This window comes from Homalodisca vitripennis, chromosome 2 (assembly GCF_021130785.1).
Source record: "Homalodisca vitripennis isolate AUS2020 chromosome 2, UT_GWSS_2.1, whole genome shotgun sequence".
NCBI classification, from domain to species: domain Eukaryota; kingdom Metazoa; phylum Arthropoda; class Insecta; order Hemiptera; family Cicadellidae; genus Homalodisca; species Homalodisca vitripennis.
The window spans coordinates 35,902,737-35,959,207 of NC_060208.1; the positions used below are offsets into that span (position 1 = coordinate 35,902,737).

The 56,471-nt window shown below is 33.5% G+C and overlaps 1 protein-coding gene across 4 annotated transcripts; it reads left to right on the forward strand.

Annotated features, from left to right (window-relative positions):
* The first annotated feature begins 12,854 nt into the window (after positions 1-12,854).
* LOC124353804 (protein LSM14 homolog B-like) lies at positions 12,855-46,954 on the forward strand. 4 transcript variants are annotated; one of them, XM_046803803.1, is made up of 10 exons: positions 12,855-13,098; positions 26,406-26,551; positions 27,608-27,869; positions 30,722-30,860; positions 33,313-33,529; positions 33,965-34,067; positions 36,483-36,668; positions 36,933-37,116; positions 42,176-42,393; positions 46,290-46,954. In XM_046803803.1, exons 1-10 carry the CDS (start codon positions 12,978-12,980, stop codon positions 46,295-46,297), a joined length of 1,584 nt encoding a protein of 527 aa, XP_046659759.1. In that variant the 5' UTR covers positions 12,855-12,977; the 3' UTR covers positions 46,298-46,954. The 4 variants fall into 4 exon arrangements, with proteins under 4 accessions (XP_046659759.1, XP_046659760.1, XP_046659761.1 ...); XM_046803804.1 differs by having other exon boundaries at positions 12,856-13,098; positions 30,734-30,860; XM_046803805.1 differs by having other exon boundaries at positions 12,856-13,098; positions 27,608-27,758.
* The last annotated feature ends 9,517 nt before the right edge of the window (positions 46,955-56,471 follow it).

The following is a 56,471-nucleotide window of genomic DNA, read 5'->3' on the forward strand; positions in this document are numbered from 1 at the left end:
TGCAGCTAAAGAACTAATACTAATTCAGCATTTTCATAAAAATCTGTAGCGATATGAAGAGATTTTAAATTATGTTAATCAGTGCCCTTGAAGCCAATAGAACAGAATTTATACACGTATAGTCTCATAACATCTCGTATAGTTTTAATTGAATGGATGAAAATTTAGCATGGATGTTAATCTTAATAGAATTATAAGTAAAACTTTAAGTACATGTATAAAAAGCAAATTCCGAATTTCCCCGGGACCTGATTACAGGGCTTCTAAAAAGATATGCTTTCAGAGACCAGTTATTCTCAGTAAATACGGATTCATAGAGGCAACAATGCCTCAACAATTTAAAAGGCTCTAGAAGCTCGAAACCAAGAGATTCCACACGTCGGGATTTTTAATAGGCTAAAAATACGCAACTTTTGGATGCATCACAAGTTTTGAGGATTTCGGAAATTTTAAAATTTAAAGCTTCTAGAATTTTGACAGAGCCCTCGACTTCTAGAAGCTGAAAATTCTTGGGACATAGAGATTTCTAGAGAAAGGGAACCACTAAGAGCCAAGAGATTTTAGGTTACAAAAGCTGTCAGGGGCCCAGAAAATCGAGGAAACATATTGCCACATACATTGTTCGTAGGCTCCTAGACGTCTGATTACAGCAGATACGGATACTCCTGGTTAGATCTCTATGAAAGTTTATGTTTCTTTCTCAGGGGTTAGGAGGTTCTAGACAAAAGTTGTGCTAGTGGTTAAATCCTTCTATTGCCTAAATAGAGTAACAGCTGATTTATTCTAGTAACCAGTAAGTAATGGTTTCTAGAGCTTACTTTATTGGTGTATTGTACTGAAAAAGTTCAAAGGACCAGATGGTTAAATGCACAAGAGTTAAAAAAAAACCCAAAACATTATTTTATGAACTATAACGATAACTGTTCTAAATATTTTCGTTTTGTTCATATTACGTAGAACTAAAAGCACAATACTCTCTCCAAACAACTTATGTGTGTTATAATTGAGTAACGTTTGTTGAACTGTTTTGTAAAGAATAATTGTTTCACTACTTTTATAACCACGTGTTAAATTTTTATAAAAAGGGTGCAATAAAGGACAGAGTGACGCTGCATTATTAAAAAGCTGAAAAGAAACAGCTTGATGAGGAATATTGGAGTAAATTGTGCTCCAACAAAGCTTTATCCTTTGTCGTTGTGAAAGTAATTATTTTCAACGTCGTCGCGACTCATAAAGAAACATTCTTGTGTGCGTGAATACGTACAGCTTCCCTTTGGGGCTTACTTAAAATCTACGACGTAATCCGAGGAAAGAGGATCTGATTTGGAAGGAAAAAGTTAAAATCTTAAACTGTCAACACGATTTTAAGTATTATTGTTTAGTTCTAAAAGAATCATTTTATTTATTTTGTAGTTTAAGCAATTGTTTGTACGAAATAAATAAAGCAATAAATATATTTAATTTGTGTGTTAAGCCCCAGCAATATCTTCTTCTCTAGGGTAACATATTTTAGAGGCTTAAGTGAGTATAAAACGAAAGCTCATAGCGGATTGTAGGCTATGTAGTTATTTTATTTCAATCTTCAGGAATTGTAAACTTGTATCTTGAAGATTAAAAATACATACTTGAATAGATCAGTGTTCAATGTTTTGCATTCATGCATATTGCAGTAAGCTCAAGCAGCCTTATTGCACACGAACAAAAGCTGACTCTCATATATTGTGTGTCTTAATGTCGTCTAAGACAGCCAACTTAAAACTGTTTCTAAAATATCCCATTCTTATATATATATATATATATATATATATATATATATATATAAGTCATTAATATTTGGTAGTTTCACTCAGAATATTTTGAACATTGAGTTTTTTGATGGTGCATTAAACACCAGTACATCTTTCTGAGTGTTAGCAGACATTATTATATTAGTTGTATGGGTAACCATAGGACAATCGCAGAATAAATAAAGTTGTAAACAAAACAATATGTACTGGCGCACTCCTGCTTTGTTTAACATAATTGAAGACGTGGCAATGTTAATAGTAATATATTGAGACTGTTAATATATATATATATATATGCGCTTTGAACACTTTATCTTTTGCAGTACCGCATGGTGGTGAATTGCATCAATGGGCATAGCATATAATCCTTCTCCGTGGAAAAATACATATACATACAAATTTCCATAATAATCGGTCAAATTGCACATACATAAAGGAAATACAGACAAACATTCATTTTTACATGTATAGATTTCGTCCTTTCATTCAGACGTACTATATTCAGAGATGTATAATTGTACGTAAATAATTGATAGTACATATTAACATATGTCATGACATCTTAACTCTAGATCTTAGGTTTATGTGAGTTAAATATGACATCATCTTTTGAGTCTGATAGAGCCAGAAATTGGTTTGGTGGGAGACGAGTAATTCTTCCGATGACCAATAATGAATGATATCAGTGTTGTTTGGAGAAACTTTCTACAGAGAATGGTGCTGAAATGGTGGATAGATGACATAAACTCTGGTGCATCAAAGTTAAAATAATATAGAAAACATTTTTTCTCCTATAAATAACTAAGAAAATTGAACATATTACTGTTTTGTCACATTATCCTTTTTTTAATTTATGACATCCGGGGATTCTTAAAATCAAGAAAACATTGTCTGAGAAGAGAAAGATCTTCGACAACCATCTATATCTTAATCCATATAAATCCATAAAGTAGAGGAACTTAAATATTGCCGGCTATTTTCTGGGGCGCCTTGCCGCCACAAAATTCGATCAATGGATACACATAAGTTCTCAATTTCATTTATCCATCCATATAAGGTACACTATTAGGATGTCAACTTGAATATAGAAAGGAAAGTAATTGTTTTTAACACTGCAATAACCATTGGAATTGAAAGAAATATAGCAATAATTGGATCACCCATATGAAATCTTTCTTTTTATGTCTACAACAATAATATTTGGGTGAAAAATGCTATATAAAAATTTTCAGTACTATACAGTTATGAAACATTACAAATAAGTAATAATTAATTTTATTTTATAACTTGGATATGTTTTAATTCCATTTGGAAATAAAATACTAACCCTTAATTGAACATGCATGATCTTAGAAACGTATGATTACAAAGGCTGTATATGGAAATTTAATTCCTTATTAGTTTTAATATAAAGAGTATAAGCCTCATTTTCAGTTTAATTTTAAGTTCATTGTTGTCTTTTTTTTCTTATATATCAAGAGAAACTCAATTTTTTACTGTCAAAATGAAAATAAACAAAAGTCATATAAATATATAAAAAATAATGTAAAACATGCATCAGGAAATAATCACATTATTGATAACTTCTTAACTATTTAATAAAGGTTTTATTATACAGGGTGTAAATAAAGTCCTGCACAGGTATACTATTTTCTGAACGATAACAGATAAATCAAAAAGAATTGGTACATCAACACCTACACCTAAAAAACTACTTTTTGAAAGAACCATCAGTTTTTCTGTAATACCATGACGTCCCGCAAGGAGTTAGAAGGAAATCTTAAATAGAAGCATAGATAAATATGTGCTTTATTTTAAAGGGCTTATCTAGCATAGTTAAATGCCGCAAACCGCACTCAAAAAGATTGATCCAGTACAAAATGGCGGCTGTTCAAAGGTTTTACTTGGTTACATTTTATTAGTAGCCATAACCCCAGTAAATCAAAACTGCAACCAAACGAATACTGCAGCTAAATACTACATTATGCTTGTCAGTTGTACAGAAGTGAATTATGACGTTAGTAAATCCTGAAGGGTTACAAATTTGGTCCTAATAATATTCATAAAGGGGAAAATCTAATAACAGTAACAATTAGAAAGCTCTTATATTTGGGTCGCAGTTTTGGACTTTCCTATTATCCAGTCTATTCATAGTAGGCTATTCTAGTTTTCTTGTTTTTAGTGCTGTCCAACCTTTCTATCAGTGCGCTTTAGTACAAAAGAGTTTTGTCGTATTGCTTGTAGTTTTTCAACTACACTATGTCGCTTGACGAACGTGAACGTATAACACTTCTTATGATGGTTGGTTGGGGAAACAACAGACGATCACACGAGGAAGTATGGCCATTTATTTAATGACTACTTTCACGAGAGGCAGCCAATTTCTAGAACAACTGTAGGGAGAACTGTTCAACGCTTTATGGAAAAGGAAGTGTTTCCGATCGTCATAGGTCAGGAAGGCCCGCTACTGCGACAACCGAGGACAATTCTTTAGATGTATTGCAGTCATTTATTGAGAACCCACAAGAGTCCCTACGCTCAGCAGCACAACCTCATGACATCTCTGTTACGTCTGTTAAAAAATTCTGAAAGGGTCTAATTTTAAGCATTATAAAGTTCATTTGGTACACGAACTCAACGAAGATGATTTCGATCGACGGATAGAATTTTGTGAAACTATGATGGCCAAAATAGATCGCAACGAAATTTATGTAAACAATATTTTGTTTTCAGACGAGGTGTTCATTTATGCTGAATGGAAGCGTAAACAGGCACAATTGCCGTTACTGGAGTAGTGAAAATCCTCACTGGATGCGGGAGGCACATACGCAGTATCCACATAAAGGTGAATGTCTGGCTTGGTGTGATAGATAGGTACCCAGTTGGTAGGTCCTTTCTTTATTGAAGGAAATTTAAATGCAATATCATACCAACGTTTGCTGGAAAATGAAATTACACCTGCACTTCGAAACATGTTTGGAGAACATTTCCAGAATATCTGGTTTCAACAGGACGGAGCACCCCCACACTACGGCATCGACGTAAGAGGCTATTTAAACACTGTTTTTTTGGCAACGGTGGATCGGAAGGTGGGGGACTGTAGAATGGCCAGCGCGTTCACCAGATCTGTCTCCATTAGACTATTTTGTTTGGGCTTACCTTCAGGACAACGTCTACAAAACAAAGCCTCAAAATTTAAATGAACTTGAGACAAAGAATACTTCAAGAATGTCAGACGATTCCTCAAGTTGCCCTGCAAAATTCTGTTAATAATTTTTATGTGCGTCTTTCCAACTGTCAAATAATCGGAGGTGAACAATTCGAACATTTACTCTGAAAACATTTGGTAAGTAAACATCTTTTTTTAAATAAAACCTTTGAACAGCCGCCATTTTGTACTGGATCAATCTTTTTGAGTGCGGTTTGCGGCATTAAACTCTGCTAGATAAGCCCTTTAAAATTATGCATATTTACCTATGCTCCTATTTAAGATTTCCTTCTAACTCCTTGCGGGACGTCCCCATGGTATTACAGAAAACTGATGGTTCCTTCAAAAAGTATATTTTTAGGTGTAGTGTTGGTATGTACCAAATCTTGTTGATTTATCTGTTATCGTTCAGAAAATAGTATACCTGTGCAGGACTTTATGTACACCCTGTATGCTATTCAGCTCAAATGTATTAGTGATGTTAGTATATACCAATATCAGTTAGTAATCTCATTTATTTTATATATAAAATTTTCGTGTCACAATGTGAGTCACCTTACTCATCCAAAACGGCTTTCCTGTATTTTTACCCAAATTTTAGATGCATTCAGTAGGTCTGATAATCGGCTACTATCTATTTTTCATACCCCGACGTGTTCAGGATGGTCCCAACAATTAACTTTATAAGATCACAGTTTTCAAAGCGCCTGCATATTGAACTCTATAAAATACAAGATAGTTGCGTTTATTATATAGCCTAACACTATTGAAGGCGCTAAGTTAAAACGTGTATTTTGTTTTGAAAATAAATTATTTATAGTTGAACTTAAGGCTTGACTTTTAGACCACTTTATAAAAAGTACATGTACGTCTACCTTGCGTCTTTTTTAATTTTGTTATTTTCGCAGCACACCTCAGCCTACAAAAAGTTTAAATCTTCCATCATTCATTTTCTAAATATGAGCAGTAAATACCATTGTTAAGTAATTTTAACTTTTTATTAAACTGTACTTAAATTATTGTGTATCTTTTAAAATTAACTTGATTTCCTTATTCAACCATAAACTATTCAAACGACTGCGTTGAAATTTAACATGGAGATTCTTAAAGTCCCTAGGATTAATATATGCATATTCCTATTTATAAAATCCCTCCGGGCTACGCCCCTCTGGTCTTTAAAGTAGCAACATAATCCCCCTAAAGTTCTGAAATATTAAGTAAAAGAGTATTTCTAATGTTATCAACTGTTCTGTGTAAACATTGTTTATAGCTTTAAATTGTTTTACATTTATAGTGAGTGAAAATATTTTTAACATTGTTTTAGATTTCAGCCATCAAGTAAGTACGTATCTATTTTACAAAATATCGCAAAACATAAGGTGGTCCGAATTTGACACCGAAGACTCCCTTTGAAGCAGTCGGCAAAAACTATGCTAGATGAAAATTCACTGGACTGTGCTTTTGAACTAATGTACTAAGTTCAACTCTAAATGTGCTAAAATAGTAATAACGTTTTTCAGTTAAAAAGGAAACAAACGCGTAGTTTCATTGTTAACGTAATTTTGGCTGTGCATTTTAATCAAATATTAAGTATTAGATCTAAAATATAATGTTACTATCTAACAAAGTCAATTATAATAGCCATAAATATAAAGTTTTTAAAGTATTTTCTTGATCGTGGCAACAAGGCAAACTCAACATTGGCGTAGGAAATAAAATTCACTCAAACCAGTAGTGGTCATACACGAGCAAAGCCTACTAAATTACGTGCTAAGGAGCGGGTAACTGCTAGAAGTGCAGATATAAGAGACAATGTAGTCTGACATTTACTTTACATTTAAACACTGTTATTAAACCTAAATTATTTGTCTTTTTACAAAAGTGGGGTTATCAGAGCTGTTTATGTATATTTTTTTATCAGAAAAGAGGCAAAATCAGCAATGGAAAAAACACTAATATCATAGTAAATTAAAATGACCATAAATGAACCAAATCTTTTTCTTAACCTTGGTAAGAAGGGAAACTCAACATTAGCGTCGGAAATATAATTCACACGAACCAGAAATCTTCATACAGGTTTGCAACGTAGGTTGTAGAAAAGCATCCGTGTAGAAGTATTGCTTTTTCCCACGGGCAATTATATGTGGCATGCTCTCGACTGGGAAAACCATTCAAATTGTTTGTGTTAGTTAAATATTAGCTAGCAAAACATATTGTACAACCCATTGCGTTAAGGGATTGATGTTATAATTAATAATATTATCGTATGTATCATAGATGATAATTATCTTTACAGAATATATTATATTAAATGAGAAAATATGAATGTTTAATTTTTTAAATTTTTATATTCCGTCATCGTTTACAGCGCGCCATGGACTTCCACTCATGCAACACATTTGCACATACTAATAAGAATTTATATGGCAAAGCAACGTTTGCCGGGTCAGCTAGTATATTACTAAGATATAGTATCAATCTGACCATGAACTTAAATTCATCAAACTTTCATGATATGTAATATATATATAAAGTTGAGTATATATAATATATTAATATATATTATATAATATATACTACAAACACATTTAAAGCTTTCAATTTGAATACAAATTATGAATTTCGCCTCATGCATTAATAAGTTTTTTAAAAATGGATACATAGTGCAAGAATGCTACTGTAGATAAACATATCTATGTATACAACAATTATTAATTTAATTTAATATTTTATTTATTATATGTTTCATTTTTATTGAAAGTGGTTGCTAAACAAAATCAAAGCTATTAAGTATTATTCAGATACAAAAATTCTCAAAAACTAATTAAACTTTTTATTGGTTTAAACATAAGGTGGGTCCAAATTTGACACCGAACTGTGACTCCCTTCTGAGAGTCAGTCGGCGCAAAAAACTATGCTAGAATGAAAATTCACTGGACTGTGCTTTGTGAACTAATGTATAAGTTCAACTGATCTTTAGTACCATTTAGGCATATTTAAGGAATTTATATTTCAAAACTACGACTTTAAAACCCATTTGGAAAAACAACTCGCTATTTGATGAAACTCCGAATGTAAGGGGAAGTGCGCTTAAGTTGCACCTGTGCCTAAAAGTAGCACCTCTGGTTTGTCTTTGGCAAAATGATACTGTACATACAGGCGCTCCACGAGAGACCAAAGGTGATGCTTCTAACAGTAAACTAAAGTCACGGGCACTTCACGCTTGGCGTTAATGAGGAGGAGTATTGATTGCCGTTCGTTATAAAAATCTTTCCGTTGTATTTCACAGTGCGGCGTGTTGGTTTTTGGTGATTATTCTTTTTTATGGTACCACGATCCTGTGCAAGGGTGAATACAATTCTTTATTATATCTACATAATATAGTAGGCAATCTTAGCTTTTAAAATGAAATTGTAGTTCGTTTTAAATATGCAAACCTAACCTGAAAAACACGAAGTAGTTAGTTTCAAATATGGCGATTTGCCTAAAATTGCACCGCACCGGTTGTCCCATCAGATATGCAACACTTTTTTTTTCCAGGGTGCACTTTAGTGCCTAATATGGACATATTGTTCATTTCAGATGGCGAAATAAAGGCAGGAAAATTACGGTATATGGAAAAGGAAGAGGGTTTGGAAAAGAGGGCGATTGCGTCATCTTAAGAACGTGTGATATGGGCAGTTAATGCTGTTGGTCGTGTGTACGGGGGGTGACGGAAAAAAAACATTAAAAACGTCGCCTTCGCCCCGGAACAAATACCTATCGCAAACTGATTTTAAAATGGTGTTCCGGTCGTCCCCAAAGACTTGTCAGCTGAGTTGGAAAATGAATTTGGACAGCACGTATTAGATTTAGAGAAAATTGTTTTCTTGGAGTTACCCGAGATGTGAAGAAGTTTGTGTTTCCAACTAGCTGAAGCTAATGGACTACCGCATAGATTCAATTTGGAAACCAAGATGGCAGGGGATAAATGGTATTATTCCTTATATTTCAAGGCATCCACAGTTGTCTTTACGAAAACCGGACGGCAACATTAATGGCTAAGGCCAGTGTGGTTTAATAAAGGAGAAAACGGATATTTTCTACGATACCCTGATAAAAATAGTTGATGAAAACAAAGCTGCAAGCCTCTGACATTTTCAATGTCGACGAGACTGCCCTTTTCAACCGTCCAGAGGCCACGTATTGGTTTTGGCTAAAAAAGGCAAACATCAAGTGGGGTCAATGACTAGTGCTGAAATGGGTATGCTGACAACTGGGATATTTTGTTATGAGTGCAGCTGGTGTTTTTGTACCACCAATGTATGTTTTCAACGGTTTGAGATTCAAACCCGACTGGAAAAATAGGAGCTCCTCCTGGGGACCACGTTTGACATGACTGAGGAGTAGTTGGAGCAATGCTGAGGTATTTTTGAACTGGGTTTTAAAAAACCTTTGTGTCTTTTATCAAAACCTAGTAAAGATAAAAAATGTCTCATTATTACTAGAGGGGCCTACGTCCAAAATACAAAAAATCTGGGAGGTTACAGAATATTGCCATAGGTTTCATGGGGTCATCTTGTTATCCCTACCATCACACACAAGTCATAAGTTGTAAAGATGTGGTATTGAGTAAGAAAACGCAAACATGAGAATCCAGTTATTTGAGTTTAAAAGTTATGTTGATTTCAATGTATAACATAGATAAAAGTTTTCTTTTCATGTCCATGATTGATCAGAATAAATGGATGGTTTTTATGACATTTCGTGGTAGTTTATTCTTCCGAAAACATGATTTTTAAAAGCGGTGCAATTTCGCATAATGGAGGTGCATTATTTAGGGCAACATAAAAGTGCAATTTAGGTAGAAAACTTTTTGTGTTTAATTTTAGCTCGTCAATTTTGTTAAATGGGTGACTTTTTCCAAAAATAGCCATTAGATCTTCTTTGTATAGCCCTTACATAATAACACTGAAAAAACAAAATATTCAAAAAAATTTTGTCTCCTGAAATATTACATGATAAAGTGCTTAAGCGCGAGTGCGATATAAGCGCACTTACCCTACACCTTAAGGAACAATTACATTACAAGAAACAACAAGGGAAATATTGCATATTCTCTTCGATTGCTCTCTTAGAACAATGGCAGTTACATATTACATGGAGTAACGTGTATCACAAGTTGATGTTAAATATACATTTCCTAGTTCTTTATTCAGCCTCACAAGTACAGAAACTTACATAATTGAAAAAATAAACTTTCTCTATGTTAAAATTCTATGCGTAAAATGTCCTTAAACATTTAATACTGGTAACGAAAAATACTAACGCTTTACTTTAATTATTAAAATAAGTTAAATTAAAAGTAGTGACTGTAAAGTGCTATCTATCACAAGACACCAAGCATTCATAGATTTTTGGATAATAGTACAAAATCAATCCTATGTTAATTAAATGTGGCGAAAGCTTATGTTATTTAGCTTTACAAGCGATTAAGATTTTGGATTGCAACATTTGTTTTTAATGTGTGGTAGATGGAAATAATTTTACTGTGAAAGAACATAAATAACAAAGAGTTTTTTACATATGTTAATGCTTGCTAGTGTAATATATCGAACTATATATAACTTGCTTCAATTTAATGGATCTTGTAGAGACAAATGTGTAAATAATATGTTTAAATAATACACAATTTTATATTATGCACGATTTATGATTACTTATCGATTAAACGAACTAACAAATAAGACGTTTAAACATAAGAATTACTGGTTAAAAATGCTAAAAAAATATATTACAATTATATAAAAAACTTATTTTCTTACGGGTTTAATCTAATTAATCTACGCATGCTATCTCACTTTTTTGTGTTTCTTGTTGTTCAAATTTAGAATACTAGAACGCTGTAATTTAATTAGTATCTATCATTTTAACGTTATAGTACTCAACATTTAATAAAATCAATTGAAATTGTTTGTAAAGGTGATTTAAAGTATTGCTCTTAAAGATTCGCTCAAACCATGGAAAGTGTCAAATACTGTGTATAAGGTCATAACTGTATATTCTATAAGTGGTACTAGGTAATTTCCATCTAAGACCCATCCAGCTAACAGGTATCAAAATAACAGCAAGCTGAGACTTAGTTACTAGCATAGGTCGAATGGTATTATATGGTCTATGAAGCACCATCTTTTCTCCCTACCATATACGCATTTATTACATAAAAATCGATATTGTTTAAAAAAACTAGTTTAGGCATATATGCACAAAATATCGCGAATTAGAACTGATTTGTTCACTCAAAACCACAAAAGGACCACAAAGTTAAACTAGACTGCGCTAATACGTACAAATACTATAATGAGAAAAATAAAAATGTTATCAAATGTCAAAAACGGACCCAAATACGGATTCCCCGGTTCACACCGTTGTGAATTCAGGAGCAGTACCCTACTTTAACCACCACGGCGGCGACGCCCCAAAATAATATTTATTATGATGAATTAACTATATCCGCAAGCTTTTTAGTAACAGCTTAATAAAATCACATCATTGTTTTCAGTCGTTCCCCCCACCCCCCCCCCCCCCCACCCCCCCCCCCCCCCACCCCCCCCCCCCCCCACCCCCCCCCCCCCCCACCCCCCCCCCCCCCCACCCCCCCCCCCCATGTGTATGTTTAGCATATTCATGACCTTACTTTGAAAAAGTTAAAACTTTATTTAGACGTTTATGCAAATGTAACAACTTATTAAAACGTTGTTGAGTTTATTATCAAGCAAATGAAAACAATAAATTTAAAACATACTTAGGATAAAGATTTTTGTACTGCAGAATTGGAATTAGTATAATTAATTGGATAAGTGTGGTTTAAAGTGTACAGTATATGATGGATATTGATAGGATGAGGAGCCTCATCAAAGATCGTGGGTATATTCCATTTTGGGATATTGTAAGGCCACTGAAAGATGTGACAACACATTATATCAATTAAAAATTGTATTAACATAATAATGTAAGGAGATTTCAAGTTACTAGTAATGATATATATTTTACTGTGGTAGTTAAGTTGATAGATGAAAAAATAAACATTTGTATGATGGTAGATATTTAGATTATTTTTAAATTCTGAATACATTTCTGGAGTACAATTTGATTATTTATATTATGTTCCATCAATTTATTCACAGGATTAAATGCTCGAAAATAAAAGATCTAAATTATAATTTAATTGATTATAATATTCTAATTCTATAAATATAATTTGATTATATGGCGTGACGTATTAGTGGTATTCACTTTTCAAAGTAAATGTTCTCTTCCTTCCTAAGCTATATATTTTAGTCTTGAATTAAGAGCCATATAAACTAAATAATAAAGAATGAGTGATAAATAGGCACGATATACCTCGGTAGTAGTTAAAAGGTATATATACGAGGTATCATCTCCGCTGCACCTAATGGTAATAAATCTCGTTGGGTTAATACACGTTTTCATTTGAAGAGGAAAAATTGTACCAAAGATGAGACTAAAATATGTTGTTTACTTTAGATTTTCCATTTACAAAATCTGTGTGTGATTATTATGAACCACAGTTTTTATATGGTTTAGAAACACAATTTTTGTTTTATTAACGATGGCATTTGCACTTATTTATATATTTGCAAACACTTTCAAATAAATAAGAATGGATAACAAACATGAATATAATTGTATGAGTAATTATTTTTTGTAATAAAACAATTATGGGACCTTTTCAAATTTTACTGTACAATTTCTAGAAGTTATTTTACTTTGTTATAGTAGTTTTCTCTGTTTTCCGATCGTTTGCTAATTAGTTCTAGAATGTTGGTACTCGTCCTAATAGATCAGCTCTTGTGCACCGCCATTTCACTTCTCTGCCGTCGATGCGTTGGTGGTTACGCTTGTGTCCGTGTCATTTTATTGTGTGATGTGATTCTGTTCGTTTGGCATAATATCTACTAACTCTATTGTGACCAAGGACCATGGCTTCTTCGATGCCTGAAATTGGAAGTAAAATCAGCCTTATATCGAAAGCCGATATCAGATATGAGGGCAAACTATTTACGGTGGACCCAAATGAATGTACAATCGCACTATCCCATGGTAAGCCCACCAGATTGATTTTTTATTTGAATATGTTTGTTACTGTATTCATACTTTAATTTGCTGTAATGTGTACTTTCTTACTTCTAGCGCCTTTTAATTTTCTTTAAATATTGGTTTCAAGAATGGTTTATAATTAATAAATGGTTTCTTAAAATTTTGTAGAACAAAAGATCCATTTGCCTTTTATGCCTGATTGGACATGATTTTTTCAGGAATGGTTACAATAAGTGTAGGTATGTCTATACATGTTACTACAAATTGTATTTAACTCCATTTGAAGATAATCGTAATTTATTTTTGGAACTGACTTCTGATTCACTTGATTGCTTGGTAGCCTATGTCAAATCAAAATATTGGATTGAAGGGATTTATTTCTTTATAATAAAAATTCCTTTGCCTTACAGTTTATAAAACTTGTTGTTTATTAAAATAGGTCAACCTTAGTTTCAAGTCCTACTATTGTTTTACATAGTACATATGCTTTGGGGTTACTAATCAAAACATTGGAATAATTTTGAAATTGTGAGAATGAGAACCTCTATAAACTATTTTAAGTTATCTTTTTTCTATGAGAGTAGGCCAATTGGGTAGGGTACGATAAGCGGACCCGGTTTTTTTTTTATATCGAAGAATGTAATCATCGATACCTAATATTCGCATCTCAAATCCTAGACTATTAATCGATATAAGATTATCTATAGTCTTCAATAACAATGATATGTTTTAAATTGAAATATGGATTTAATATTTACAGTAATTATTATAAGCAAAATTAGGAAAACTGAAGACGACAATATTTGCTCCTCTCACAGTTACAGTTGTTTCTTTCCCACAAATTTCACATAATGGATTTTTCTGTACGAGTCCAACATGTTGAAGTCACGTAAAACATGTCTTATCATATCTCAAAGTAATGTCGTGTAGTTTTCTAAAATTGACTGCCATTTTTAATAATCTAATGTTACTTATATGTAAAATTGAAATATTACCTTACATGTATTATTTGAAAGTGTTCACAGCTGTTGATATAGATTATTTAAGTTATTTGTTCAAAATAATTATTTAAGTTATTTGTTCAAAATAATTATTTAAGTTATTTGTTCAAAATAATTAATTAATATCGATTGATTATATCGGTGGTTATGATTAAGTAATATCGTTTGCCAATTTCGATATAAAAAACCGGGTCCACTTATCGTACCCTACCCGGCCAATTCCTTTTTAACAGTGGATCATTTTAACTATTTTATTATTAGCTATACTAATTATTTAAACCTACAAAATCAAATAAACTAACCTAATTCTTACTTAACCCTTTGAGTGCCGCTGCACCATTATATCAGGCCTTGTAAATTGCCAGCATTAATTGGCTCGACGATCCTTATTTGGGTGATATTCAGTATACTGCATTACAGTAAGCAGCCGCTACCACAATCAAACTGGGGTACCATGTTATCGATTAAATAGCCTAAACTATTGAAAATAGTTTAAGAACATTGGGTTATAATTGTTATTTACAATTACTTTTTGCTAGCTCTTTTTAATGTAATGGATAAAAATATTGTTCTAAATAATTTCAAAATAACATCATATGTATGGTATCTGATTTATAACTGAAATCACAATGGCATGTGTTATTCATGTCACAAGCTGTGAGACACGTTTATCCTCTTAACATTTTAAAAAGTAACTAAGAGGTTTTGGTAGGTACTTCTTGTACTGCAGCCATTTAATATACACAGTGGTTGCAGTATAACAAGAATCCATCACAATTGAATTAACCATTGATTAGGGGTTTGCAATCACTTTGTTGCACTTTGCAAAACGAACAAAGAAAATGCAATGCTGTTGAGAAAAGATCTCGCACAGTTGTGACGAAAGCGAGAAAGAACAAGTAACCGCAAAAAGTATATTGAATTTTAAAAATCAGTTTACAAAGATGCAAATATTGTTTTTCAATGATATTAAGATCATATTCAGGGTGGGGCAGAATAGACTCCCTAGTTTCATTCAGTCACTGTAGAGCTCGAAGGTCAGTTAGTGGAGTGTGAGTATTGGCATTTTGTGGGGGAAAGGCGCAATTTTCGTTGTCACTATGCAGGGGACTTACATTCGAGTAATCATATAGCTGCATTCGGTGTAACGATTAATGTCCTCTTTTTGTTTTTTCCTCATCGGTCATCGGAATGATAGTTAGTTACGCATGGCTAGTAGCACTGTTTACTTCGTTCTGTAATTAATTGTGTTTTGATGTAAAAACAAATTATGAAATGGTTTTCAATTTACATTTGTTAATGTAAATATTATTATTAATGACAGTATTTATTTTTTGATGTTCTCATATCAACGAGCATTTTGTTTGTTTCATTGTTTCCAGTATTGCTGCTGCAAAGTGCTTAACAATTTGACGATCTACTTTTAACATTAGTTTATTGTGGAAAAATTTAATATAATGCAGGAATTTTGTGTATAATTTGATGGCCTTCCATTTAGGTTAAGTGTTGGTTTTGCAACGTATGGTGTATAGTTAAAAAAAATTGAACATTTGGACAATTTTTAATGAAACTCACAAGTTTTTAAACAATTTCGTACTAACAAATTAAAATACATATTGTATTTTGCTTTTACTACAAAAATTATATACTATATTCTTAATATTATTGCTAAAAAAAATATAAGAATTGTCAATTGGTTATTGAGCAACAATTTTTTCCAATAAGCTTGTAAATATACCAGCGAGCGGAGGTATTGTCGGAGTCGTTGTGCGGCTATCGTTTACAGTACGCCGGGTAGAAGTGCATGTAGATCATCTAGGCTTAAGTGTTATAGTTATGGAACTTTAGGAACCATATCTAAATCTAACTCCTCAAAAGATTTATAACAAATTAAGAAATGTAGTTGATAAGTATCCAACAAACATTTTCAAAGCTAAATTGTATACTTGGTTACTGAGGAATCCTTTTTATGATCTGAAGTTGAGTTTTTTAGTATTCATGAAGTGAATTTCTAGTTTTCCATTTCTTCCTGTTTATTCTTATTTCTTTCTTCTTATTTACTATACTTTGTTTCATGTATTGTAAAAAAACAGTGTTTTGTATAACATTGTAATGTTTTTAATTGTATAATATTTTAATGTTTTAATTGTATAATATTTTAATGTTTTTAACTTCGTAGATAGGTGCTAATATTATAGGTTATAGTTTTATTTACAATTTTACAGTCCATTTTAAATAGCTTGTAATAGGGATTGATCAGGATGTTGTTTAGTACCTAAGTTTATTCCGTTGTATCATTTATGAAATTGTATTATTTATTATGTAGGTATGAAGATAGGTGGAAGAGAGAAATTCTTGGCAACTTTTGTTAAATATGTTTAAATGTTAGATTAATAATATTGCCTCCAGACTATACCACTTAGGTGTATATTTGACTTTGCGGATGCATTTTTGTAAGATGGCAATAAACATATATTTATTTATTTATAATGGTTTCAGTTCACTTATAAATGAATACACTAGAATAACACATATCTCTTCTTCTTGTCTAGACCGCATTTTTATAAGGCATAAAAATTTGAAAATATTTAAGACCGGAATTTTTCATATTAATATTACAGATCACAGTTTAACAGCTCTAATTGTCTTAGATGAAAAACCGACATTACCAAAAAATGAACTACTTGAATTAAGAAAGATACATTTTGAGAAAGTAAAAGATAAGTTGCTTGTTGAAAATTGGAACGATGTTTACGTGGCTGAGGGTGTAGATGAGGCCATGGATGAATTTTATAAAGCCATGAACAGAGCTATATTAGAAAGTACAGAAGTTAAAATAATTCCCCCAAAAAGAAATTCTTGGCAACTTTTGTTAAATATGTTTAAATGTTAGATTAATAATATTGCCTCCAGACTATACCACTTAGGTGTATATTTGACTTTGCTGATGCATTTTTGTAAGATGGCAATAAACATATATTTATTTATTTATTTTATTTATTATTAGTTTATCTTTTCCTCATCAAAGCTGGTTAGGGGGAGATCTAGTGGCAGATCCACGGGAGATAATTAGTCCTCTAGAAAGTTGTCCTCTTCTGGTCGCGATGACACGAGGTTATACACTATAATTTAAAAATAGGACAGTCATGTTTCTAACACAGCCTCAGGTACAGTAGATAATAAATGGTACATTTGAACAAGATTAAATTTCTCACCATATTGAGCTGATTTGTTCGTTTTTCCACCTCATGGTTAGATCAATTTTTCTCCATTTTCATTTCTCAGTGATTGTATGGTTCTAACCTCGATTGCGCTTTAGCTAAGTAAAAATTGTTTTTAAATTATCAAGTTTTAAACTCATGCTTGAGCTTAATTTGATTAGTAAGAATATTTTTATAAGACACTTTATTTTACTTACTTTTTTTTTTTTTTTTTTTTTTTTTTTTTTTTTTTTTTCTTCCTTGGGGCGGCCTACTGCCATGCACTTAAGCCTCAAGGGCCTTTTGCGCACCCCGAAAACACCATACTCTTACTCCCATGGCCATGGCCCTAGGTGGTATTTGGCCTCGCCAACCAGCTGCCTCCATCTCTCCGTGTCTTCACAATCCCCCTGACCCGCTCTCAATTTCCGCAAGTCCTTCTCCACCTGGTCCTTCCAGCGATTTTTGGGTCTACCTCGAGGTCTTCTTCCAACTGGATTGTGTTTCCAAACCTCTTTAATCAATTTATCATCCTCCCTCCTCATCACATGGCCTGCCCACCGAAGTCTCTTGCTCTTTGCTTCTCCTACAACGTCTGGAGATTGAAACATCTCTCTGATTTCTTGGTTGTGCCTGATTCTCCATCCATCTCCATCTCTAATAGGTCCGAAAATTTTCCTCAAAATTTTATTCTCGAATGTAACCAATCTCTTTTCTGCCTGTTTATCTATAATCCATGTCTTTGCTCCATAGAGAAGAACTGGTCTTATAACAGTCTTATATATTCTTAATTTTGTTTTGTAAGACAGTAATTTTGATTTTAAAATATTATTTAATGCGTACATGCTTCTATTTGCCAAATTTATTCTATTTTGGATTTCTATTAGTTCATTACTCTTTGAATTAACTATTGCTCCGAGGTATTTGAAGTAAGAATAAATACATTTAAGTAAAAACGTATTGTGTTAAGTAATATTTGAATGAGTAGCAGAAAATGTTTCCTCTATTAACTTTTACATTAATTGGAAATTAGGTACTTTGGTGTTATACAGAGACCACTCTGCCTCTATCAACTACTTGTCACAACGCGATATAAGTTTGTTTATATTAGGCTATCATAAATATGTTACTGTAGTAGTAATGTTAACCTATATGAACACTCATGTAATCTGAGCTTTAATAATGGGTACTATTTTAAGGAATGTTTTTCATTTTTGACAGAAGTGCGGGGTCCGCACAGGGCATTTTACGTGACAGATTGTCTTACGTGATGTGATGCTGGAAAAGTATTGATCGGAAATGCCTCTGTCATCATTGTGAGCGGGCTTCATTGGCTATATATACTGACAAAAAAATATAACCATCCCTCCAGATAGTACCCTACATTCAAGCTCAGATTTTGTGAGGGTTAACTTTACCTTTTTCTACTTAAAATACATACGTATATACAGGGTGTATATTATGTCTGGAAACACCCAAATATATCCTTTAATAATTTAAATATAAATTTGAAACTCTTACAATCGTGATAGAGATTGGGCATCTACTTTTTTGGAACAATGTTTTGTTATGTCACACCAACGGGGGACGTCCTGCCGAGAGGTATCGTGAATATTCTTAATGGAAGCCTATACCTTGTGATACATAATTTTAAAGGTAATAGCTTACTGAATTGAATGCCACAAACCGCATCTCAAAGGAATTATTCTATCAGAAAATAGAGCATTTTTAGTATAGAAAAATTTACTGATGTTCAACAATGTAATTTTAACATGGTTCTTGCCACAAAATGTGTTACACTAATTTTTTAGCATTTTTTAAATGTTCAATTAAAATAAAATAAACAATTTATTTTTAAGCTGGTTTCATTAGTACAAATTTACCAGTTTTTATTACAATGAATAAAACTTATGAGTCACTTTCTCTGATTACTTATGAATCTGTAAATTGGTGTTTTCCAGTCAGCAGGAAGGTTTAAAGAGAACAAAGGTCACTAGCCTATGAGAAACATTATTGTGTTATTAATCATCTGGTCTACTACAGGTTTTCAGTTTTGTTGAGCATGGAGCTTTCACTAGACAGGTCTAAGCTTGGGAATTACAAATGGACAAAGGTCATATCATTCCTGGTCGAGTTAATCAGTGTCTCTGAAGCATTGCTGTCAACAAGTTATCTAATTACAGTAGTTCAGTTTTTATTTGGCATTTTTAATGGAATTGTCTGAAAGAGAACGAATTACTCTGTTGATGATGCGAGGGTATGGCCATCGTCAAAGATCTTATCGGGAAGTTTGTAATTTGTTTAATGACACTTTCCCAGAAAGGAATCCCATAAGTGTTTCAACAATATCAAAAACTATTGAGCGTTTTGAAATGACAGGGAGTGTACGTAATCGGCCAAAGTCGGGTAGGATACAATCTGCAACAGATGAAGAACATGCACTAGATGTTTTGCAAACATTTATTGAAGACCCACATACATCGCTCAGAAAAGCTGCACAAGCAACATGATATGCACCCTATGTCTGTGAGTAAGATTTTTAAAATTAATAAATACAAACCATTTAAAGTTCATTTAGTCCAACAGTTAAGTGAGGATGATTACGACAGAAGAGTTGAGTTTTGTGAACTTGTGATGCGCAAATGAGATGACAATAGAGATTTTCTGACCAACATACTATATTCTGATGAGGGCAACTTTTTTCCTAAATGGCAATGTTAACAGGCACAATTGCCCGTTACTTACTGGGCTAGTGAAAACCCACATTGGATTACTGAGTCCCATTCACAGCAACCACAAAAACTGAACGTATGGTGTGGAATTTTAGGTAACAAAATTGTTGGACCCTTTTTCATCAATGGAAATTTTAAATGCCGAACTTTACTACAATATGCTCCAAAATGAAATAATCCCAGCTATTCAAATTGCATCAGGAGAATTACTTTGATAATGTATGGTTTCAGCAGGATGGTGCTCCACCCCATTATGGGAGACAGGTAAGAGAGTATTTGGATTTAAGGTTTCCTCATAAATGGATTGGCCGAAGAGGAGAAATCGAATGGCCTCCAAGATCTCCGGGATTTGTCACCAATCGATTATTTTCTATGGGGTCATTTAAAATCCAATGTTTATAGAAGAAAGCCTCATAATTTGGAAGACCTAAGAAACAGGATTATAGAGGAGATTGCTTTGATAACTGAAGAAATGTTTAGGCAACTCTGTCGAATCATTTTACACAAAGATTGGCTCATTGTCAAACCGTAGTAGAAGGAACACAGTTCGAACAATTGCTTTGACACCAAATGCAGGTAAAACGTTTGTTGTAAGACTTTTCTAACAGCATACATTATTTTTTATTTGTAATAAGAAATCAATAACATAAGTATTTCCATAAATTGTACTGTAATAAAAACTGGCAAATTTGTGCTAATAGAACCAGCTTAAAATGAAAATTTTTGTTTTATTTAATTGAACATTTAAAAAAATGCTAAAAAATTAGTGTAACACATTTTGTGGCAAGAACCATGTTAAAATTACATTGTTGAACATCAGTAAATTTTCAATACTAAAAATGCTCTATTTTCTGATAGAATAATTTCCCTTGAGATGCGGTTTGTGGCATTCAATTCAGTAAGCTATTACCTTTAAAATTATGTATCACAAGGTATAGGCTTCATTAAGAATATTCACGATACCCTCGGCAGGACGTCCCCCGTTGGTGTGACATAACAAAACATTGTTCCAAAAAGTAGATGCCCAATCTCTATCACGATTGTAAGAGGTTTTTCAAATTTTATATTTAAATTATTAAAGGATATATTTGGGTGTTTCCAGACATAATATACACCCTGTATATATATTTTCCTACTTATATTGCTTAATAACAAGTAGTAGATAGGGACATTTACTCCGTGTAATGCCAACGTACCAAAATTAAATAAACTGTCAGATCAGAACAAGCCCTGGCTTACTTGTTTATTATTATCAGATTGGATGTAGAGCTCCAAATATGATAATTTTTGTGCTGAAAGAGGTCATAGTAAATACTATCCTTACAAAAAGTTAAGCACGGCGCCCACTGTGACAGGCCCTTGAGGCGACTGTGCCGGTGCTGAGTGGGCCGAGTCCGCTTGGGCCAGGCTGCTCACAGTGGGTGCGTGTCCATTTGATCGTATGTATTTTGACAGAGTATAAAAGACTGGGGTGGGCTGGGCTCGACCGGTCGCAGTTGGCGGGTGTTCATTTGATTGCGCGTATTTCAACTTCACAAAAAGGACGAGCCGGCAGCAGTGGACAGGTGTCTTTTGATTGCATCAATTTTGACTTCACTGGGCCGAGCGGGTCGCAGTGGGCGCCATGCTTAATCCTTTAATTTTACTTGGTATTTTGAAGGAGTGGTTTTTTTTAGTTTAGGGCTTTTCAAACATCTAGTTTCAAAAGAAAGAACTTACGGATTTATATCAATGTGAGCCAATTTGACAATCCCACTAATATTATAAATGCGAAAGTTTGGATGTTTCGAGGTTTGTCCTCGAATCACGTTGAAACTGCTCTACGGATTGTGCTGAAATTTGCAACAGGTATAGATTTTGCTCTGAATTAACATTTAGAGTGCTTTTTACCACCCATAACACATTCATTTCACCAAATAAAGTCGAATTCAAGTTGAAAAATTAGTTTGTTTTTATTCGAATGGTATGATAAGAACAAAACGTATTTTGACAGCTATAGTTCGACAAACTTTCTGAAACATCTGTTTACATTTGAGTTTTATCATTAATAAGTAAACAGTGCTTTCCCCCCCCCCCCCTTGGGGCGGCCTACTGCCATGCACAAGTGCTTTTCGGTAGTGTAATGCAGATAGTAAATAAAACATAAATATATAAATTTTACTCCAGATTGCGCCAGTGACGAATTAAAATCATCTAATGCATTAAATGCTATTATAAAACTAACCTTAATGAACAAAGTTATGAATGTTTTCACATAAGTTACTTTAAACTGGTGGGCTTCCTTGACATTATGATATTACATTTTAACAATGGCTTACGGAAAAACAGACAAATGAATACTAACATACCTTAATGTTTCATTCTTTCCCTGGCTACAGTCCAAAAAACAAGTGTAACGCAAAACTTTAATAACGATTATTTTGGAATGTTGCATAACCTTAATAAGGATTTCCCCCTTATACCGGAAGTACATAAGAAGTAGGTAGGACTTCCCCTAGGTCGTAATAGGCTTTTCAGTCCTAGCAAACTCAACTATGCCAACACGATTTTGACCAAAATAGATTTCCGAGAACCATATAATCGAACGTATATAGTTTTTTAATCGAGGCAATATGGCAAGCTAACCTGTGACATATTAGGTAAGTGAATTTAAACGGTCTTAAGTAGGCACTTTTTAACCGAAGTAGGCATCTCGGTCCTATGTAAGTATATATATTTTTTCTTCGTCAGAACAAGGCAAACTCTACTATGGTACTGGAAATATCTTGGACTTGAAATATATGACAAGGGCTGGAAATATACGCTTTTTGACCAAAGTAAGTTTCCGAGACCTGTGTGATCCGAGATTTGTGTTTTCTTGATCGGGATTACAAGGCAGATTCAGCTGTGACGTTATGTATATAATTAATTAGAACCAGAAATGCTCCTACACGTGCTAAACATGATATAATAATTAAGTTAAACTCTGATACTATTTACCACGAACTTAAATAATATCTACCTGTTGTATGCCTACTTACGTTTTAAAATGTTTGTAGGACTCCCATCATATTACATCATAATTGCCATCATATTACATCATAATTGCTTTTTATAAGGACTTTGGTTCTAAAAATTGTGTGCGAAGCCGCGGGTAACAGCTAGTATGAAATAAATGGATAGACTATTTCTCTTACAGACCAATAAATTTAATTTAAATGGATCCCCTTTTAATCTTGACAGAGAGGAATATTGTCAAATTACCATGAAGTTACTACCAGAATTGTAATGATACGACTTTGACTATAATACAGCTTAGTGGCTAATGTATAGGCCTATGCTATATATATATATAATGATTTTTTTTAATATTAAATATGTTGTAGCCTATTGTTCCAATCTGCCACAGACTTGTCCAAATAACTTATGCCTCTCAATGTGAAAAAATAGTTTTTAGTTTTGATCTGAAACGTATTACTGTATTATTTATTTATGTTGTTTAATATATAAAAAAGAGTGTAAAGATTATCACATTGGAGCCTGTGCTCAGGCCAGGTTAGAAGGCTGGCTGTTCTTCAAGTATAATGCCAGTGTTCAAGAATGGCTGAGGTAAGGACACAGTGAATAAAGTTTACCATTTAAAAACAAAATGAACATTTTATGAAATGCATACAATAGTGTTTGTGTTTACAGGCATTACATTTCTTAATCCTTCACTTTTTCTTACGCATTTACCTATTTTTTTTATACTTTTCTCAGTCAGCCTATTTCAATAAGTATCTGTTATAGCCTATATCAAGTCAAATGTGACATAAATTGGAATATTTTGACAATTTATTACTAGACTTATTATACAAATATTATCAAATTTTTACTGGTCATGACAGTAGTTTCATTAAGATGCAATAAATCTACTTGAGCAAAAGAATCTTTTCTTTCAAAAAAAGGCATTTTAAAGTAATTAAAAATCTTTTTAGATTTAACAATATTAGGAAAGAAATTAAATACCTTATTGCAGTATTATGAAATTTTGTGCAGTATATATATTTTTTTAAAAAAAGAAAGAAAAGGTTTAGAATAAAAAAAATTGTTACATTGCAAATTATTTAAGAAGTTTGTTGAGGGAAAAAACAAATAATACACAGAATTGGCTTTTAGTTATCGTACAAGTTGAAACATTTTAAATCATAGAAAGTTTTAAAATGTACTTTTTTCCTTTGTGTATAAATATTTTTTATATTTTAAATTAATGAAGGGAGGATTCAATTTATAATGAAAAACAATCTATCAACCACATTGAAATTGACTAACCTCTGATACCAATAACTAAATTGGTCTCACAAACAATGAAATTATAATTTTAATAGTATTGTCTCTGAGATGGTTATTTCATGTAACCTTTACTAATCTCTACACCAAATTTGGTTGCATTTGGAAATTTGTAATCCATCTACAGATAAATTTAATGCATCTATCTTTCGGACTGCAGTTATATTAGCAGTTAATATTAATGATCAAATGTATCATACACTATTGTTAAGAGCATTAAGACCAATTTTGTGTGGAATTAAAATTTTACAGCTTTTTAAAATATCTTAAAAAATGTTCTTTTTTCTTGTGTCTTAGTATTTTCTAAAGAAAGTAACTAAGCACTAAAAAAGATAAAATACTGAAATTCATGGCATTCTATCCATTTGAAATTTTCTTTAATTAATGTATCACATGACTAGGTTTGTACGTTTTGAGATATTTTCTATACTCCCAAAAACAGTTTTTGAAAAACCCAGTATGTCCCCTTCAATTTATTTGAATAATATATCTTTCTTACATTATAACTTACTACAAACTTACAAAATTTCAAAATGTAATGAATGTGGGTTCTCATTTAAAAGAATATTTTACTACTGGTGTACACGCCAGTTTGGTGTGAGTTCCCATTACTATGTACATTATGTACATCCTGTATTCCATAATAAGTTAGGTGTTAAATTATCGCCCTCGACCAATTAATGTTTTATGTGTAATTTTGTTAATACTATTAAATTTTTAAATATAAGTACTAACCTTGAATCTTTTGGTTGCAGCTAAACTAAGACCATGTGTTTAAGTGTAGGCTTATTATATATTATTAATTTTAGAACAGACTATAACAATTTTTGTCTCATGAGATTTCAAGATTATGGAGTTTTTAAATGTTGGAATATGTTATGAGTGTATCATCATTATTGTCATACCATCAGTGTTGCAAAAACCAACCTTCTAAACTAATAATGTGTCTCCAGTTAAATATATAAAGATGAAAGCCACCTGTGACATAAATCCATTTGTCTTCAGACTACTCTAAGCTGGGATATTATTATTTTTGTCACAAAACAAAAATTCTGTTTTGCTCAAACAAATTTTAATGATTGATTAAAAAATAAACAAATAAATTTACAACACATACATTATTTTGACTGTTCACAAGGATAGAACATTTTATGCAAACATTAAAGAATATCCCAAATGCTATTGTGTTACTTGGATATTAAGTAGAATTTGGGAATTCATAGGTAAAAAGCCAAAATACCAATTTTGCTATTTTATTTTAAAATTGTAATAAATATAAGCTTTGCTCTGTATTCTGTTGGTAATAATTTAACACGTATTTTACAGAGATCTCTCGCAGTGGTAGCAGTGAATAAATATAAACAAGAACATTTACTTTGTACAGACTAGTTACTGTGTTATATGGATTGTTATCAGTAGTAAGAGGAAACTTACATAGAATTAGTTATGTAGACCTAGTTTGAACTTGTTTATAAGAATTTGTTAGGACTATTTAAAAGTATATTTTACACTATAGAGATAATCATATCAAATAAGAATATACAAATAGAAAATCATGTATAGTCTTTAAGGATGATTAAATATTTGTTCTTTAATAATTAGGCCTAACACTGGTTTTTTAAACATATTAAGATTTACTGTATAGTATCTTGTTGGACAAAATAAGAACTGTCTGAGTCTTGGCAGCAGTTTATTGAAAATGTTTTAAAATTAATTCACTGAGAACTTGTGGCAAATAAAGGAATTTATGGCTGCTACACAAGGCAGACTGGTGGGCTGCCCACCCTGTATGTTACAAAATGTAAACTTTTTGTAATGATAACGATTGCATGTCCTAAATCCCATTATTTCACCATAACAAAGAATGTCCTTTAAATACTTAGAATACTTTAAATGTATGATCTGAAGTGTCTTAAAAGTAGGACAAAATTGCATATCTTGACCATCAAGCATTAAACTAATTGAACTACGGTACTGATTTACTCATACATTCATGATTCATATAATTCTATTGTCTACACTGGTTTATGCGACCAATGTGTCATGGATAATGTTGATATTTTTTACAGTGCGCTCATTTGGAACTGAGGACCGCCAGACCCAGTATCCAGTCCCGGCTCAAAGCCAGGTCTACGAATACATCTTATTCCGCGGTTCTGACATTAAGGACATCAGCATTGTCAATACTCAGCAGTTACCCAATGATCCTGCAATTGTGAGTGCCTTCACTGTAAAAGTTTGTTAAGTTTAAACTCACTGTACAAAAGTTTGAACATATTTCCTTTCAGAACTAATATAAGTCATGTAAGAATCTTATTCTCCATGAGCTGAGAGTAAATTTTTATTGTATAATCACATAGCCTAAGGTTCTATTGTTAGATGAATTTCATGTGAATAGAAATTGATATTCGAATAAAACTTATTATATTATAGATTTAGGGCAAATTTTTTATGATAAACTTAAAAAATTTAGTAACTCCAGGTTATTTCTTGTAGATGATATTTCATAGTTAGTGACTTTATTACTATTCATAAAGATTATGTAAATAAAGAAATTTCTTTTGTCTTGTTTGTATTTGTTGTCAACAAAGTTCATATATGAGATTTGTATTTTGATAAAATAAACTAAATTTTTAGAAACTAATCAAAGTTACAATACATTCTTTTAGTCAGTTTCATGCAACTAAAATTTCTTAAACAAAAATTTTGGAAGTAAATCTTAGTGGAGATGTTAGTTCATCAAATGGTTAAAATTTTTGTGAATATATTTATATAACTCCTTGATATAGCTAATTGACTAGATTACATTTTTATTTTAACGTTGCTTGCAGTTGTTATAAATGCATGGGCTCTACAAGATATCTCTGTAGAAATGTTATGTTGTTAATGCATTTTAATTTATTTTACTATCATCCAACTGGTGGTGTGATAAATTATTAAATTTGTGCCTTAAAAAATATGTAACTTAGTGATCAAGAAATTTTAGTCCTTTTACAAACCATCTTATCAGGATAGATAAAGTGTCTGATGTTTATTTATAAATGAAATGATGTTTGATTGATTGAGTCATTAGCCTCAAGAGAGAACAATCTTTGGTAAGAATGGAGTTGCCTTTGATAGTCACCACTATATATTTGACAGATTTTTCCCATTTGTGTTGAATAAATTATGTAAGGAATAAATGTTTATAATATGTTGTATATGGCTATTTTTTTATAAATCTGAATGTGCTACTTAAAATACATGTTTTGAGAGAGTGGTATGTGCCCAGGTATCTGGTATGGCTCCAAGCATGCCGAGCAACTACCCAGGGCACAGCTACTCGCACCACCCTGTAATGTCGGCACCGATGGCCCCGCCGCAGTATCCCAACTACATGGCGCCGGGCATGGGACGGTCGTTGAGCAAGCAGGCAATGTCGAGTGAGTTGGTCAACGTTAACCCTCAGGAGACTGTGCCAGGACATACAGTTCCTGTCCCAGTCCAGGTCCACGCTCCTCCTGTCATCCCCATTGTCAAAGAGCCCACCACTGGTAGGTGCCGAATATTACGGTATGAGCATGGTTGCTGGTCGCCCTCGCCCACCTGCATGGCTTCTGCTTCGCTTCTGCTTGCACTGGAAGATTATTATTGCATGATTAGTTACACTGTTGTTACAAGATGAAATCTCATTAGGCGTAACAAAGTCTTGTGTGAAGACCACAAAAGCTTAATGTGGTAGTTTTTTCTAGAGGACAGACTACTGTTCCTAATGTTTCTTACCTCGTATTGTTTTTATTCCGTAACATACCATATTTGTTCCATGAGCATAAAAAAAAATGCATGGCTTGTTCTCTCCTAAAAAGGTTTCTTACTCAATTACAGCACAGTAATAATGTTTAGAAAGGTTGCTTTTTGTCACATTAGCAATCTCGCTGTTAATAATCTTTTTACTAAATCGCACTGTAATAATAAAATTGAATACTTGTATATTAATGTATTCCAGTTTTTTGTGATAAATGTCCTTGATTTCAGTAAAGTTCTGTAAACAATAATACAGCCAATACATTGTTTAATATAAATATTTTAAATCATTAAAAGATCTAATTAATCAAATTTTAAATAGCTAGACGTACATGTAATAGAGGACTATATTTTGTTCTATCAGTCAGTTAAAGAAAAACATTATTTGAAAACTGCTACTCATGATAAAGGCTACTATTGATAATAATAATAATCATTATAATAATCTGTCATAAACAAAAATATTCCATATGTAATAAAGTGAACTAAGCATACTTAACTTTTTTAATCACTACTGTTTTATTAGTTGGAGTATAAATTTATTTAAACATTTTTCATTGTTAGATACCCATATAGCTTATTTGTTTTTGCTGTCAGTTTTATTTCTTTGAGAAAGTAATGAGGAAATGTTTAATATCCAAAGTCTTCAGTCTATGCATTAAAATAATTCTTATTTTCTTTTCTTTAAATAATTATTTCACCAAAAATGAATTTAACTTGTTGGTTTCTTTATTTTTTAAATGACAAAAATAATTGTTGAATACAAATTTCAGCAATTTATTATTTGAGTTGGTATTCAAACATATTTTTTATTCTATGAAGTTAATCAAGATCCTGTATTAACGTAATAAATTAATTTAATAGTAGCTGTACCAAATAGTTTTTTACACTCTACTATATGAAGAATGTTTATTTGGTCGTCAAGGGTAGAGCTAGAAAAATATTTTTGTTAAAAATCCTTCTTTCTTGATCATGAGATGTCCAAAAATATTTTCAGGGATTATGCAATGTTAAATTACTGGGTCCTATCAGTAGTATGTGTTTAAAAATAGTAAAATATACTTTTCTTCACTTTTAAAAAAAATATCCGTGATAAATCAATAAATAAACCTTGAGAAGCCAACTTGATATAGATTGTCACTGAAGAACTATTCTCGTCAGTTATTCAACATCACAGAGGGCTTTTGAATGGTGTAACAATTATAACGTTGTAATGCAAACTATACTGAGCTAAGGCTTCAGACTAAACTGTACATTTGAGTCTTAGAGTATATATTATTATTTTATTGTGTGTGGCATCTAAATCTTTGACTTTATGAGATATTTTTGGCGGACAAAATTGACCACCTGTTTGCTGCCCATAAGTTCTGTGCTCATAAAAAGAACTTTGTATGTGCTTTCAGAATAAAAATCTGTCTGAGAGAAACTTTACGCTTTTTGCTACCTTTAATTCATTTTTAAACTTCAATTTTTACAGAAACCTATGTACATAGCTCGTTTAAATGTAAAAAAAAAACTTCTGCCATTTTTATTAGAATTAATGGATTTTAATTTTGTTGCAGTATTGTACTCAATTGGTCGAGGTTAAAATTGTATATGCCTACTGCATAATTTATGCACTTTTTCTCTTGGGACTGTTTTCCTGGTGAACATTTATTAATTTTGCATTTTAATTTGTAGTCAAACTTAGTTATATTTTAAGTATAACTAAGCTGTTTATGTATTTTGTTGTATTGTATTTTTGTATTAGCATCCTTTCTTGTATGAATATTGGTTTAGTATTTTAGCAGTAAGTGTTTTTAACGTTATTTCAAAAACATCATCCTAAAGTTGATGTAAAAAGTAATTATTTTATCAAAGCAAGAAATATTGATAATTTATATATTATGTACATCTGAAGGTGTTCCCTTATATGAAATGAATCAGGAGTGAAATCTATAATAAGAGCAGTAAAAAAGGAAATTCTGACTTTTAATCTGGCTTAAAGGAAAGAGGCATTCCATTAATACATTAAAATCGTAAATAGTAATTGATTAAAGGTAAAATGTTATCTATTTACAAATAAAATTATTGTTCAGTATTATTCGCTTTACACATTGTCATAAATCATTCAAACGTCCTCTGTATGATCTATGGTATGTTTCCAGTTATGTAATTATAGGTTTCAAGAAATTATGTTAAAAATCATGGCCTAGGTTTCCTCCTTGTTTATTATAAATAGATTTGTCAAAAAATGTTATTTAAAATGTAAGCATAAACTTTTTTACAGTGAAATAAAATATTTTCTTGCATAATAAGATCTATACAGAAATAATATATGAACAGAAGACCATAGTGTTCAAGGCACAGATAGGTTACAAAACATATCACACAAATTTTCATTGTTGTTTTGATTATTTACATTCATGGCAAATTTTCTTTCTTTATGTGATGCATTTTCTTACAACAAAAAAACACACAAAACAAATATTTTTCTGAGCCTAGGCTGAAGTAAAGTATAAACATAGGCATAAAATGCAAATCCTTACAAAAGAAAGAAGTAAATGTGGTATTGGGTGTAGCATAGGTCAAGGATGGAAGTCACTAGAGTTTCCAGTGATAGTGTCTGTTCTAGAGCTACTGGGAGGCTCCCGGTCTTCGACGCCGTCCTTGTCCCGTAAGTCCCCCACCATAGACCAGGCAGTGCAGGTGTCACCACACAAGGACAAGAAACCCATTCAGCCGCCAGCACCTCGAGAAGGGTGAGAGATGACGATTTTTTAGCCAAGCAATATCCTATACCAATTACAGAAAAGAGAAATGATTCAAAATTTATATTTTATTTTTAGTTGTTCGGAATCCTTGTAAATAAAATTTTAAATCTTTGTAATTTTATTTCATATTAATTGAAATAAGTTAGTTATTATTAGTATAGTATATAAGTTATTATTAATTTCTTAACTATTGGTAATTTTTATGAAATTATGAAGATTAAAACTTTTGTAAGAATTCAGTGTGAGTGTAAAATGTTTGTAGTCAGAGGTTTTTCATTCGTAGTTAAAGTTAAAGCAATATCAAGTACTCGTAATGACAAATAAAGGAGTCAATGGGGTGAAAAAATTAACACGTCACAAGGTTATATGTAATTTGTCAAATGATTCATTGCTTTAAGTGTTAAATATATGAATATTATGACGATTCTTATTTCCAGATAAGTCAATAGTAGCCTGATCGCTAAAAGTAATACCATTTATGTAATTGTGATCCAGTCACTTTTTATACATACAAACAACAGTAGAGTCAAGCTTCTTTTATTTGTCATTATGCTTTAGAGCATGCAATAGTTAAGGTTTGTAGCCTTAAATTTTGTTTCCTTTTTTAATATTTGAGCTATATATAGACTGGAAACATTTAACATATAACCATGTTTCCATACAGATGTTTTTAAACTTCTTATAAAAACTGTTTTGAATGTTTCATTTCAAAGTTGCCATTATGACTGTTTTTGTAAAAACGTTAGCCACGCATAACTACATGATAATAATGGGTGATTCAACTGATGAATACAAAACTTTATTACGAGGGCTATTCGGAAAGTAGATTACGTTTTGGAATTAAAAATTAACAAAGTATAGGAAACAATTTTTATCATATACATATGAAAGCCACACTTAAATACTACTTTTCAACATAGTCGCCATTCAAATTTAGGCACTTATCATATCGATGGATGAGCTTGACAATGCCTTCCTCATAAAATTCTGCCGCCTGTGTCTTCAACCAGTTTGTCACTTCTTGCTGCAGCTCTGTGTCGTCGTCAAAGCGCTGCGTTGCCAGCCACTTCTTCATTGTTGGGAACAAGTGGTAGTCACTTGGTGCAAGATCCGGGCTGTATGGTGGATGAGGAAACAACTCCCACTGGAATGATTCGAGAACTTCACGTGTGCGATTTGCCGTGTGAGGTCGAGCGTTATCGTAAATCAACAGAATTTTCGAGCTCAACTTTCCTCTACGCTTGTTTTGGATCGCTCTTCTGAGGTTGTTTAACGTTTGGCAATACCTTTCTGAGTTGATTGTAGTGCCTCGTTCCAGGAAATCAACAAGAATTACACCTTTCTTGTCCCAAAAAACCGTTGCCATAACCTTTCTTGCCGACATCGTTTGCAAACATTTTCTTGGTTTGTGAGGTGAACTTGTGTGTCCCCACTCCATTGACTGCAATTTGGTCTCGCAGTTAACATGTTTCACCCATGTTTCATCGCCAGTTACGATGCGATCGAGTAGTGATTCACCCTCTTTGTCGTAAGCATCCAAAATTGTTAACGCTGCAGCCATGCGCTGGTTTTTGTGGACGTCGGTCAGGATTTTTGGTACCCATCTTGCACAAAACTTGTGGAAGCCAAGCTTATCAGTGACGATTTTGTATAACAAAGTTCGTGAAATTTGAGGGAAACTAAGCGAGAGTTCCGTTATGGTTAACCGTCGATTTTCTCGGACCTTTGCGTCAACTTTCTCAACAAGTTCGTCAGTCACTATGCTGTCTTCCACTTCGCTCTTCGTCATGAACATTTGTTCGGCCATTTTAAAACTTAATGACCCATTGTCGCACTCCACCTTCAGTGATAATGTTGTTCCCATAAACTTCACACAACTGCCGATAGATTTCTATAGGCTTACAGTTTTTGGCAGTCAAAAACCTAATTACTGCGCGCACCTCACAGTTGGCGGGATTTTCAATTGCGGCAGACATTTCAAACAGGCACTGTGACTAGACGCGTTACAACACGAACTTCCCGCTAGCACGGCTGGATAGCCACTGAGCGGTGGGACGTCCTGACACCAAGATGGCCGCGCTAGTCCCGCCCCTGGCGGCCACAGCGCAAAACGTAATCAACTTTCTGAACAGCCCTCGTAACAACTGTTTTCATTTACATATGTCTCATAGATCTGCGATCAATAATAGAGTAGTAGCTATAAATAATTAAAAGTGTAACATAACTTTGTGGACACACTGTATTTGGGTCCGCCGGTTCTGAGGTTAAATGTCCACAATTTTACGTGGAGCGAAACATAATGTTCTCCTAATCCAAAATTAACTGCACCACTTATCAAAGCTGTAAATCATTTCACTGAATACTTTAGCCTTTAGTTCTCAAATTATGATTTTGTGGTGTAATACAAATTATTCAAGCTCTCTGTTTGCTTGCTCGACAGACGTCAAAACAGAAGTGACAGAAATTATCAGGAAACGTACCAGCGGAGGGATTTCCGAGGCCAGAGGGATGGACAAAACAACATGCGAGACAATGAATATAGAGGTCAGAGGGATGGACAAAACAACATGCGAGACAACGAGTACAGAGGCCAGAGGGAACGAGACGGTGACTACAGAGTACAAAGAGATCAAGACAATCGGAGAGATGGCTTTACGGTGGGTGTCTGGAAGTTGTATGATTTTTGAACAGTTATGTGTTAACATATGATTATTATCTGTTTCGATGGACATTTCTGACCATTAAATTCTTTTACTAAATTGTACTGGTAATTTTTTTGTGTACTTATGAAGTGCATATACAGTATTTTCAGTTAATAGCTTCTCTTTGAAGAACTTTACTGGCCTGAGTTGAGCACTAATGTGTATCATGTAGGTAAATTCCAGAAAATGGGTATTTTTTGCATCCTTGCTTGAACTAATGCCAGTCAGTCATTAAAAAAAATTGTTTTGTTTCATAAAGAGCAATAAAAGTGGAAGAATTGGTGTGGGTTTCTCTCTTACTTCAGTACTTACTCTCAAACTCGGAAGTCATTTGGATATGAAAGTTTTAGAAGTAGCAACTACAATGTCTGACCTGTTGTTATTTTGCAGAGCCATCCACAGCAGCAACAACAGAGACAAGGGCAGGGCATGAACCGAGGAGGCTGGGTCAATCGTGGCAGAGGAGGCGCTGGTCCTAGCATTCGCAGCAGAGGTACATATAGCAATAGTCTGGTCGACCTTGTGTTCGTAAAAATCTATACCAATAGTACAAAATGAATGGTCTATATAGATACAATACATTCTTAGGCAATTCAGTGTTAACAATTCCGAGCATTAGATTGTTAAGCACAAGTAATAACTTACATAGCAGGTTGCTGGCTGGGCAGGCACATTGGTGTCCTGGTGTCGGTTTGGAAAGGTTCCCTCTTCATATTTATAACGTAATAACCAGCCAGCAATCAATGGAAAGTGAGATACTTATTGTAAACTTTAAGTAAAACAAAGTGTGTACACGGTTGTATTTTATGAGACAAAGACCACACATTACTCTTACAGACCTAGCATAAAGCATTCAAGTTGAGCCTCTCTGCTTCAACCATAGATTTTGGAAGTGGTCTAAAGTTTAAATTTTTACAAATCACATCATTTTTTGCTCTTGCTTATGATTTATCCCCTTTAAACTGTCTTGATAATAAAAGAATCGTGTATCCTGAATCATGTATTGTGTATTATTGGCGATATACATATTTACTTTGTAATGCAGGTACTCTTTCCTCTGATTCATGATCGAAAGTGGACATAATAAAATTAGCCTTCTTGTTTGCGTTGTGGATGTACTTAATAAATTTCTATTGCTATTGGGGTAATTTTTTATGATTACAGTGGAAGGAAAATTCTCACAGCTACCCATTGTACGTTCACATGATAATCGCGGTCCTGCGTCTGCTTTTGGGTATATTATTAAGTCCTTTTATAAAATTATAAAAGATCGTTAACAGAAATTATGACGTATACCATTTTCAGAAAAAGTTAGAAAATAATAGTATTGTTACTAGATGATTTTGGTACATAATAATTTGTTACACATTATATGTATGTAATATTCCTTATTAACATGTTCTTCAAGAACAGTTTTGCATCAAAATTAACATGTAGGTAAGTTTCACGTATATAGGCAAGTAAAGTAAATATCAAGAACAAAAAACTCATTATAGGAGTAGAATGAATGATCTTTTAACCAGCTGGCGAGCCGCTTTTCCGGTTGGTCGTCTGCCCACTTCATTGCTGCTGGAAGATGGTTCTAAAGCTTGGATCCCATGTACTTTGGCTTCTTTTCATGTTTGGTCAGGCGGTGTACAGGTGTACAGCTGTGGTCTCGTCTTGAGTGGGTTCGGTGTTTTTGTCCTTGCGTATGTTACTGTGTGCAATATGTACAAATTCACAATATTTAGGATTTTGAGTTCCTTGAACTTTTTGTTTTGTGAAAAATGTCAATTTAATCTTCTGCCATGTGAAAAATATGTGCTTATCTCCTTATATTGTTTGAAAGGGAAAAACTCCAGTTGAGTTTTATAATAAAAAGTGCACAATTGCAATTGATGGAGCAGAGAAATTCCATGGAGTTTGTAGCATTTCAAAGACTCTTGTCCGACCTCCACTCGATTCACCTTATGTTGGTCTGTCAGCTGTTTTGGAACCTACCATACGGACAGTTTCCCACAGTCAATCTGCGATCATTACGGAACACCATTTTCAAGTTTTCCCAGAATTTCAGTCACAATTGAAGGTTATCCTCTCCTCTGATGATCATGCACAGATGTATGGCCGTTTTCCAACTCACAGTATCACTTGAACACACTCATACAATTCATAGATTTATTACCATACCTCAATAAACGTCAACCAAGGTTTTTCTCTTCTAAACGAGATAACGGACATTGTGTATTTTGCACTTGGTGAGAGATTGAATTCATGAAACATCACATTGACAGTTCTCAACGTACTGACTTCGAATTGGTCTTGTTGCAGAAGGGAAGAACAGACTACAGGGCAGTGTAGGCAACATGTTGGGGGGAAAGTGGTCTTGAAAGCCTCAGTACACTTAATAATTAAAGAATAATGCAATACTGCCTAGTGACTTAGGTGGAAAACCTTTTCTCCTAAGTATTCCAGAAAAAAATTCCATTCCCAAAATCCTTATAGAACTCTTGTTAGATTCTGGATTAGTTTATTGTGATTGTCTGATGAAGGAATAGGATTTCTGAATTCTAACATCTTAACAAAATATCTAGGACTAGGATATCCATGATTCTGACTCCATGTTAAACCTTGATTTCCATTGGTTATCAGATGTTAATTAGCGTGTTAAACCTTGATTTCCATTGGTTATCAGATGTTAATTAGTGTGTTAAACCTTGATTTCCATTGGTTATCAGATGTTAATTAGCGTGTTAAACCTTGATTTCCATTGGTTATCGGATGTTTATTAGCGTTTTAAACCTTGATTTCCATTGGTTATCGGAAATCAGAACATCTGCCAAGAATCAATGCCTGGTAATGTTATGTAACAGTAGAACACCTCACTCATCACACTGTTCCTTACGTAAGTGATATTTTGGTGTTAAAGGTCGAGGTGGCCCTGGTGGCAACTTCAACAGAGCGCCAGGCTCAGGTCCACAGAACCAGCCACAGCAGAACAATACAGCAGCTGTTAAGAAGAATACTCTTAAGTTTGATGAAGAGTACGACTTTGACAAGGCCAACTCAGAGTTTGAAGAGCTCAGAAGTAAAACTGCTAAACTGAAGATTAGTGGTGAGTCTTGTTAGTTGTTAACTTATTTACTTGTGCTGGAACCTGAGAGGTAGCAATTGTAGCCTCAAGTACATTTTGAATATCAAGAGAGAAAATGTACAGATTGTGCAATCAACAATTAACAACTCGTTAGTTACTCAAGATTTGTAATAAAGTAGTTTATAAATGAGGAAGATGCCTCATCATCTTAGGTTAGGATGAGACTGAATACTTAATTGTATTTCTACAGTAGAAATTTGTTGGTCATGACAATGTGGTGTCTAGGAGAGGGAGAAGCTGCAGCACCCAAGGTTAATGGAGAAGACAAGAAGGACGACTCTGGAAACGAGACCGGACTGGGAGAGGGAGAACCAGAGGAGGACCCAGAACATGAGCATGTTGTCTACTACGATAAGACCAAGAGCTTCTTTGACAACATTAGCTGTGAGGCAGTCGAGAGGAGCAAAGGGTTAGTTAATGTTTGTGTAATAGTAGTAACTGCTTGATACGGTTTCATAATCCCAGTTCGTTGCTGGTTTCGTTATTGTATTCGTGAGGTCTCCAAATAATATAACATACTAACAAATTCTTAAGTTTTTAATTAATAATATCACAAAAGAGTATTGTGCAAAGGAATGCAGTAGACCTAACTTGCCTTCAGGTGTAAATTTTATCTTACCATTCTTGTGTTAGTTGGAGCAAGTAATTTTTATAAAGGAGTAATAACACCATGATATATAATACTTCCATTAAACATTTAACCAAAGTATCTAATTGTTTTTTAGTTCAAAATAGTATCTATGTGTTCAAAATAGTTCATCAAAACTTTTAACCTATTGACTACCAATTGAAATTCAAATATTTTTACTCTCATCTACCGAATTAATTTTTCAGTTTTCAATGTAAATCATTGTGTGGTTGCTTAAAGTCAATTAACCCGGGAGAAAAAATTATGTTCTCTTAATGTTATTTTATGAAAGTCTCATAAAACTGCTGCATGCTCACTGCTTTGTTTTTCTACGTCTTTTTATAACAAATTATTTTTCTGATTTCTACTCAGGCTATTGTAATGTTTCTGGTATCCAAATTTGCAGAATTAAATTTTCTAACTAAATAAAGAATTTTAAAGTTTATCAAAGCAATTTAATAATTAGCAATTATATCTTTTTTATGTTTATAAACTTTAAAAAATAACTTTTAAGCCTTAAAACTACAAGAAATTATAAAAACTTTACTATGGAGAGCCAAATATTTCAGTTCTGCATTTAATTAACTATAACATATCAAAATTTCATACCCTTAGGGCAACAAATAATAATTTTATAATAAAATAAAATAAATTTGTTATGTGCCAATTTTTTTAAAAATAAAAATAAAAACAAATACAAATCACTCATCAATAGCATCAAAAGAGTTCCAATCATTGAACCAATGAAGTTTTTTTCACTATCACTGTCACAAAATCTATATACACATTTTTACAAACACTATTTTATATATTTACAATTTTTTTTTTTATCTGGTAGGCCTAATTGCAAATGTGTTTGGGCAAACACATTGATCAGCTGTGGACAACTCAGTATTTAGAATAAAAAAAAGTCAAAGACTTTTAATTTTAAATAGATGATTTATATTGATTACTAAATCACCGATAAACTACAAAAAACAATAAACACAATTAAATATATATATTTCTTGAGCCAATATATTTTATTTCAAAACATGAAATCGGCGGACAATATATTGTCCGCCCGGGTTATAAGGGTTAAACTATTAAACAACCATATAACATGTTGAATTTATATTTTAAGCATTTAGCTGCTTAGCAACAATTGGATTTTTACCGGATCTACCACTAAAAACAAAATTATATGGATCATTAGCTTGTCTTGGCCATTCCCAAGTTTGAAGGTTATGTAGGCCGTGTCGCATAATTTTTTAAAATTTCTTTATCAATACTTTTCCTCAAAATTTTGTCTTAAAAGTTACCAACATTCACTTTATTTTTACTTTCATTGAGTATGTTCTCCGCAAAGTTCTAAAACTCTCAGAAAATTTACCATTTTACGAGCTGAAAAATAACATGTAGTTTTAGACAAGCAGTCAATGTTCAAGGCCAGACAACAGGTTACCTATCACATGTCAACCAGCTCATATTAAAATCAGATTTCAAATAACATCTTGACATTGCTCAATATTTTAATGTACTTCTGTTAATAAAGATACAGTTCAATTGCTTATGAAGAAACACATTGTTGAAAACAAAAATGATTCAGTTTTATATCAGTATGTTTGTTATCTTGTCTGCTGATAAAATCTCAACCTGCCTTGTGGTCTGAGTAATTATTACTTGGTAATAAAGTAAGTAAACAAGTTGTGCGTCCCCATTAAATATTGATTTAGAATGTCAATTTTCATGACGAGATGACTGAGGTCTTGTGAATTACATTTCTTTTTTTTGTGCTTATGATTATTTCTACAAGGAGACCATATGATTTCCTATGGATGATATTGCCTTAGCATACCAACATAATGACATAAAGAAAACAGAACAGGCACTCACTGATGATCTTTCAGTCCTCGCAGATTATTTTAGAGCCTGGAAGCTAAATCCAAATCCTAATAAAACTGAAGTATCATGTTTCCACCTAAATAACAGACTGGCGAACTACAAGTTAAATATAACTCTTGATGGTGTCAAATTGAAACATAATGAACATCCGCAGTATCTGGGAGTTACCTTAGACCGATCTCTCACTTTTAAAAGTCACCTTCAAAAGACAGCAGCAAAGCTGAAAACAAGGGCTAATATAGTACAGCATCTTGCTGGATCAACTTGGGGAGCCAACGCTAAAGTACTGCGTACCACTTCTTTGTCCCTTGTGTACTCCGCTGCTGAATATTGTGCTCCTGTGTGGCTTAATAGTGCACATGTGCGAGAGGTCGATGTCGTTCTTAATAGGGCCATGAGGACAATTACTGGAACTCTCATGGCAACACCAACACCTTGGCTCCCAGTGCTGAGCAATATAGCACCACCTGAGATTAGACGCAAAGAGGCTCTTCTGAGAGAGTTCAACAAGATCGTGTCCAATCCCGAATTGCCCGTTACGCGCGACCTTCCTCAGCAAGATAGCCGGCTCAAATCACGCAAGCCATCACTACGAACAGCATCCCAGTTGATAGAGGAGAACTTTACGCCTAATGCTAACTGGGCGTCATCCTGGGAATCATTCGATGGACGGAACAAGTTCTTGATATCCGATCCTACGAAAGCAGCGGGTGGCTTGGAAATTCCTCGAAAGGAATGGGTTTTATTGAATCGTTTTCGAACTGGGGTTGGGAGAAGCAATCACTGGAAATTCAAGTGGGGTATTACTGACGACCAGACGTGTGATTGTGGCGCAAACTCTCAGACAATTGAGCACATTGTAAACGACTGCCCTTTGCGATTGTTTTCTGGTGGTCTGGCTGGTCTGAGTGGTTTAGAGGATGGGTCTCTAAACTGGCTCAGTAATTTGGATTTAGCTTTGTGACGGGAGATTTTAATATTATTTTTAATTTATGACTCAAGAACTTTGTTCTTACGTACTTTTTAATAATTGTAATTTTTAATTTATTTATTTATGGATAGCTGCCTTTGTCCCCCATACGATATATATATATATATATGATTTCCTTAGAGTCAGAATTAGGCTTAATCTGTATATAATTAACACAGTTGATTCAACCGTCTCAGATTTGTATAAATGTAGTGTAGTGGTAGCCCTATCTGAAACTTAACACACAATCAAAATTCATGTCAAACATTTGCTGATTATGAATTGAAAAAAGAACAAAAAACTGCCATAAACCTGTATTTTTTGTGCAAGTAATTTGTACTTCTTCATAGTTTTATATGTATTAAAAGAACAGTAATTTGGTTGTACTGATTTTATTCGGTTGTGTTTAAATTCTGTTTCAAATGTTGGTAATAAACTTCAGATTAATGTTTACACATATATAAAATATCTTGTAAGTGTACCATCTACAAAAAAAATAACTAATACATTTCTCATTCCATGAAATACAATTCTCTGTTAAGGATTAAGTTATCAACTGTAAATTGGAATACTACAAATTTCAACCTCTAACCATCCAATGGATGAATTTTATGTCTTGGACATACCCAGGGTACTACCTCACGCAGCAAACGTCCATCCGCTGGATGCAACAAACAAACTTTTTTCATCTCGTCTCAGTTGCAATCTCCATCAGGAAAACATTTAAATAATGGCATTAATGTACCTCGGTTGTAACAGTGAGTTTATGGTAAATGTACCATTAACTGTTGCTGACGCTTCCAGCAGTGATGAGGAAAATACAGTCCTTCTGTGTTCAGTTAGTAAAAGAAAAAATTATGTTCGTGGTGGGTGATACATGATGTTGGTTTGATAATCCGACGAGTATTCCATACCCTGGCGAGTATCCCACAGCACTGCATGTATTCTCACTACTTTTATCAGCTGCTCCATAATTAGTCACAATTGATTAAATAAAACAACTGTAAATTTTAATTGAGGTTCGAATAACACTGATAACAGTGTTTAGCTACCAATAAAGAGACCATGCAGCAAGGAATTAGTGCGGTGGGAGCTGTTGACGTGATGCTGTGTACACGCACAGCTGAAAACGTCCACGTGGTTGCCTGTAAAAATCACTCAGCGAGTAATTAAAAAGCATCCATCTGCTGGTGTAATTTTCTTCTATCAGTTGGACGGACACCAGTGAGCGGTATTCCAATTAATCCAAATAACCAGGCGAGTGATCTTTACCGAGCATCTCAACGCATCCACCCAGTGGATGGATGGCCCTGTGGTGTGAGACGGCCTTAAAGCAGCTAGTACTTAAAATAATACAGGAAAAATATGAAATTGAAGCAATGTTGTAATCAGACTCAAATAAAAACAGTTTAAGATAAGAAATGTGAAATTTTTACAGCATGTATTATTCATTTATCACAAATATTTTTGTTAAGATTAGTACATGCAGCTTTTTAAAATTTGGACCTTATTTTAAAATGGCTTTAATTACCTCCTTTGAGAGCCCGTAATTTTACATGAAGCGATTAAAATATAATTGTACTTTTTCTGTATTCATGAAAGTTATCTTAAAGAGTTTTGAATTTAACAAAAATATTTTTCAACCCCGAAATAAATTGTACCACCTTAATGAGGTTTTATCCAAAGCACTACATGTCAATCAATGTTTCAATTACTTTTAATTATTATCAAACTACTTCTGATATATCATTCAGATAATTTTTGCTCCAAGTATATTGTGGAATCTCTAACACTAAAAGTAGAGCCTTTGAGAATGTCTGAACCATTCTAAGGCACTGTAAATTTATATATGATAGTTGAATGTTGTGTTGCAAGTTACAGGCCACGGCAACTTAAAAGAGGTTTCTATTTGTTTATCTATTCATTGACTTCAGTCTAAATTATGAAACTTTATGACATTTGTATAATTTAATTTTGATTTTACAGACGATCTCAGAGAACCGACTGGAGGACGGAGCGGAAGCTGAACTCTGAAACTTTTGGTGTTGCATCAGCTCGGCGGGGAGGCTACCGGGGTCGTGGAGGGTACTATGGAGGCCGAGGCATGTACCGAGGCTATCGGGGTTACAACATGCGAGGCCAGACCAACCGGAACCCTCAGTCCAGACCTCCCCCCACAACACAACAGACCAGCACTCCTCCTGGTAAGTGATGCTTCCAAACTAGTGATGGTTGACAAAATAAGATTAGTATTTTTATTTAGAATTTCATAAAACAGATTTAGGCATCCTTTAACATATTGGTTTAAAATATTGGATGTAATCAAGATTCTCTAAATCCATATTTGCCAATATGACCGATTTTGTTATTACACTTTGTCACTCAATCAACATAATTGGTAAGAGGAGCAAATTATATTTAATTTGTAATACAAAAAGAAACGAACATAAATTGTTGTAGTATGGAAATTTTAATGTAAAATTTTGTCTTGATTTGTCTTTAAAACCCTGCAACACTTGCGTGGGGTAAATGTGACCCCACGCGGGCATTTTTGTTCATAACTCCTCAGCAGTTGGCACCCATTCCTTGTTGTTTTCAGTAGCTGTTGGGTTCCTAGCCTAGTTGAAGGCCGACAATGCCACACGTGTTTGTTATTTAGCGTTTGACAGCCATAACCTCACTTTTGAGATTGGGGTCAGATTTACCCCACGCGAGTATTAGTGTAACTAATTTTTTTCACAAGTTGTGTCTTTTTTTGTGTGATTAAGCATCATTTCTGCTATCATACAGACAACTGGTGTTATTGTTATTGTTTCTTTTTGGCAATATGGCCACCGGGGAGGTGTTTGAAAGATTTGTAAATGACATTTTCAATGAATCAGAATCTGAGGAAGAATTTGGTGGGAGCGATTCTGAAGAAGATAATGTGGAAATAAATAACGAAGATAGTGAAAAGTGAACAAAGTGCTGATGAACTAGAAGTAAATGGAGATGATGAAATGGATGAAGATTTACGCTTTTATATTAGCAAGAATCAACTAACATTGTGGATGAACAAACCGCCACGTCAAAATGTTCGAGTTTTGGATCGGACCGTTATACCTGCAATGCACGCACCAGGAGTGAAACCAACAGGTAAAAATGCTCTTACACTATACAGGCCTTTGAGCTTTATTTCACTAATGAAATTCTAGGCAAAATTGTTGATTATACAAATGAAAAAATTGATCAACTGAGAGGTAGTTATAATAGGGAACGTGATGCAAAAGGTACTAACTTAGCTGAAATAAAAGCTGTAATTGGTCTTTTATATTTAGCTGGTGTGAAGAAAAGCTCACACGTCAACTTGAAAGATTTATGGGTAAGAAATGGGTTGGGCTTTGAATTATTTTGCTGTGTAATGAGTCTCCCGAGGTTTGAATTTTTGTTAACTGCTATACGTTTTGATAGCATCGCAACCAGAGATCAAAGAATAAAAGTTGATAACCTTGCACCTATCAGAGAAACCTTTACTGACTAAGTTGAAAATTTCCAAAAGTACTATTCACTTGGTCATTTGGTGACTCTTGACGAGAAACTTGAGGCATTTAGAGGCAGATGCCAATTTCGGCAATACATCCACAACAAGCCGGCCAAGTATGGCATCAAACTATTTGTGTTGGTTGATGCAAGAATGTCATATACATTAAACTTGGAAATTTATGCCGCTAAACAGCCTGAGGGCCTATTTAAGGTTTCAAATGCAGCAAAAGATGTTACTATGAGAATGATAAAGCCAATAGAAAATTCAGGAAGAAGCCTAACTACAGATAATTGGTACACTAGTGTTCCGTTAGCTAATGAACTATTGGCTAAAAAAATAACATTAGTTGGAACCCTCAGGAAAAACAAGGGTGAAATACCTCCAGAGTTTGTAGCAAAAAAGCCAATACACTCATGTTTGTTTGGCTTTGATGATAACAAAATCACTATGGTAAGCTACACTCCAAAGTTAAACAAAAATGTAATATTACTGTCATCAATGCATGATGCACCCACAATCGATGAAACGACAGGAGAACAAAGAAAGCCTGAGATTATTACATTTTATAATTCAACAAAGGGGAGGGGGTGGACACAAATGATCAAATGTGCAGTTTATATTCTGTATCAAGGAAAACTCGTAGATGGCCTTTAGTGATCTTCTTCTGTTTGTTGAATACTGTAGGCATAAATGCTCAAGTAATTCACTCATCAAACCACAACTTTGAGAGGAGAATAATAAGAAGAAAGTTTTTGGAAGAAATTGGCCTAAGTCTTGTAAGGCCATTCATGCAAATAAGAGTACAGATTCTGAGTCTTCCTAGAGAACTTCGATCAAGTATTAAGAAGTTTCTGCCTGAAGAAGAAGTAGTAGCCCCAAGAGAGAGACCCCCCGCGAGAGGGAGATGCAATTTCTGCCCTCGACTTCAAGACAGGAAAACAACATTTATCTGTGAAGAGTACTACAAATATGTTTGCAAGGAGCACATGAAAGTTGTTTGCGATGGCTGTGTGTAATAATTGTGTGGAATAACTGATCTTTTGTCACTCTTATACGTTTATTACCGATACGTATGGCCTACACTTATTCTATGTTTAGTAGCTTATAAGTTTTCTATGTTCAGTTATATTATTTACAATTTAACTGGTTTTATTTTCCAAAAATATCATTTATTTTCTATAAAACAACACAGAATTAGTATAAGAATAGATTAAGTTCAAAAATAGTCGTAGATATAATAAAAACAAAACAAAACCAAGATGGGGTCATATTGACCCCACGCGAGTACTAGTGAAATTTTTTTTGCGCGAGTGTTGCAGGGTTAATACCACCAATTGCATGTTTTCATCATAAATAGCTATCAAAATACGTGTATAAAAATGTAACCCTTTTAGGACTAACTAACAATGTACTGGTACTTGATGTTATACTGAGAAAAGTTAATAGAATAGCTTCCCTCTTTACTGGTCACTTTAATGAGGCATTGTTTTATCCGGTCATGATCAGCCGGAAATGGGCGATGGCAATGTTTCAACTAAACTCGTATGACTTGTACAGACTTTTGCAACGTGAAGGCTTTTGTTTTATTCCTGTGCAGTCTTGAATTCTTATTGTTGGCCAAAGTGCATACATATTTTTATTATTAGCTCATACATATTTATAGTTAACATTTGGGAAACTAATATAATGTACGTCTTAGAGCACATCGGTTTATCCAGCCAAATCTTAGAATTCAAATTATTCCATTCGTAATAGTGAAAGGAAGAAACAGAATTTTGCAAATGTTACCACTGACTTTAAACATCCCCTGTCGTGATTGATGTCTGATTGCCAACTGCTTGATATTATTTTGAACAGGCTATTTTTATGCATGTAGAAGTCAATAAGTTGCCTAATAAAATCAGTCTTATGAAATTCAGTTACAGTCATTATATGGTACTGGTTCCATTTTACTAAAAGGCTTTACTAAAGTAGCAGGGTTTTTACAACATTCGTAATCCTGCTCCGCTCTCAGTATAGCATTTTTTTAAACTTGCTCCATCATCCTTTGTCATTGCCAAATAATTCCAATCTATATATCTTTTTCTCGTATTGTTGTTCTTTTCAATGTCTTTGTCACCCCTATTCTACATACACACATCACATTGCACATTTTTTTAAATCACATTTTCAGCACTTTAGTCTGCCTTCATAGTCCATTGTCAATATACATCCTAATATATAGTTGTGAGTCTACAATAGTCTTGATTAACTGAGCTATAAACGGAACCAGAACAACTTTGGATAATACAGAGCTTGCATTAAAGTATACTAATTTACATAAACTCAATATTAATGAATAATAATGGTTTATTCAACAAATTATGTGGCTTACTACTCAGTTGCAACGAAGAGGCTCATTCTAACCCAATACCATTTGCTAAAACTAACAATGGTATGTATATTCAGTGTAATTTTTCACATTTTGAAGCACTGAGGGTTATTAATTTTTTAACTGTTTTGGTTAATCAGACTTCTATTATATTTATTGAAGAAAATCTTTTTGTACTCCAATTAATTTGTTCTGTTTGATTGCAGCTAAATAATACGTGAAGATCTAGTATTGAAGACGTTGTGATATACTCTGTGCAAATGGCCGGAAAATATTTTAATGTGAAGAGACATAATATTCCAGAAGAATGTATTTTGTGTTAGTTGACTGCCCGATGATGACCGAGGGAGGGAGCCATACGTTGTGACTTACTGTGGTGCTGGATTGAATCCGTTTCGGAAGTGTTGGTGTCGGTTTGAGGGCCAGGAAGTTTATGTTATGTATTGTGGATAGGTTAAGGCTGGAAGAATCATATTGATAATTTTTGTTAAGGAAATTAATTTGGTTCTAATTTCTATTAGCAATCCTTAGAAATGGGTGCTGAATGAAAGAAATTCTTTTTATTTTATAGATATTACGAATCAAAGACCAATTCTAAGCTTTATGAAATCTGATAGACAAATGTTTTACAATTATTTTATTTAATTATTAAAAGTAAAGTACAACTATATTTATTTTTGTATAAAATATGAATAAATTTTAATTTAAAACTGTTTCATTTTAGTACCTTTGTCGTTATACCTGTACAGATATAATGGATTAGATATACGCATGACTGCCTGCTTTTATTCCTATTTTTTACTTTATAAAGTGGTTGATTAATAATGTTTTGTACTTCCACTGTTGTTATGAAATAAAGACAACATTTAACCTCAAGTTTCTTATTTACCCTTTATTAACAACTGAAGTTGATATTAAAGAATTTAATTTCAAAATTTTTTTTGAAAGCCATCTGTGAATTATGTCATTAATGTTTGTTGATTTTCAGACATCTCTCTATTCAGTCATCCTACTATCATGATTTGGTAATGGTCAAACCAACCTACTGATTTTAAAATTAATTTGAGTAAGAAATAAAATATTACACATAACACAACAATACTTTCCATTTATCCGCTTCTTTTTTTTTAATGTCTTCTAAAACACTTAAAACAGTGATTGTACCTTATTATTGCAATTTAGATTGAATTAGCAATTTTAAGCGTTAACAACAAAGTGAAATGAAAGCACAATCCACTATTAAAAAATGTAGTATAAAAACTATTGGATACAATGTTCCAGTATCTCTAAACATAAAATGTTGTGTCTCTGAAAGCAAGATGAGGGTTCCTTATATGTACACACTCTCCCTGTGTCATGAGTTCAAGGAATTTGCTCAGAGATCACCCATTGTTTACTCTTCATGGGTGAGTATAATGGTTCTGACCGCTTGGTTTGTCGGGAGATCTATACAAGTTTATAACGAAGATAAGGAATTGTTTTTATGTTTAATAATTACTGTGCACATATATCTATTTGGCTCAAACTTCTGCTTGAAACAGTGGATAATCACAGTTTTACATTAGGAACAGTATTTTAATTTTATATAGTCTAGCTGTACTTTACACAAAATATGGCCATTGTATTTTTTCTGCAAAGTTAAACATAAGTTTTTCTGTATATAAGAGCGGTCATAGCTATTTTTGTAGCACTTTAGTACAGCCAATGATGTAGTGTAGCCCACAACGGTTATCGGATCAAGCAACGTCGAGCGTGGCTGCTGCTTGAATGGGTGACCACTGAGTGATCCTGTCCATGCAAGCAGTCCGCCTGCCCGGCCGTTGGTGGTGGTTTGGAAGTCACCTTTAAGCCGTTGGTCCCCAGGTTGTGTTAGAGAGGGCTTCTTAGCCCTAACTTCACCTGGTAAAATAAGACTACTTTTCTTTACTTTACAGCACATTTGTAAAACATTCAACAACTAAATAGAGACTAAGACTTTTTGCACCAACTTTAAATAAAGCAAATATTTATTCTGTTGTCAAAAGTGTTAATAAATATACTTTCACTTGTATTTAATTAACTATAATTCATATTATTTGTGTTAGTAGAAAAATAATGATCCAACATATTATATTTTAACATTAATATTATAAGTTTTATAATTAGGAAAATACAAACGTTGATGTTAAAATGTAATTGGCGTTTTGTGAAAATAACAGGATTTCTTTCAGACACTTGCCATTTTTCAGTGATATAACAAATCGGTAACATTATATTTCATGATATGATATCCGGTGGAAAACTAAAATCTAGGTTAAAACAAACAAATCATATCAGAGCGTAGTGGCTCGCTTAACTCAGGAATCCCACAAATATTGTTAACTCTATGCACACTATTGGTGACGAGCACCAAACAGGAGAAAGCCAAACTCCCGTAGAACATAACTAAAAGAGTAGAGAAACTGTGACTTTAATTGCTGTTTATACTTATTTAGTTCTGTAAATTCTAAACTATTTTACTCGTGTAGTATTTTATGTTACTCTACAGAGAAAGTTTAATGGTGGTGTGCACCAGTGTATAGTATTAAACTAAACTAGTAAGTTAAGGAGATATCTATGACAAAATATACTCCTACATCATTGCAGGTGTAAGTTGTGGAGTGTTGTAAACATTATTATTTTCAGTGAAGTTTGATTTGTTTTTAAAAACATGGATTATGTTGATTATATTGACTATTTATTAGATGCACCAATTGAGCGTGTTGTTCGTGATAGGAGAGATCCCTTTGACATTTACTCCAACATTGAGTTTCGAGAACGATTTGGTTTTTCTAAAGATTCTTTCTTATCTCTTCTCGATTTGATAGGGCCTTACCTTGAACATGATACAGACAGGAACTTTGCATTGTCACCACAACTTCAGCTTCTTTGTGGTTTAAGGATATTTCGTACAGGTTCTTACCAGTTAGTTGCTGGTGACTTGATAAATGTACATAGAACAACAGCTGGTAGAGCTTTAAATAAGGTAATAAACGGTTTGCTTACCTTGAAACCGCTATACATTACCATGCCCAGCACTCAAGAGCAATGTAGTGAAAAAAGCGAGCCTTTTATAGATTAGGTGGTTTCCCAAATGCCATAGGAGCAATCGATTGCACTCATATAAAAATACTGTGCCCACCAGGTGATAATAATGAACTTTTTCGAAATAGGAAAGGTTTTTTTTTCTATTAATGCTCAATTTATATGTGATGCTGATATGAAAATAATGAATGTTGTAAGTCGATGGCCAGGTTCGACCCACGATGCTAGGATTTGGGACAATAGTGCTGTTGCTGCAAGATTTGAAGCTGGTATATATATATATATATATATATATGATGGTTTACTTGTTGGTGATAGTGGATATGCGTTGTCACCCAAGCTGATGACTCCAGTATTGCTGCCTACAACCCAAGGAGAAAGAAGGTACAACCGTGCACATATTTTGACCCGTAATATTGTAGAACGAACTTTTGGAGTCTTAAAGGAAAGATTTCAAATTCTTGAGAAGGGAATGAGATTCAATCCAGTTAAGTGTGGAAACATAATAGTAGCTGCAAGTGTGCTGCACAACTTTGGTATTGATGTGATTTTGAAATGTGATCCTACAATGTTGGAAAGTGGATGACTTAATAACAATAAAGTAATTAAAATGTGTTTATTTAGTTTATTAATTCATATTATGAAAGGACACACAAAAACAAAACTTTTACAGCATTGTTACATATGAAATTACAAAATGTTCAGCTGTATGAGATTCTACAAAGGTAACAAATTATCTTTACAAAGTAATAAATTTCTCATTGATGCTAAATTATTTAAATAAACATCACCGCTAGTGTTTTCAACCACATTCTCATAGTGTATTGGTATTGGTCCATTTGAAGATGTGTGGTTTGTAATACTATTACTAATTTTCTGCAGTATATCCATACGGAGTACGTGTTCAGTTTCAGCAAATTCTCTTTCCTTTTCAATCAACATCATTCTAGCTGCATGCTCCTCTCGAAGTAGCTTAAGTTTCAGTGAATGGAAATCTGTCACTTTGTCAGCAATTTCAGTGGTTGTACACCGTCGTTTTGCAGACCTTTTTTGCCATGGATTCGTCTTACCTACAAGATAGAATATGCTGTTATAATAGAACTTTTTAGAAAAATAATCTTAAAATTTATTTTCCTTAAAAGATTAATTTCATTTTAATAAAGTGTTTGGTAATTCTAAGCAATATATGGGTCAACCTCGATTTTTCTCATATTACAATATAATGTTCCAATGGTCAATTAGAAAAGGAAATGACTAGAATTTTCTTGCTGGAAAGCAGTTATAGGGAGCAGGCAACCGCGAGGATTACGTATTAGTGATCAGGGGCACTGACGTGATCTGGGCTTCAAATTTGGAACTACTCGAGTTAATTTTTTTTCTAAAAGAGCAAGCAGCGCGAAGCGCTGCGCAGCGGGCAAGCATCGTGCGTGATCTTCGTATATACTGAATTGATTCAGGCCAAAAGGAATGACACAGATTCCTTTACCAGATTTTTACGGAGATTTTGTATTGGGCGGATTATATTGGTTTACTTTGCTTTCCAGCATGTAATTATGTGTTTAAAATTGTTTTACATACATTACCTACATTATATTACATTGTAATATGTAATAACAATTTATTAGAAATTTTTAATAAAAAAAAAGGATCAGCACGATGCCTGCCCGCTGCGCAGCGCTTCGCGCTGCTTGCTCTTTTAGAAAAAAAATTAACTCGAGTAGTTCCAAATTTTAAGCCCAGATCACGTCAGTGCCCCTGATCACTAATAGGTAACTCTAAGCAATATATGACCGTCTGGCGGTTGCCTGCTCCCTATAACTGCTTTCCGGCAAGAAATTCTAGTCATTTCCTTTTCTAATTGACTATTGGAACATTATATAGTAATATGAGAAAAATCGAGGTTGACCCATATATTCCTTAAAAGATTAATTTCATTTTAATAAAGTGTTTACTTCCTACATTGTACAAATAAGTTTACTTACCGAGGCCTTTGGCCTCAGGTATTGAAAAAAAAAAAACAAAATCGTTCTGGAGCTCTGATGGAATATCGCAAAACTGTGCATATCTTAGGACCAAGGAACAGTCTATTTACCGAATTTCAAGTCTCTATGTATAGGTTTTGCTGTTCGTTGATTATATTAAAGCCAGGGCAAAGACAGATATATTAGCCTAATACTAAACAATTAAGTCTTAATACAGACAATTAATTATTCATATCACAAAGTATAGGAGTTTTTTAACGCTCTGTGTATTATATGTAACATACAATGCTACTTACATTTATTTGATGTCATGCTGTTGGTTTCTTTTGAAGTGGGCACCTCCTCATTCACAAAATTTGAATTATCATTAATTTCACTTTGATGTACAGGTTCATCTTCCTTCTCTGAATTGTCTTCCTCATTACTTATCATGTTTTCCTCTTCCTTATCATCGTCTTGTACATCTGACACACTTTCAAAAAGTTGGGGAATCATGTCAACAATGGTTTTTGAGGTTAGGTCAATTTCATAGTAATTACTTCCACCGCCAGTTTTTATTCTTTCCCTCTTCTCTTTAGACATTGCTTTTTTGCCTTAGCCTTACAGTCCTTCCATGGTATCTTTAATTAATTGGCTTAATGTTTTTGTCACTGTTGCCTCAGCATTAAAATCAACAAGTATGTCATCCCAAGCTTTCCTCTTCTTTTTAATTATCATGTTTTTAGATTCTATTATATTAACATATCGGTTCATCACTTCAAGAAACATTGCCTTATCTGCATCTGAGATATGTTTTGCTTTTTTTCTTTTCTCTTCATCAAAAAAAAGTTCCATTTTTAGAAAAACACTGTTGTAAACAAACACAAACCACTATTTTCAGGTTAGAAATAAACCTTCCAAGCTTCCACCACAGAGTATTTGTATAAACTAAAGAAGTATCCTGTATTTGAGCTCTCCAACCAAATCACCGGAAGTATATTCCTTCTTTAGTCAGTTACTTATATAGTTTTAACTAAAGGAGTTTCACTAACTAAAGTAGTATCTGTTACTGATTTGGTGCTCGTCACCCTATATCTATAACATGCACCTAATAAAACAAACACAATTAATTGTGAGTGTTGATTCAGCCCCAGTCCACCTTCCTCTTATTGCAGCGTCTGAAATCTGACACTGTCACAGACTTGACTCTTAAAATCCGAAGAAATAAAATCAGTGACAAAAAAGCACAAAATAAAACTTTTACATCGTTTTGGCATTGAGAGACATCTAGACTACAATATTTTAATCTATGTGAAGAATTCTCATTGTCACATCAGATGCACAATTGAGTACACTACGATGTATTATATGGTGAGCGCGAGCGGTGGAGCAACCAAGTTTTCTATATGTAATGAAGCTATGGTGGGAAAGGTTAATTTTAGCTCGTCGCTAAACGCAGATTTCAGACGCTGCACAAAAATGAAGGGGGAACTGAGGCTAAAAAAATCAAACATTCACTCAACATACAATACTTTGAATCACCCAAATTGACTTTACTACTTGCCGTCTAAATTTATTATTAACTTTTACAAATAGAACAGACGTTTGCGGTAGAGCATGAATGGTAGTGTCATATTTAGTTTGATCATTCGCTCTTAAATACCATATCACATCCATTATAACCAGCATTTGGCCTTGTTATGTCAAAAGTGTTGCGTCTATGACAAACTTTCTCATCCATCTTCGTTATTCTTAAAAGTCATAGGTCTTAAGACTCAATTTAGTTGAGAAATATTCGAAGTTAAAATTGACTTCAGGAATATTATTTAAACACAAAACAAAAGTAAACAGTAGACCTACACGCAATAAATTAGAGAATGGGCAAAATAAACACACTTGACACTTCCTCCAATTACGGAATTCCGGTTGTGAGCGCCATGTTACCTTGTGGGAGTATTTTTATTTAGTTTAAAACAGCTGATTACTAAAATACACTGTTGCTTAGCCGATTATTATCAAATCCAGTAACCAAATGAAATATAATCTGATTGGTTTTATAATCCTACATAATATTAGCTTATTTCTTTATGATGGTTTATACTCGTTTGTGATTATTACGCAATATCTAAGCAAATACTGACTAGCTTCATGTACTGACATGGGGTACAAAAACCCCATACATAAGTACATCCAAACACAATTATAGACAATATTGTGAGGCCAACAATTTCTCTCGTTAAGATTTCAGAGTCAGGGCCGCGGTTAATATGTGACACATAATAAGATAACTAGACAATAAGCATTAGGAAATTACAAAAGTCCAATTAACAAAAATAGTTAAAGTTAACAATAACAACATATAATAAACTAACAAACTGCAACAAAGAAGTACAATAGCAATATAAACTACCAATGTCATAACAATAATAATAAATTGATAAAAAAAGCAACAACACAATATAATAACGATATGAAGTAACATTTGTTTGTATAACAAAAATAATTAATAATAAAACTAAGGAAACTGAAACATTGAATCATACCTTAATACAATTATCATTATAGGGTTCTGCAGCAGCACACTTGATAGCTTGCATGCCGGAGGAAAAGAAATCCACCGATGATCCTAAGCCGCATGAGTCTTGAACTGGAGCTGTGCCGCAGATAGTTTCTGGCAGTATAACTAGGTTAAACAAACGCTGTTGTCTTGCTCTGGGGATACTAAATCTTGTCTGCTTGTTGAGGGGATACTAAATCGAATCCTCTAGAGTAGACATGAAACAGACCAAGCGATTGGTTCCGGTACACAACGCCTATGCTCTAAAATCTGAAGCCCAAGCACCACTGACAGCACGTCGACCGAGACATCAAGGTAGCGGAATCCAGCCCAGGATTCTCACAAAGCGTCTCTGTACTGATTGGAGCTGGTTGATGTGTTGTAGTTGGAAGGGACACCAGACCACAGAATAATACTCGAGCAGTGGACGAACAAGTGTTTTGAACATTAGTACAGCTGCTTCGGTGCTTAGCCCATATTCAACAGTCCAAAAGATCAATCCCAAAGATCTGGAGGCTCTAGAATAGACTTTTCTAATATGGGAGTCAAACTCAAAGATCGAATCAATCATAACACCCAGATCCTTTATGATGTTGTACCTCTCAACTGCAGTCCCGTCGATAGTCAGCCACCAAGATATTTGTTCTTCTACTATCGATTATTAACTTTTTTGTCGAGTTCACTGACATTTCACTAGAAGAGCACTAGGTGGAAAAGAGTTTACACATGTCTTCAGGCTGACATGCCTCGATGTCACCCAGTTGGAGAGACGAAGGCTTAGACAAAGTGTGATTCAGGTCATTCACGACACTCCAGAATACTCTTGTATTTAAAGATATTTTTGAGTTGACATAATCAGTCCTGTACTGCCTCGAAATGACCTTGCAACGTTCACGGACTCTGTAAAACGAACATTAATCTCTTTCATCATGAGACTCCTTGAACTTTTCTTGGAGTGTCAGCTTGAGAATCACCAACGCCTTCAATTCAGAAGGCAGACCTTCCAACGCGCTTCCAAGAAGAGTTCAACATAATACAGTCTCTGAGTTGTTTTACATGTAGCGTTTTTAAAGCTACATTGATTTATTTTTTAATTAAAACTTAAATTAAATAAAAATTTAGGGATCGAAATATTGGGACTTAATTTTAGATTAGATTGTGAAATGTCAGGGTAAAATCGAACATGTAATCCTTTGGCAAGTTAGTACTGGTAGTTTTAAATTGTTAGGAAGGCAGGTTGACTGCCTTGAATTGATTAGAACTTGTCTTATTGCGAGTATTGTTCTCCTTGTTTCATACTGCTGGACCAATGAGAGAGCACCACGGATGTCCTGCAAAGGTGATTGGAAAGGGAAGTATTTAAGCGCCCGCTCATAATTTTCGCCCTTCTTTTGGTTATTTTCGTGAGTAAAGTTAATTGCAGTGCGCTGTATTTCTTAAATTTTTTTCCGCGAGTGATTTTGAGAAAAAAATTAAATTCAAAGAAACTACAGAGCATTCTGAATAGCTTATTCTCGAAGAACAATAGAGCATAATAGAATCATACAAGTTACATTTGGTTCATGGTTGCAAGAGAAGTGAATTAAAATCGAACTTTGTTAATAACTTTAATTGAGATTTGAAAAAGTAGTAATTTATTAATATTTAACCGGAACTGTTTTATTGTGAATTATTAATTGAAAATTAATTGAACTTTATAATTGTTAGAGAGAGAGAGTTGTAATCTGAATTGCAGAGACTTGAAAGTTAAGGTTCAAATAGTGTAAAGAGAAGTTGAAATTTTATTTTGTATTTTGAGTAAACTTAGAAGTGAACATTTTTATTTTTATTATTTCCAAGTGGTATTTCATTTTATTTTAAAACTTTATTATTTTATTTTAGAAGAGAGCTCTGATTTTTAGTTTGATAATTTGATTAATATTTTTTTTTTCTTGCCAAAGGAATTTTTTAAATTTACTAAAAGGTTTGTCAATTCTTTGTGGAAAATAGAGTGATAAAAACTCTGAAACGTTGAACTTATTAATTTGCCAGTTAAAAATAAATCCATTGTTTTTATTTAGAACTGTGATTTTTATTTTAGACAAACCAGATAATATTTAATAGTTAACAATTTTAGTAATACATTGTACTTAATATTCACTAGGATCTTTACTAATCAAAAAATATTATATATCGTCTTGGATGTATTATTGATGATTTATATATTAATACTCTGGAATATTAATATCAACAATCCAAGTCTGAGTTGTTTACAGAAACTGGCGAATAATATATCAGTGTCTTCAAAGCTATAGTCAAGTTCAATTATTCTATTTTCTAGATCTTTCTTCGCCCCATCCAGATTATAACCGCTAATCTTGTGAATATATGTGGGATGCTAAATATGAGGGCTAGAGAGGCAATGAACAGCACTGGAGACACATAGACCATGATGACATAGCTCAGAGGCTAGAAGTGGGTCACTCTCCAGTGAGACAGAAAAATCTCGAGATAACCAAATATGAAGTCCAACTGGACTCCGCGATCTTTGAAAACATTACTAAGTTGCGATATATCCAGTTGTGAAGCAATGCCTAAAAGAATCCTGGCTGTAGGTGCGGCCACAGCGGGATCAGGAGCGGTCCAGTTGAAACCGGTCAAAGTGAAATCACCGGCAATCAAGACGGCATCATAATTGTGGCAAGTACAGATAAATTCTGTGATTGACTCAGCAAAAAAGATGGTATATTCCTGTTTATGGTTAAGGGTAATGCACACTACACAACTCAGAACCATCATTGAGGGATTGATTTTAACAATCACAAACA

Coding starts and splice junctions, on each gene's coding strand:
- LOC124353804 (XM_046803803.1), top strand. CDS start 12,978: ATGGCTTCTTCGATGCCTGAAATTGGAAGTAAAATCAGCCTTATATCG. Junction 27,870..30,721: donor TGTCAAAGAGCCCACCACTG/GTAGGTGCCGAA, acceptor TTCCAGTGATAG/TGTCTGTTCTAGAGCTACTG. Junction 37,117..42,175: donor GCAGTCGAGAGGAGCAAAGG/GTTAGTTAATGT, acceptor TTGATTTTACAG/ACGATCTCAGAGAACCGACT.